At 38.6% G+C, this 70759-nt stretch overlaps 1 protein-coding gene and 2 non-coding genes across 3 annotated transcripts; all 3 read left to right on the top strand.

Annotated features, from left to right (window-relative positions):
- Positions 1-17748: 17748 nt before the first annotated feature.
- LOC141716272 (small nucleolar RNA R71) lies at positions 17749-17855 on the top strand. Its single transcript, XR_012572987.1, has one exon. It is a non-coding gene; the product is annotated as a small nucleolar RNA R71 (small nucleolar RNA).
- Positions 17856-33633: 15778 nt separating this feature from the next.
- Positions 33634-33993, top strand: LOC141714895 (uncharacterized). Its single transcript, XM_074518391.1, has one exon. The coding sequence runs from the start codon at positions 33634-33636 to the stop codon at positions 33991-33993; it is 360 nt and encodes a 119-aa protein (XP_074374492.1).
- Positions 33994-49155: 15162 nt separating this feature from the next.
- On the top strand, positions 49156-49262 carry LOC141716173 (small nucleolar RNA R71). The gene has a single exon (XR_012572892.1). It is a non-coding gene; the product is annotated as a small nucleolar RNA R71 (small nucleolar RNA).
- Positions 49263-70759: the final 21497 nt, after the last annotated feature.

The raw sequence follows: 70759 nt of genomic DNA, 5'->3' as shown, positions 1-70759 counted from the left end.
TTGGGATATCTCATACCTGGGCGTCTCCCTTCCTGGGTATCAAGCCACCGGTCTTACACTTCACATTCTTGAAGGTCACTTCCTTCATCCAATTTTCCTAATTTCTTACTTCCTTGTCTCCTCAGTCTATCCGCGTCTCAATATTTATCCTTCGAACTATCTCAAGGTTTCCTCAAATCCTCCCAACTTACAGGGGATAAAATATATGTATCTCTTATTCCTTCAATCATCAACTTTAACTGTTGTTGTGAATCTCCCTCATCCTGATGATTACATACTTTTCTATTTCTATTGCTACGAGTCTTTAGGGTTTCCTCATACCCAACTCCCTTATCATTCCTCAAACTCTATTGCCTTTATATTCCTTTCCACTTCAGTTTCTTTTTATTTTCCTTTCTCTTATCATTATTTCATGAACCCACTAATCATTGACTTCAAGCATCACATCGTTCTGGGATTCTTGTCATCAGAACGAATCTTGACAACTTTTACAACTTAGCTTCATATTTCATCATACTCGTCCGCCTTTGTTCTGACTCTAAAGCTTTTACACTATCTCCATAACCTTGGGAATTACTTTCCCGAAAACAATTGACTGAACTTTAATCAGTTTATTCTAACCTCCGGCTCCGTGCCTTTCTTGGTCTTTCACCAGTGGTGGCCCTTCTCTTAGGAGGGTAAGTGACAAAAATAGTCTTTTGTGATTCGTCCATCATTTAGAATCTCAAATGATTCCTATATTTCCTTTAGCCAGGCTCTTGCCTCGACGGGGTCAGCTTGTTCCTTGGAACTCTAAGGGCTTAGCGACTTAAAGGTCCTGAAAGAATTTCTCACCGCATTGTTTCCTCAGGGTGGTGGTTGGGGATAATAGTCTAAGTTCTGTCTAGAAAGGTCCATAAATTTTCGTATAGGAGTACCATCTCGGGTCTCCTTTCCTTACTCGACTTCTGTTTCCTTAGTCTGAACATTCCCTCCTCCTCCCCATAATCGGGGTCCTCCTACATATTTTAAATCCTCATTTTCCACTTCATCATGTTATGGGTTCCTTCTATCTTGATGGCGACCTCCCTGACTATCACGTTCAGGGTTTGCTCTAAATCTTATTCCTCAAACTAGCTTTCATCTAAGATCTCATCTTTAAGCTCTTGAACATTTGGAACCCAAATTCTGTAGGAATACCTCATTATTCCCTTATCATCTTTCTCGGTATTAATCTCTTATCTATTTGTTGGCTCTCTGCCTTCATTCATCACTTTTTCTGGCACAATCTGTTCTTTTCCAATAATTCGGGCTGTATTGCAATCTCAAACAGCTTTTCGGTACCGGCTCCGGTTACCTTCACTTCTATTTCCATTTTCTCAAAACCTCTTATAAACTCTCTCAAAGACATTATCATCTTGAGTCTCTCCTTTTTACTAAGGACATCAGCCACCACATTGGCTTTCCCCGAATGATAAAGAATCTCATAATCGTAATCCTTGATTAGCTCTAACCACCTCATTTAGCGCATGTTGAGCTCTTTCTGCGTGAAAATGTACTAGAGCACTTATGGCTTAGGTAAATCTCGCACTTTTCTCCATACAAGTAGTGCCTCCAATCTTTAGGGCAAAACTATTGCCACGAGCCCAAGCTCATGGGTGGGGATATCGAATTTTATATTCCCTTAATTGTCTTGACGCGTACACGATTACCTTGATGTGCTTTATAAGAAGCACCTTAATTCCTTATGCGAAGCGTCACTACAGATCACAAAATCTCCTTTTCCATCCGGCAATGCCATCATAGGGGCCGTCACCAATCACTGCTTCAGTTCTTAAAAGCTATTCTCGTATTTCTCTGTCCATTCGAACTTCTCAGTCTTATGAGTAAGCCGCGTTAAAGGGGCTACTATCTTTACAAACTTGAACGAACCTCTGGTAGTGACCGGCCAATCCTACCTCTGGTAGTCGCCCTAACCATGGTCATCAATTCCTTAGTGGTCCTTTATTCATTCTTGTTAGGATCCTCCATGAGATCCTCCTCAGCAACAATCCCATCTAGGACAACATCCTCAACCACTACATCCTCAATATGAACATCATCTGGTCCTGCGTTAGGACGCTCTATCGGATCCACAATCCGATCTCCAATTAGTGATAAAACATCATCGCGCTGTTGCTCCTCAACCTCAGGGTTCAGAGTCCCATTACCATCTACGATAACGAACTACGCTTCTATCACGATATTTATAAGGGTTCCCATAAGGGTTTTAACTGTCAGTACTACGTTAGGTAGCCACTATGAACTTGGCAAGAGTTCTTATTATCTTAGTGAACTTATTATTTTAACGTCATATCATCTCTGAGGTTTATAACGCTTAGCTCTGATACCATTTCTGTAACACCCCCAAATCCGGGGTCGGGGATCTGGGTTGCCACGAGTTCCATTTCCCTTAATAACACCCAATCTTAATAAACAATCAACTACTCTGTACTGTGACCCCACAATAAACACACACACCACAAGTTATGGTCTCAGAGATGAATATCCAAAAGTAACACGAGTCATTTTATTCCAAAATTATATGCCATTACACCTTAAAAGGGTTTCTGAATAGATTTATATTTCTTTGCCATTATTACAATTGATAAAGATACATAAGTATGGTACATCAAAAGTTGAAAGCCTAGCCTATTGGTAGTTCCTACCTCAGCTACAGCGACATCAACGCCTATAGGAAACTGCGGAACGTTTCCTATCCGCTCACGAATTGGGAGCTTGGTCCTGTTCATCTTTTCTATCTGTTGTTGTGTGATGAAAGAAGAAAGCAAGGGTGAGCAGCAAGCCCACCAAAATAATATGTATAATGATTAATAATATATGAGCCTTCTCATAGTACTCATGAAAGTCTTGGTCAAAAGAAATGGACCAAGTTTGATATCTTAATGCGATGAAGTCGCAAAATATTCAGTATATATATATATATACTTTTCAAAATCTTGGAAGTCCTCTTCCATGCATAATATACACAGAGTTCCAGTTTATAACTGTATAAAACTATCGTTGCAAGGTGATCTCATATATCTAACCTTGTCTCAACGTTTTTCTGAAAATCTTTGTCATGCATAAGATAATCATTAACTAGATATAAGTTTAAAAGATGAAGTTACAAGATACTCCAATATACTTATATCTTTTCCGAATACTACTTGAACTACCACTGTTCAAGTTATAATTAGTTTCAAAAGTTCATCACACTGATGAGACTACAAGATAAGACTTGAATAGATTCAATCTTTGAAATATCATTATAAATAATGAAGTTACGAGATACTTCATTAAGTCCTGATATATATATACACACCTATATATATACATTTCATACACTCCTTGAAAACCTCTGTTATGAAATTATAAACAGAGTTGTAATATCCAATGAATTTTGGAAAGGAGAAAACCTTGGCATAAACCTGATATCTTGTTGATCAGGCAAAGATACCAATAAGTAACCTTTTCTACTAGTAGACGGACGAATTCCCCACTGGTCATCACCCTGGTCGCAATAGGACCTTATGCTGGACTACCACTCAGCCACTTACACATTTGATGGACTCCCACTGAGCCACTTACACTTTCATGGACGCCCACTGAGCCCATGTTGCTTATGCCGACTCAAATAGATGGACTTACTTCCCGAACATTGGGTAAGTAATCAATTCATTTACCAAAACCGCAACCTTGTTGCGAATATAAAATACACCACAGAGCTGGATCCCTCTGGTTTTGAGCGAGTATTTAAATCCCCTTTAAAAGGAAGATCTTAAATATATAAAAAATGAGTTTTGAGATCCGCTCTAACTTTTAAAAATCATTTTAAAGACTCGAAAACACTTTAAAGAGTGTTTGGAGTAATGCTGATTTAATAAAGTAAATCAGTCCCAATATATTAGAAAATATCTGAATATTATTATTTAAATAATATTCCCATAAAGAATAATCTTTATACAAATAATTGAAGTAGAAGTTGTAAAACTTATACTTGAAATGAGTATTAAATAACCAAAGATATACTTATACGAAAGTACTATCTTTATTTGAATAATCAAAAATAAGTTTGATTATCGACACCTTATTCTTTAATAAAATAAAGAATATATTTCAGTAAATAATCGGAGTCATAGGTCCTCAAATGGATATTCAAATAATATTCATTAAATAATATAAACTGAGTCATAAGTCCCCGAATGAATATTCAAATAATATTCAGTTAATAAAATAAACTGAGTCATAAGCCCTCGAATGAATATTCGAAATAATATTCATTAAATAAAATAAAAGTAGTCATAAGCCCTCGAATGAATATTCGAATAATATTCAATAAAAAAAGGAGTCATAAGCCCCCGAATGAATATTCGAAATAATATTCATTAAATAAAATAAAAGGAGTCATAAGCCCCCGAATGAATATTCGAAATAATATTCATTAAATAAAATAAAAGGAGTCATAAGCCCCGAATGAATATTCAAAATAATATTCTTTAAATAAAATAAAAGGAGTCATAAGCCACCGAATGAATATTCGAAATAATATTCATTAAATAAAATAAAAGGAGTCATAAGCCCCCGAATGAATATTCGAAATAATATTCATTAAATAAAATAAAAGGAGTCATAAGCCCCCGAATGAATATTCGAAATAATATTCATTAAATAGTATAAAGTTATTGAATAAACCTTATTCGATTAATAGTTTTGAAAACTACATCAATATATATATATATATATAAATATATATATATATATATATAATATACTCGGGAACATCTACTCCCGGTTTTAGAAAAGGGTTCACCTTTGGGTCCTTTACACTCAGGGTATACGCAACTACTGCTTATCTCTAGCATATGTATTATGCAACTAATAAGCATTTGAACCAACAGATATATAAATCAAGAATACGAAACAGGCATACATATATATCATATCAACATGCTCCAATATATCGCAAGAATTTGCTAATAACAATCATGCACTTATCACAAGATAATGCATATACATATATACATCACAACAACAGTATAACGGGTAGAAAACTTGCATGAGTGCTCCCGGATAGACTTAAGCTTAGAGTGGGTCCGATAACCTATGAACAACAACATAAGTCGGAATTAAACCCCGGTCGCTTAAGAAACTAGACTTTAACCATTTAGAGTCCTTAACGCTTGCTTTTGCGCTTAACGATTCACTTACGTCGCTCGAGTACACTCGGCTCCACCATTTTTAATAAATTAACCATTAAGAATTTTAAGGCAATTCTTTTGCGAGTACCTTACCAACTGCCTAATCCACTTAACATAATTGTTTCAAACTCCAATTAGTCTTTTGAGGTCTTTAACCAAGGTTTCAAAGTAAGGCGAGGGGAAATGGTTCGGTCGCGAAGCGCCGTTACATAAAACGGTCGTTTCTCCTAAACCGTACATCAGATTCAAACGAACCACATATCAAAACGAAGCTTGTAACATGAACTATCTAATAATGGCAATGGTTAAAACCTAACAGAGAGTTCTCGGGTCCTGATGTTAAGAGCAAAAACAGTCTAAAGTAAATCGGACATTACGACGACTATGTTTACGTGATTTCCTAAATTTTTACCATTCCAAATCATATCAATCCAACTACCAATCAACAACAACTCAAGATACACATCAATGCTACTGATTTCAGTCATAATAAGCTCAAGGATCTCAATCCAATCATATATTATAACATCTCCAAATTCAACTAAACTACTTAACAATTAAGCTCGAATCATGCTTATCATTCAAATTACTACTCATCCATCCAAACCATCTCCAAACTTCAACATTCAAACTTATTACTAAAGGGTGTGAAGATTTATACCTTTCTTGGAGGGTGGAAAGTTACTAGGAAGCCTTATGGAGCCTCCTACAAGCTTGATCTTTCCAAAGAAATCAAGAACACAAAGTTAGGCTTTAAAGTTTCTAAAAGTCCTATTGAAAGAACTGTAAAAATGAGGGTCTTACTTTGCTTATTTGGACGAGACTTGTGAACAAGAGTTGTAGACGATCTCAATACCTTTCCAATGAGCTATAGAACACAACATTTGAATGAGTATTGAAGGAGATATGGCAGTTTGAAGTTGCTGTGTTTATTTTGGCCGAGGGCTTGATGAAGAAAAGGGAAGAGCTTTTGTGTTTTTTGTGATTTGTTTTGATTTGCCTTGGTTGGTTGACTTTTGTTTTGTTTTAATTATTTTTAACCATGAAAAAAAATTGTGTGGTTATAAATCAACCACACTTCTTTCCCTTATGTCATGCTTTGGTCATCATGTGATGTCACCCTCCACACTTGTCCTCTTCTTGTTGGTTTGATGCCATCATCATCCCTAACCTCCTTGATTAACTCTTAATTGCTTGCCTAATGACCGCTGATCTATTATACGGTTCGCTTAACTTTCGTTTTCGTTTATCGTTTGAGGGATCATACCCGGGATCTTATTACTTAGGTTTTTTTAACCTTTCACAATACATTATATTCCTTTCATGATCCTCTCTTTTAATCCTTGAATTTAAATCCTTTTTATTCTGTTACCTTATACTCAATTCTTTCTGTATCTGGTAGATTTTCGGGAAAAATCAAAGTGTTCAAATTTGGATTCTGACGATCTTTACATACACTTTTTTATCATATAGAGTACTAATAATATCCCAGAAGATCAATAAAAGAGCCCCCACATAGTATGGCATGAAAAGTTTTCTTATTCAGCATAATCAGCAAAACACTATTCATAAGGGTTTCAAAAATTCCAAAAATTGGGGTTATTATAGTTACGGTATTGCATGACAATTCCAATTGGAAGAATTTGGACATTCGTTGGAGCTACCGCATACGATGATCAGTCGTATTGCGATAAAAGTAACCTTTTCTACTAGTAGAAGGACGACACCTTCGTATCCCGGTTATCACCCTTGCCGCATACGGGCTATGTGTCCTCATTTCGGGTATACACACACTTCGCTGGTCCATAGGTACATATTGTACCGTCTCCTACGGTACCAGTAGTCTATCCAATACATGAAGTAATTGGATCCTACCCCTCCCTTGTCTTTTAGGAAATCCTATTATATTCCGAGAACTCGAACCACATCGAAGTTCCCCCAAGCATTTTGCTTGTTGATAGGTATAGCTTTACTTTATATATATATACGTACTTCTGAAAGTTTTCGGAGGAAGTACTAAGGATGTGAGTTGACCGTTATCAATAGAATATTAAATAAGGGGGAAAAGTTTCTCCTTGAAACTATATTCAAAATATTAAATAAGTCGGGATAGTATCCTCCGACGATCTGAAATTATTCGAATGATTTTCAAAATCAGAAAGTAATTTAAATCTTGTTCTATGATTTTTAAATCATAAATGAACCCTTTAATAAATAATAATTAAATGATAATCGATAAATAACTAAACCTCGAATGAGTTTACTTTCTAAAAGAATATTTAAAATAATATTCCTCAACTAGTTTATGTCTACGTAATTAATAATCTTTAATGTTTAATCGAGTTTGAAATAAATAATCGTTGGAGTATACTTCTCCCATAATAAAGGAATAGGTATAAAATATTTATTATTCGAACAATAAAATATAGTTGAGGGAATATGATCGTTGGGAAGTCGTTTTTATAAAAGTTCGAGGTATTTTAATGTTTCGTAAGTGGACGTTAAGTCCCTTTAAAATGTACTATTATGGACTTGTAATCGTCCTATAATATCACCGAAACGATTTCTGGGTTTTTATCTTGAAATCCCGACCGACTCTCGGTCTTATTATAATACGTTACGCTTATAGCGAAATTAAATATTTCACAGTATATACTTATCATACAATATTGCTATATCATGCAAAATTCAATAACTATGTATCATGGAAAACATGGTACTTATGCAATGATAATAAAACAATCATTTCACAACACAACAGTAAATAGAGTTGGGTTCGTAAACTTGCTTGGTATCTCGAGGTGGAGGATGCTCTAAGTTCCGATCGGAAATCTATAATCATAACATAATTCACTTCGCTAGGTCCCGTTCTAATTTACGGCGACTCGCACTCATGCGCTACTTATTATGCACCCTCTCAACTTATATTACCCTTATTATTCCTTTAAGTTCTTATTCACATCATGGCCGCTTCATTTTCCTAAGTATCTTAGGTTCATTTTCATTTTCTCCGTCGGCTCCGCTTATGGATTCTACGTTTTCTAATCACGCGGCCTCGGCTCCGATATTTTTATAAAACTGAAAAATCACTATTTTCACTTGAAATTTTTATGGCAGTTAGGAAACTCAAAATTTTACTCTCTGTAAATATTTCATGATTTATGAACACTTTTAAGTCGATCCTTTATATTTTCAAAGTTCATAATTTGTAGCAGTTTTTGTCGCGTAAATCACTTTTATAATTACATACTAAATGGATCTTGAAAATGAATCTTAAATAAAGTTGGGCCAAAGATTTTTACCTTTCTTAAAAGCTTAAGATGTGTTCTTGAGGATGGTGGAGTCTTGGAAGTGCTTGGTATGATTTTTGGAACCTAAAACCACCATTGAAATCAAGAAACCAAAGAAGAGTTACTATTCATACTATTCACTAGTAACTTTCTTGATTTTATTTCACCCATCAAACCTTGATAAAAAGAAATGAAAGAATTTTCTTACCTTAGTTTGGTTGTTAGGAAGCTTGAGAATTAATGGGATGATTTTACCATGGCTAGAACTTGAGTTTTGATTTTGAATTTCTCCCTTGGAGAAGAAAAAGCCGAATATAAGAATGAAGGGGGGGTTTATGCTTGCTTCCTTTGGTTGCTTCTAGGAAATGGAATGGGTGATATCTTTTTATTGATTGATATTCTTGCTAGTATAGAATCCTAGGTTTATTCTTGTTACCAAATCCATGGACATATCTTAAGTAGCTTGCTAGCTTACAAGCTAAACTACATGTGCTAGCTTCCTTAGCACACTATTTGGCTAGCTTGCTTGATCATCCTAAGCTTAGCTCACTATTTGATAGAGTAACCATGGTTACTTTCTTACCATGGTTAGTTAATGTGTTACGTTTATTTAATCATTTACGCGTTCGCTCGGTCGATTAAGCATTTTCGTAATACTTACTCGTAAATGGTTACATAGGGTAAGTAAGATGGTTAAAATTACCCACGAATCATGCATAACAATTATATGAACCTATGCTAGCAAGGTAAGTTCTAAATCCTTAAATTCACTTTCGCTTCATTAAGAATTAACACACTATCTTATAAGTTCGCGACGCTCATAAGACGAATACGCACAACTAATACTAGGTTATCATAAAATTACCACATACTAAGGTATCGAAACAATTTAACTAAAGAAATCCATAAATAAATCCGTTAGAACCCCACGATAACGATTAGCCTGTAATCGGACTCATCATCAACATGGGTTTCGATGAAAGCATGGTATAACAAATGTAGTCTTTATAACGAATAAATAAAACCAAGTACGAAACAAGAGTAAGGTTCACAAATAAGAAAACTAGCATCCAAGTTGCAACTTAGAACAAAGATTCACAAGTAAAAACAAGATCTTCTTCGTCTTCGTTGAATCGTGCTAAAATGGTCTTCTTACGGCTCTCCTTGTTATGTCTCTGGCTTGATATATTATTAAAAATGACCTAAAGTTGCTTATATAGCAGCCCTAATCAGCAGAGAAGTCTTCCAATTTTAATTAGAATAGAATCAGAATTCTGCACCCCGACCTGGCGCGGGCGCGCGCTTGATCAGCACGGGCGCGCTCGCTTTCTGAACTTCGGGCTTCGGGTCGCGCGCTTCTTCCAGAAATTGACTTCTTCATTTTTCTTGCAGACTTAAGCCAGTTTTCCACGAGCTTTTATTCCAACACCACCTTGACACCAAATTAGCACCGAAACAATGCTAATTCACCTGTTTACCTAGATTATGTCTGAAATACAAAAAACACTCGAAAACACATTAAAACACTTAACAACTTGAGCACAAACTCATCAATTCAAAGCTTATTAGAGCATTATAAAGTGTCATAAATGCCACTCAATATACTCCCATACTTGAATTGATGCTTGTCCTCAAGCATTAACAGACTCAAAAAAATAAGAAATAAAAATGCATGAATGCAACTAAATGAATGCAACGATCCCCATAGAATAACTAAACCAATCAACAAGCAACACCTCAGCAAATGCAGTTATTTGCATAAAGATCAATCAAAGCTCACAAATCAATCTACAAACCAAAGACGTGCGTGTGTGCAACTGCTTACAGATATACTATCGCAACTAGATCAACAATCATGACTCACTACTTATCAAAACAATCGCAAGTTTATAAATAGAATAAAAGCTAGACTCAAAATAATTTGTAACACTTCAATTCTTATATCGGAGTTTAACATGGATTCACGCTTTTATTCACAATAAAACAACACAAGTATGCTTATTTGATTGTGCAATGAGTGAGGTCCACAAAAGACTTATACAATAGCACCCATGTAGCGAGCGTTAGGTTAGCGGATCCCAGACAATAAAAGCCTTAGGTCACTAGGCACAAAGTCCCCAAAGAACTTAATAACTCGAGTACTAAAGAGCCCACTCGTGATCAGTTATACATAACACTTATTCTTTTTTTTTTCTATTTTTTCAACGAATTTCTGAATGAGTGCGTTTCGCTCCATCTCATTCAACCCTAGATTACTCATAAAAATATGAGCCGGCTACTAGCCATTTGACACCTAGCCACACAACTAGCAATGAAATCCAATTTTTTCCAATTTTTAAATATCCATGTCTTTTATTATTAAGAGAACATCCTAAATTCTAAATATAAACAAGCGATTAAACCTCGATAAACAAACAAACCATGATCATGATCTAGCATTCTAGCAACCTATAAAACTTAGTGAAATACAATTATCTCTAGCATACAAATTAATTCGATAAGACTCAACATTACTAAATATGACATCACTACACTAGCATCAATATCACCAATTAAACGGAAAAATCATCTAAGGGATCATGTTCTAATGAAATTGCATGAAACTAAATGAACAAAATCATAAAAACTACCCAAAATAAATAAAAAAGCTACATGGAAAAAATATGCAAACTATATGCTATCATGAATATGCAACTATATGTGACTCACACAAAAACATATTCCTTTAACTACTACCCCCAAACTTAAAATATTCACTGTCCTCAGTGAAGGTAATAGTAAGGAATTCAGGCATACCTACTGCGAATCAGAATCATCACCCTCAACGGGTGGAGTGTCAGGAGGCGGATACACGGAGTCCTCACCAAATACTGGCCACTGGATGTCAACCTCGGTGGCTCTAAATGTAGTCCCAAGTGCCTAGGTGAGATCGCGTGCAAAATGACTATGGATGTCGTGTATCGCTTCTGTCCTCCTCGCTAGACGCCTATACTGCGTCGAACTCAAACTAGCTCCAATATATGCTCCTGCTACCTCCTACTGCTGCTGCGACGAACCAGCTTCCTCTCCTAACTGAGCCCTCCAAGCTGCTCGACGGGCATGCTGAGAACCTCCCGCAGTAGCCTGATCCATGGGCACACCACCTGGCAGATGATCATATGAATACCCAAGCCCTTTAGGATCGGGCTTTCCTTCATACCACTTTTGCATGCTCAACAGTATAGAACTGTCGATAGGAGCACTGGGAAGCTAAAGTTGCTCATGTGCGGGCCGATGAACACCAACTGCCACACACAACTTTATCACCACTGACGCATAAGGAATAGCACATGTAGTACATCCTCTCAAGAATCTCAAAATCCCTTGATATATCACCATCCCCAAATCAATATAAGCACCCTGAAGAATCCCCCATAGCAGACGAGCACGCTCCACAGTAATCTCATGCACATGCGAATATGGTATGATGTTAGCACAAATAAACGAATTCCAAGCCCGTGCAAACCTGTTCATGCACGAAGCAGGGAACGTGGAGTAATCAGTAGTGCCCCTCTTGAACTTTCAATGCTTCTCAGGCACACACAAAGTCGCAACGATCAGATCCAAGTTGAAGTCCTCGGGAGTCTTATCGTTCCAAGTGTCCTGACCCACCTTCCTTGCGGGCTGCTCAATCACCGTCCTGATAGCCTCTGCACTATACTCCACAATCCTCCCTCGAACCACCATGAATCCATTCTTCTCCGCCTTAGCGTTAGCATAGAACTCCTGCACAACACTCATGGGCATAATAGCGGGAGCCTCACAAAAAGGAACCCAGCCCATCTCAAGAATCATCTCCAACAACTTACCATCCTTCCCCGATGGCAGAAAACCTCGCTCCTTAGCAATAGGCTTCGAGAGAAGCCTCGTGTAATCCTCTTCAGCCTCAGGAGTAGAAAACATTGACCTCACACCACCTGCAGATGAAGAATCAATGGTGCTGCTGCTAACTTGCGTTTTTTGCCTCTTTGGTGCCATTGGGATTAAATAAGAGAAAATAAAAACTAAGTGTTTGAGAGAGATTTGTGTTTGAGAATTCGTGATGTGGTGGAGAAGTTTGTGTATAAGTGTGTGTATTTATAGGTGGAGAGGTGAGAATTCGATAAGTAATAGAAGTGGGAATTGATTGTGGGAATTGTGGGAATAATGGGTTGATTTGGAGAGGGAATTATGGGATGTGGAAGAGTAAAAATCGGGTTGGAATTGATTTTTGAGTAAAAATCCCGAAATTCACTTCAAAACTGCTGTAATTAATTCTTTTTCGAACAGGGACCCGGCGCGGGCGCGCGCTTGTATAGCGCGGGCGCGCTCACTCTCTGGAAAACTGGCGCGGGCACGCGCTTGGACAGCATGGACGCGCTTACCTTCTGGAAAAATAGTGCGGCCGCGCGCTAGATCAGCGCGGGCGCGCTTGGTCACTGGAGTTGGCCCTGAATTTTTTTCCTTTTCTGATTTTTTTATGTTTTTCTCTTTTCTTCTTGCGTCCTCTACCTACTAATGTACAATAAACTTGGGTTTCCTCCCAAGAAGCGCTTCTTTAACGTCGCTACCTCGACGTAGAACCTTGAGCTCAAATGGACAATAAAACTGCACTAACCACCTCGTGGTTTGCCGTGTCACCATAATAATGCTTCAACCTCTGACCATTTATCTTGAATGCTTGGCCGAAATCATTCTCAAAACTTTCCACCGCTCTATGTGGGAGCACAGTTTTGATTACGAAGGGCCCTGACCACATTGACTTCAACTTTCCAGGAAAAAGACGGAGACGAGAGTTGAACAAAAGAAGTTGTTGCCCGGGCACAAATGATTTGATCACTAGGCCTTGATCATGCCACCGCTTGACTTTCTCCTTATACATTTTGTTGTTCTCATTAGCTTGAAGTCGAAACTCGTCGAGTTCATTCAATTGAAGCATCCTCTTTTTTCCAGCCGCATCCAAGTCAAGATTCAATTTCTACAAAGCCCAATAAGCCTTATGTTCGAGCTCCACAGGAAAATGACACCCCTTACCATAAACCAACTAAAACGGCGACATTCCCAATGGAGTCTTATATGCTGTTCTATACGCCCAAACAGCTTCATCAAACTTCAAAGACCAATCTTTCCTCGACGGACACACAACTTTCTATAAAATGCGCTTGATTTCTCTGTTAGATACCTCGACTTGACCATTTGTCTGAGGATGATAAGCCGTGGAAATGCGATGATTTACATTATACCTTCGCATCATAGCAGTGAACTTGCGATTGCAAAAATGCAACCCCTCATAACTGATTATGACTCTTGGAGTTCCAAACCTTGTGAATATCTGCTTGTGAAAAAAATTAAGCACCACTTTCGCATCGTTTGTTGGAAACACCTTGACTTCAACCCATTTCGACACATAATCAACTGTCAACAAGATATACTGATTGTTATAAGATGAGACAAATGGCCCCATGAAGTCAATTCCCCAAACATCGAAGACCTCAACCTCTAGAAGCACATTAAGAGGCATCTTATCCCTCTTATACATATTACCGACACGTTGACATCGATCACATTTCAAGATGAACTGGTGAGCATCTTTAAACAAGGTCGGCCAAAAGAAACCTGCTTGAAGAATACGAGCTGCTGTCTTTTCTCCACCGTAATGTCCTCCATAAGCCATTGAGTGGCAATCTCACAAGATCCCCCCATTTCGCTATAAGAAATACATCTCCTGATGATTTGGTTAGCTCCTTGACGAAAAAGAAATGGCTCATCCCACATATACCACTTTACTTCATGTAGAAACTTCTTCCTTTGAGCATAAGATAAGTCGGGAGGCATGATATTACTCACAAGGTAGTTCACAATATCTGCAACCACGGTTCTTCTTCTTGCACTCCAAACAGCTACTTGTCGGGAAAAGACTCATTTATCAATGTCTCATCCAATGAAGTAGCATTAAGACTTTCTAAATGATCAGCGACTTGATTTTCAGTCCCCTTTATGTCCTTGATCTCTAGTTCAAATTCTTGAAGCAAAAGAACCCATCTAATCAATCTAGGCTTCGAGTCCTTCTTTGAGACGAGATAACGAATTGCAGCGTGATCAGTGAAAACTGTCACCTTAGTCCCAAGTAGATAAGATCGTAATTTCTCAAAACCATAGACAATAGCCAAAAGTTCTTTCTCCGTAGTAGTATAATTCAGTTGAGCACCATTTAGAGTCTTACTAACGTAGTAGACCGCATGAAATATGTTGTTCTTCCTCTGCCCAAGAACTGCTCCAACCGCATAGTCACTTGCATCACACATCATCTCAAAAAGTTCATTCCAATCAGGTGCAGTTATGACCGGTGCCGTGATTAAACTCTTCTTTAAAGTATCAAAAGCTGCAAGACACTCATCATCAAACTTGAAAGGAACATCTTTCTCTAGCAAACTGCACAATGGCTATGAAATTTTAGAGAAGTCTTTAATAAAACGCCTATAGAAACCCGCATGGCCAAGAAAACTGTGAATTCTCTTAACAGAAATAGGTAGAGGAAGATTATCAATGACCCCCAACTTGGCCTTATCCACCTCTATACCCTTACTAGAAACCTTGTGCCCTAGAATAATGCCCCGACGCACCTCTTGAGAACCAGATTGGTCTCAACACACCTCTTGAGAACGTGTCCAAGATTTCGCAAGCATTCATCAAAAGAATCGCCAAAAATAGAGAAGTCGTCCATGAACACCTCCACATTCTGGAATATTATATCAAAAAAGATGGCCATCATACATCTCTGAAATATGGATGGCGCACCACACAGACCAAAAGAAACTCGTCTGAAGGCGAAAGTACCAAATGGACAAGTGAAGGTAGTTTTTTCCTAATCTTCTGGAGTGATACAAATCTAATTGTAATCCAAATAGCCGTCCAGCAGACAGTAATACTCATGACCAGCCAATCTATCAAGCATCTGATCAATGAAGCGTAAAGGGAAGTGATCCTTCCTAGTGGCTTTGTTCAGGTTTCTGTAAACTCTCCACCCCATGACTGTTCATGTAGGAATAAGCTCATTCTTCTCATTTGCTACCACAGTAATACCACCTTTCTTTGGCACACATTGAACCGGGCTTACCCATGAACTGTCAGAAATAGGGTAGATGATCCCTGCATCTAGCCACTTCAGAATTTCCTTCTTCACTACTTCCTTCATGATTGGATTAAGGCATCTTTGATGCTCGACCGTAGACTTGCTACCTTCCTCTAGCAGAATTAATGCATGCAATAAGAAGGGCTGATTCCCTTGATATCTGCTATAGTCCAGCCAATTGCCGATTTGAACTCTCTCAGAATCCTCAGAAGCTTTTCCTCATCACTACCTGAAAGCTCAGATGCAATAATAACAGGCAAAGTAGATGCATCACCTCAAAACGCATACCTCAAATGCTCAGGTAAAGGCTTAAGCTCAAGAGTGGGAGCTTCCTCAATAGATGGCTTGAGGCATTTGGGAGCTTTGTTCAATTCCTTCATTCCAAGAGATTCAAAAGGCATATATATCTTCCTCTTCCAGGGAGAAGCATTCAAATACTGAAATTGTTCTTCACCTTCGTCATCTTCACTATCTTAATTTCCCAATAAGGCTTTCTCTAAGGCATCAGACCTTAGCAATTGGTCAAGTTTTGAAGTAACCACAGAATCACCCAACTCCACCTTTAGGCATTCCTCATTTTCCGTAGGAAACTTCATAGCATTGAACACATTAAAAGTTACATCCTGATCCAGCACTCGCATTGTGAGCTCACCCTTCTACACATCTATTAAGGTTCGGCCAATCGCCAAGATAGGTCTTCCCAATATTATGGGAATCTTCTTATCCTTCTCGAAATCAAGAATTACGAAATCAGCAGGGAAGATGAGTTTATCAACCTTGACCAAGAAATCCTCCACAATATATCGCGTATATGTTATAGAACGGTCGACCAATTATATGGTCATATTAGTCGGTTTTGGATCAGGTAAGTCCAACTGCTTGAAGATTGACAAGGGCATCAGATTGATGCTAGCTCTCAAGTCACATAAGCATCTGTCAAAAGACACTTTTCCAATAGTACACGGAATAGTGAAGTTTCTTGGATCCTTAAGCTTCGGATGTAACTTCTATTACAGCACAACACTGCATTCCTCCGTGAGAGCGACAGTCTCTAAATCATCTAGCTTCAGTTTCTGAGAGAGAATACCTTTCATATGAAGTTTTTTGAACACCTCCAGAAACTTCTCAAATTGCTTGTCCAGCTTTTTCTTCTGCAGCTGCTTAGGAAAAGGCGGCGGAGGATAGATCTGTTTCTCCCCTGTATTACCCTCAGGAGGAGTGTGCTCAATAGTAGTCTTCCTTGGTTCCACTTCTACTTCCTGCTGCTCTACTTCTTTCTCAGCCTTAGCTTCTTTAGTCAACACTTGAGTTTGTTCGGGATTCGCAACCTTTCCAAACCTTAAAGTGATTTCCTTTACCTGCTCCTTGGCTTCCCTCTTTCCCGGAACTTCAGTGTCACTAGGTAGTGTACCAGGCTGATGATTAAGCAAGGCATTGGCAATTTTCCCAATTTGATTTTCTAAGGTCTTGATAAAAACAGCTTGACTTTTACACATAAGCTTCAACTCCTCTAATTCAGATTTTTTATTAGCTTGTTGCAGCTGAAGTTGTTGTCTCGGTGCATATTGCGGTTGCTAAAAACCAGGGGGTTGTACTGCTTAGCTGGATACTGCTGATAAGGCTGTTGAACTGCATTCTGAGTGTTGCTCCAACTAAAATTAGGATGATTGCGGTTGTTAGGATGATAAGTGGATGGCACAGGTTGCTGTGAGCGCTAAAAGTTGCTCACGAACTGAGCTAATTCACTAAAAATTATGCACTGATCAGTCTCATGAGCACCAGCACAAAGCTCACAGACACTAGTGATTTGATTAACTCCATAATTAGCCAAAGTGTCCACTTTCATCATAAAAGCCTTAAGTTGGGCAGCTATAGCAGTTCATGCATCCAACTCCAGAATTCCTGCTACCTTTCCCCGAGTCAGTCTCTGGGAAGGATTCTGGTACTCATTAGCAACCATCAGTTCAATGAGTTCATAAGCTTCATCATAGATTTTAGCCCACACGTCTCCTCCTGATGGTGCATCAAGCATGGGTCTAGATGTAGCACCCAATCCATTTAGAAGCAGTTGATAATCATCCAATCAGGCATGCCATGGTGTGGGCACTTCCTTAGCATCTCCTTATATCGATCCCAAGCCTCACACAGAGATTCTCTAGTTTGTTGATCAAACTGAGTAAGAGCATTCCTGATTGCAGCAATCTTCGCCATAGGGAAGAATTTAGTGAGAAACTTTTGAGCAAGATCTTCCCAAGTGGTGATAGACCCTGCTGGTAGACAATGTAACCATCACTTAGCTTTTTCCCTCAAAGAGAACGGGAAGAGTCACAGCTTGACAACATCTTCAGTCATATCATTGAACTTGAAAGTGTCACAGATCTCGATGAAATCCCTGATGTGCATGTTGGGGTCTTCAGTAGGAGAACCCCCAAGCTGAACTGAGTTCTTTATCATCTGAATTGTGCTTGACTTGATCTCAAAAGTGTTAACCCTGATGGCTGGCCCGATGATGCTTGACTGAATGTCATTGATCTCAGGCTGAGAATAGTCCATCAAAGCCGTAGGATTTTCTGCTTGATCACCCATCTCTACTAAAGTTGGTTCCTCGACTTTCTTTTCTTCTTCTACCTTCTTTTCTTCTTCAAAAACTTCCTTACGAAATACCACCACTTCTTCCTCGGCTTTATCCAGTGTTCTCTTATGAGTACGCGAACGCGTATGCATACACCCTCGCTAGAGTACCTGAAATAATGCAAGGAAATGAATAAGTAATGATGTCCGAGTCAATGAACTTTAACGACCACTGATGGAAAGCACACAAACTATAAATTAACACTGCAGTCCCCGGCAGCGGCGCCAAAAACTTGTTAGTCGCTAAACGCGCGTTAATAATACACGCAAGTATACGAGTTCGCAAGTAGTATAGAATCATTTCTAGTTCGTTCCCACAGAGACTGACTTTGGTTAACTAATTAATCTATGCACTTAAGCAACAATGTATGGTTATTATTCAATGCTAAGACGATAAAAAATAGAGGTTGTTTATAACTAAGAATTAAACTACAATTATAACAAAGAGAATAAGATTGACTGAATTAATATATATGACAAACATGGAATCCTAACTTCATTAAATACTTCATTCAATAGCCTAATCTTAACCTTAACATGCAATGGTGATGACACTAATCAGACAACACGAAACTGATAAATGCTAACTTTTGCTGCACGAGTACCATACTACCAGACATCCAAAAAAGAGATAGAAGTTGAATAGACACCAGTTATATTGAGACCCTATATGTCTATAGAATTTGACAACATAACGGTTTAAGCACAAGTTATCTATCTTGATTGCATAGGGCAAGTAAGATGGTTAAAATTACCCACGAATCAGGCATAACAACTACATGAACCTATACTAGCATGGTAAGTTCTATATCCTTAAATTCACTTTCGCCTCACTAAAAATTAACACACTATCTTCTAAGTTCGCGACGCTCATAAGACGAATATGCACAACCAATAATAGGTTATCATACAATCACCACATACTAAGGTATCGAAACAATTTAACTAAAGAAATCCATAAATAAATCCATTAGAACCCCACGATAACGATTAGCCCATAATCGGACTCATCATCAACGTGGGTTCCGATGAAAGCATGGTATAACAAACATAGTCTTTATTACAAATAAATTAAACCAAGTGCGAAACAAGAGTAACGTTCACAAATAAGAAAACTAGTATCCAAGTTACAACTTAGAACAAAGATTCATAAGTAAAAACAAGATCTTCTTCGTCTTCGTTGAATCGTGCTAAAATGGTCTTCTTACGGCTCTCCTTGTTATGTCTCTGCCTTGATATATTATTAAAAATGACCTAAAGTTGCTTATATAGCAGCCCTAATCAGCAGAGAAGTCTTCCAATTCGAATTAGAATAGAATCAGAATTATGCACCCCAACCTGGCGCGGCGGCGAGCTTGATCAGCGCGGGCGCGCTGGCTTTCTGAACTTCGGGCGTGGCCGAGCGCTTGATCAGCGCGGGCGCGCTGGGCTTCTTCCAGAAATTGACTTCTTCATTTTTCTTGCAGACTTGAGCCGGTTTTTCATGAGCTTTTATTCCAACACCACCTTGACACCAAATTAGCACCGAAACAATGCTAATTCACCTGTTTACCTAGATAATGCCTGAAATGTAAAAAACACTCGAAAACACATTAAAACACTTAACAACTTGAGTACAAACTCATCAATTCAAAGCTTATTAGAGCATTATAAAGTGTCATAAATGCCACTCAACATACCCCCATACTTGAATTGATGTTTGTCCTCAAGCATTAACAGACTCAAAAAAATAAGAAATACAAATGCATGAATGCAACTAAATGAATGCAACGATCCCCATAGAATAACTAAACCAATCAACAAGCAACACCTCAGCAAATGCAGTTATTCGCATAAAGATCAATCAAAGCTCATGTTTAGCTGTTTATATTATTACATGTTTAGAAATTTATGTTCTGTTAGCTGTTTACCAACTTGATTTGCATGTTTAGTCTTTGTGTTGTTCTCTTGTTTGAGTTGATTTCTGGTTTTTTGGTCTAAAATTTGAATGTAATTGATGTGTGTTTCGGTAGTAGTAACTTATATATCGTGATTTTAATACATGATTAAGAATTTTTTAACTTGATTTGCATTCTCCTATTTTGTGTAGAATAAGTTAAGGGTCAAAATTTGTTAGGCTCTAATTTTTGTATTTAATGGTGTTGGATGATTAATTACAGTGAAGGAGATCTCTAATCTTGCACGAAAAGTTAAAAGGACAGGTAAATGGTTGCCTATAGGTGAGAGACGTGTCCTGGTCGAATCATTTGTGGACAGGTATTATTCATTCTTCAATTAGTTAAGTACGTTTGAGAATTATTTGTTTAGTTGGTAAAATGTAATTAGGAGAAACGAGTTTTTATCTGTGCAGTAAATTTTGCACGGAAAGTTAAAAGGACAGGGAAACGGTTGCCTATAGGTAAGAGACGTGTCCTGGTCGAATCATTTGTGGACATGTATTATTCATTCTTCAATTAGTTAAGTACGTTTGATAATTATTTGTTTAGTTGGTAAAATGTAATTAGGAGAAACGAGTTTTTATATGTGCAGTAAATTTTGCACAGAAAGTTAAAAGGACAGGGAAACGGTTGCCTATAGGTGAGAGACGTGTCCTGGTCGAATCATTTGTGGACAGGTATTATTCATTCTTCAATTAGTTAAGTACATTTGAGAATTATTTTTTTAGTTGGTAAAATGTAATTAGGAGAAACGAGTTTTTATCTGTACAGTAAATTTTGCACGGAAAGTTAAAAGGACAGGGAAACAGTTGCCTATAGGTGAGAGACGTGTCCTGGTCAAATCATTATGGACAGGTATTATTCATTCTTCAATTAGTTAAGTATATTTGAGAATTATTTGTTTAGTTGGTAAAATGTAATTAGGAGAAATGAGTTTTTATCTGTGCAGTAAATTTTCACCCAAGTTTGGTGTCACTTGTGGTAGCAACTTTAGTGGAAACATTTAGTGGTTATTAAGATTGTTTCGATTATTTTTATTTGTGTTGTTAGAGAAAAACTTCTGAACAATTCTTGGCCGAATGGCCCTACACCCTCACTGAATTGCTCATGGATTTTTGTTAGACCTGTTAAATTATAATATTATAGCCTCCTCTAAAACGAGAGCAATTTTTTATATTTGCAAAGTAGTCCTATGTAGTGTTCTCTATATCTTAGTGGTCTTATGCGGTGAGCAAAGTGTCTATGTAGGTGTCTTATTAGCCAATATTAGATTTCATTAAACTTGAATAGATATATTTACGATAAAAAATATTTTTAATTTCTAAAAGTTTTAATTTAATTTTAAATTATTTAAATTTTACAAAATTTAAATGATTGTTGAGAATTGAACCCATGACCTTTGACTTAATAGTGACATTCTCAACCACAAATGCTAGACGTTCATTTTTATAGAATTAAAATTCATTGTCTACATTCGGTACCCATACATTGAATTCTATTATTATTATTATTATTATTATTATTATTATTATTATTATTATTATTATTATTATTATTATTATTATTATTATTATAATTATTATTATTAGTTTTTTGGTTTCTTCTTGTAATCTACTTGGCAAGGTAGAAAATTATCTAACTATAAATTTCCACGGTTGGTGTCATTTTTTGTTTGCCTAATACCTAGCAAACACAAACTATAAACAGACACAAACACAAACACAGCCATAACAGCCGTATATAAATGGAGAAAAGCACAGGAGAAGCAAAAAACCCAGCGCCCAAGATCACTGAAACCTTGAATCATTCTCCTTTTTCGTAATTAAGGTATATAATCGATTCCTTTTTATTATTTACAGTTTTATTGATATAAATTTATGTTTTTTCTTGGTGTAGATCTCATTTTGTGTATGTAATTCAAATTTTTAGGGTTAATTAATGTATGAATCCATGTAATGAATTAACATATGAATTGTAGTATGATTAAATTCAATTTTTTAGAATTTCTAGGGTTCATAATATGGAATTTATTTAATTTAGGATTAATTTATTTAGATTTTTAGGATATATTAGTGTTAATTTTGAATTATTTGTAGTGTTAAAATTCGAATTTAATTAGTGTTGATATGGGCCTAAAATTATCCTAGGAATATAATTAATACTGAATTAATTAGACCTAATATGGTCCAATAACGAAGCCCAATTAACGAGGCCCGAAGCCATAATTATTTATTAAATTCATAATTAATAGATAGGGAGAATTAACAGCTCATTAAATGAGTCCAATCAGTGATATAAATCTATAAAAGATAGCCTTGAAGGGACCTACACCCACAAGGAGTCCGATTCCTTGATTCTATGACTTCAAAGTCTATCCAAAGTCTGAGACTTGTTCAACAAGTCTCCTAACCCTAGTCCAATTCAAGGACTCCCAACATGTATATAAGGGGACTCACCCCTCCTATCAGAACTACATTTTTTGGCTTGATTCTCTAATTCACAGAGATACGTAGGCATCTCATAAAGGCAGAGTTAAGCTACGAAACACGAGAGCAACCATTAAAGGCCTTGAGCTCCCAAACCTTAGTAATAAATACAATAATTGATATACCCTAGTTTTCAATCCATAACATTTGGCTCCGTCTGTGGGAAAGCATAACAATAACTATGACGAGAACACGGAGTGGAAACAGCGCCCCTGAAGGAACACCAGATGGGACAACTCAAACGATTTCATCGATGGTGGAAATACCCCCACACTCATCCTACGCCTCCACCCAAGGAAGAACTCCGATAGGGGCATCTGAGCCTCAGCCACAAGGGACGAATCCCCCGGCTCCTCAAGGGATGAATCATCAACTTCAGCAGATACAAGCAACTGTGAACTCTCAACCCGCAAGGTATGAATATTCAACTATTGTTACCACTAATCCCCCTATGGGATGCCCCTGTACCCCGAGGTTGGAGGAAGTGGACATGCTGGACGAAGTGAAGCTCTGTACCTTACACTGAAAGAGACTCCGAGTCTTCGGATGACGATGTGGCTCCAAGGAGGAAGCGTGCTGGTAAAGAACCTATGGTTGATGCTAATCGACGCCCCAAAACCATACAAGGGACAAATACCAAGGAAGTACAGGAGAGGATCAGGGCACATGAAGCTGAGATCCGAAGGCTAAAGCGCAATCTGGAGACGCACCTAAGACCCCCACTACCCCCGAGGAGGAGAAATCCTCCAGTCATAGACCTGGATGTTCCAATACCAAGAAGGGTTGTTTCCCCAAGGGCTGATCCAAGTGATCTTCTACCCCTTGGAGATCCTGATGATCCCACTCCACCATTCACTGAAGAGATAATGAATGCCCATATCTCAAGAAAGTTCTAGATTCCCACCATCAAAGCTTATGATGGCACTGGAGATCCTGCTAATCATGTCAGGACATTCTCTAATGCATTGTTGTTGCAGCCCGTGAACGATGCTAATAAGTGTCGGGCCTTTCTACAAACCCTATCGGGAATGTCTCAAAGATGGTATAACTATTTGCCCCCGAATTCTATTGGGTCCTTCAGAGAACTAAGTCGAGCTTTTATTAAGAAATTTATCAGTGGGAAAGTGCATGAGAAAAGTTCAATATCCCTCATGAGCATTGTGCAGGGAGCGAAGGAGTCCTTGAGAGACTATCTGAATCATTTCATCAAAGAAGCTTTAAAAGTCCCAAACCTTGATGACAAGGTAGCTATGATAGCACTGTAACAGGGAACTAGGGACGAGTTCTTCAAGATGTCATTGGCCAAATGCCCACCTGAAAGTATGTTACAGCTCCAAGATAGAGCCGAGAAATACATCAAAGTGGAAGAAAGCATGAGGAAGACAGTAGTGAATAACGAGCCCGCTGGTGGCAAGAAGTGAAAGATTGATCTGGAATATATTGCTAAGGACAAGTATCTTAGAACTGAGCAAAACACTGATTTGACCCCGAAGAAGGGAGGACCTGGGCAAAAGTTCACTGAATATGCTAAGTTGAATGCTCCTAAGAGCCAGATCTTGATGGAAATTGAGAAAGATAGAGATATTCGTTTGCCTAAACCCCTGAAGGCTGATCCTACCAAGCTAGATAAGAGCAAATATTGCATATTTCACAAGGATGCTGGTCATGACACTGATGAGTGTAGACAATTGAAAGATGAAATAGAGTTCCTCATTCAAAAAGGAAGGTTGAGCAAGTATACTGGAGATGGAGGAGATAGGAATAACAATGGGAGAAAGAATTTTGATGATCGTAGGAGGGACCAAGACAATCAAGGGCGAAATCCCCATCCTAGGGGACCGGTGATAAATGCAATCTTTGGAGGACCACGACCCTGAGGGCCTATGATAAATACTATCTTTGGAGGGCCAATTGTTGTTGGTTCATCCAAAAACTCAAGGAAAGCATATACTAGAGAAGTTATGCATATTGTTGGGGAAGCCCCGAAGAGGGCCATGATAGGAGTGACAATGGCATTTGGTGATTTTGACTTGGAGTGTGTGATATTTCCTCATGATGACTTGCTGGTCATTACACCGATAATAGGGAAAAGCCCGGTGAAGAGGGTTCTTGTAGATAATGGTGCCTCGGTGGACATCCTGCTCCGTGATACCTTTTTAAGGATGGGTTACAATGATTCTCAATTAAACCCGACCGATATGCCAATATATGAATTCGCAGGAGTGGAGTGCCCCGTGGAAGGGATAATTAAGTTGCCAACGACCATAGGTCAGGAACCAAGACAAGCAACACAAATGTTGGACTTTGTGGTGGTGAAAGCTAGTTCAACTTACAACGCAATCATGGGAAGAACAGGAATACATGCCTTCATGGCAGTCCCTTCCTCCTACCATTCAGTGATGAAGTTTCCCACCCAGAATGGGATTAGAGAAGAGAGAGGAGATCAAAAGATGGAAAGGAGTTGTTATGTGGCCTCTCTAAGGGCAGATGGAGTTGGGGGCAGGTTCTGCATATTGAAGACCTGGATATCCGTGAGAATGATGAGAAAAGAGGGAAGCCAGCAGAAGAACTGATTCCTTTAGCTCTCGGGGATCCTGATAAAGTGACTTTCATTGGAGCAACACTTGTAAGTCATATGTCATAGCCTATTTGTATATTCGAGGATTCAACTCAACTCAAATAAGAATGTAATAAGTAAATAGTGGAACTACCATCAGAGAGATCTCGCAAAGTAATATCTGTCAAAGGATTCAGAGACAAGGTTCATCTACAGACTTGAGGAATTAATTCACTGGAAGAAGTTCAAGAAATTGATCATGCCTCAGTGATATAAGTCAAGATCGTGGATTTAATCAAGTGACAGAGATCTCGTCAGGGTATCAATAAATTACAAGGATTTAATCTGAAGAAAATCAAAGTGTTAAAGTCAAGACATGAAGAAACGTCACGGAAGTTAGTCACTCATGAACCAGACAGTACATCGAGTGTCAACGTTGAAGTGATGGAATTGATTCATAATTTTCAGTGATTTTCAGAAGATTTGCAGAAGAATGGTTGCTGCTCAAGACTAGAATTAATTCTCTATTAATTAATTAAGTCATCTAATTTAATTAAGAAAATAAATTATATCTGCGAAGAATAATTTATTTATTAATTGAATTAATTGATTAATTAATTCTGAATTAATTCTAGGAATTTTAGGAATTTTCAGAAGCTTAATTGGATTAAATTCAAGCATTAAATCAGCAAGACAATTGAAAATGAACTAGCATGACAATCTGGATTGTCATACCGATTGTCATGCTAGGCCATTTTCCATTGTCATACCGAAAGTTACTCTAGGAGGATGATTGTCTTGCTAGTTCATTCTGATTGTCATGCTAGTTCATTCAGATTGTCTTGCTAGTTCATTCAATTGTCTCACCGAAAGTCTTGCCAGCTATAGGATTGTCATGCCAAGTCAATTCTATTCGTTTGTTGATTTAAAAAGAAGCAGAGAAGCAGCAACTTATTATTAAGAACACAGAAGTTAAGAAACAAGGCAGAAAAGAAAATCAAGAAGAAATATTTCATCTTTTCATCTGCATACTTCAAGATTAAATTTCTAGATTGTAAAGTTAAATCCAATCCACTAGAAATCTTTATCTTGCTCTTGTGTATCAATCTAGCGGATTAAAATCCCTAGAACTTAATCTCAAATCGCGTTTAGCATTTGATTCTAATTATTGCAAAAATAGAAAAAGTTCATGTCGAATTTATTCTAGATTTGTGATAATTGATTTGAGATTAATACCTTGTAATCGATACAGTTGTTGTAACACCTTTCAAGTTTAATAATATTTTTATTTAACTTGAATTTTGTTTCACATTTTTTTATTCCGCATTTAATTCGATTATTCGGTACTGTTTGTATTCAACCCCCCCTTCTACAAACACATTGGGACCCAACAATTGGTATCAGAGCCTTCTGATTAACGAACAAATCAAGATCCTAGACTTTTGTGATTTTTCAACTCCTTGAATTTTTATTTATTCAAAAATTCATAATGACTTCACATAAAGTTGGAACCGTTAAAATTCCACAATTTGATAAAGAGAATTATATCATGTGGAAGAAGAAGATGCTATTATTTTTACAAGTTGCAAATCCCAAATATTCAAACTTGTTAAAGAAGGGTATAAAAACTCCGATGGTTATTGAACCGAAGGTAATAATAGATGGTGTGGTGACTACTGAAGCTAGAACCTATCCAAAAGAGCCTGAAGATTTTACTCCTGCTGAGAAGGAAGAAGCCTCCTTGGATGCCAGCCTTCAATTAATATTAATTGATTCCCTTGATCCCTTGATGAACAGACATGTGATGAACTGTAAAAATTCCAAACACATGTGGGAAACTATTGAGGTGATTAATGAAGGCACAGAGGAAGTTAGGGAGAACAAGTTGGAAATCCTAACCTCTGAATATGAACATTTCAAATCAAATCCAGGAGAAGGAATTACTGAAGTGTTTGAGAGGTACAATGCGTTGATCAACAACCTGAACATCAATGGAAAGTATTATTCAATCAGGGAGGTCAACAAAAAGTTCCTTTTAACACTGCCAGCTCATCTTGAACATAGAATCACTGCCATTAGAGAAGCTAGAGATCTGAGTGAGATTTCTTTGGACAGGCTCTATGGAGTGTTAAAAACCTATGAGTTGGAGCAGATTCAACAGAAGGAAGTCTACGGGAAGGATAGAATGGTCAGCACATCTACTGCACTTGTAGCTGAAGGTCAACAACAACAACAATCTCAACAGTTAGAAAGAATGGTACAGTTTTCCAAGGGTGAGGAAAATGAGTTAGTAGCAGAATATGATCCTCCTACTACAAATCAATCAAGTGATGATTTTTATTCCTTGGAAGAGCTGGAGCAATTGGAAGATGAATCAATGGCCCAAATTGTCAAGAGATTCTCCCATGTCAGATTCAGGAGGAATCCCAAGCTTAAGTACAAGTCCAACTACAACAAATTCCAGAAAGGTGGATCTTCATCCTCTAACACCAGCAGTGGTGGGTACAAAACAGGGATGGTTGATCGAAGCACCGTTAGATGCTATAACTGCAATGAGTTGGGACACTTTGCCACAGAATGTAGGAAGCCAAAGCAAGTAAGAAAGAACTCTGAAAGGGCTTATCTGGCAAAGGGAAGAAGCTGGGATGATACTGACAGTGAAGATGAAGATGAAGGAAATCTTGCTCTTATGGCTATTGATGGAAAAGCTTCATCGTCAAGAATAGAGGTAAAACTTTCTGATGCTGAAATGGTTTATCATCTAAGAGGTAACTTAGATTGTGCACGTCGTGATAATGAACTGTTAAGTTTACAGATCACAGACCTTGAGAAAGAGGTCAATGAATTAAGACTTGTGCACATTAATCAAGACAAATTAAAAGAACAGGTATCTTTTCTAGAGAATAGAGTTGACTGTTATAGAAAACTCGAAACTATTCTCAAAGACAAGATCACCGGTCTTGAGACTAAGGTTAGAGCCTACTTCAATTCTTGTTCGAAGGCTAAAGAGTTCTACAGTAAGCAAGCTGTTAATCAAACATCTGGAATAGGTTATGATTACAATGCTGCTATTGGAGAATTAGGCATAAACTCCCCTCCTCATGTCTGTGCTAAAGGGAGGGAAGTACCACATGTGCTTAAGGGTGTTGATGAACCCCTCTATAAAGCATCAATTGCTAAACCATTTGATGCGACCTCTTCTGTTATTCATGAAGAAATACGTGCTGAAGATCATGCTAATGAGAAGATTGTTTCCAAGTCAAGTGAGTCGAAAGTTCCAGTCAAAGTTGTGAAAGCAACTGAGACTAACTCAGACACATATGAGTTGGATAACAATAATGCCATGTCTACCATGCATAAATTGCCTGCTGTTAATCACTCTCATAAAGCATGTGGTGTTTCTAATTGTATGTCTTGTGCTTTTAATATGATGTATGCTTATTTTAATGGTAAGCATGTGTCTAATGATAAGACTACTCCTCGTCAGCATGTGAATAACATGAAGCATGATAGGTCTAAGACTGCTAGTCCTTCTAAGGCTAGAAAGGAGACATTTGTGCCTAAGCTTAAACAGAAATTTGTTAACGCTGTTTACAAGGTCAAATGTTCAGTCATTGAGAAAGTTGAGGCAATTAAAATTAAAAATGTTGTTTTGCCTGACAAAGGACAGTTCTACAAGTATGCCGGGCCCAACCAAGTATGGGTTCCGAAGAAGGTCTAATCCATTTGTAGTGCAGGGCATTAAACAAGTGTAACCGGTAGTATGGATTCTTGACAGTGGATCATCAAGACATATGACCGGAGATAGAGCCCTGCTATCAAATGTGGATTGAGAAAGCTAGCCCCCTGATTACCTTTGGAGATAACAGCAAAGGTTTATCTGAGGGATATGGCTGTTTGCAAGCTGGGAATGTTATCATTGTAATTTTGTATATTGTGCTAGGCTATTATCAGGAAGCAGTATCCAACATATAGCACCAGTGACGAGACTTGAGAATATTACGACATATCAAGCACCTGCTGCACATTACACTTGGAATTGTACTCTAGTAAGATGTGTACAAGTGTACTCCTGGTTGGTGAGTCAAAAGAGGAAGTCAGTGCACCACAGTTCATGAACTTTGCTGTTGCAGATCTATTGGACTATGCAATCTCTTCTTCACAATCTCACTTCAGGTTGGTATGAACTAGTATACTGCTCAAGCAATCGTCAAGGACATGGTATGGCACTCTAACTGCAGTTACAATTTTATATGAACTAGTAGAGTCGTCATATTTATAACTCTCTTATCACTAAGCACAATTATATTGTTTTAGGTGTGCAGTGGTATATTGATTATGCAACATAACAATTAGTATCTAAAGTACTTGACAAGTATCGGTCAATGATATGTTGTTAACATTATGTTGCAGATATTTGTAAGCTTTTGACATGAATGAGAATTACTTAGACTTTACCCTAAGTGATCAATGTTTTATCAAAAACTCATTCATTTTGAAAAACAAAAATTAAACTTCTTTCTACATTAGTGATTTCTTATTTCATGTAAAATCTTTTGAAATCACTATTGTAAATCATTTTCTCTCTATTACCATATGTTCTATGATACAGGTTCAGTCTCCAATGACTTTCTTTCATTGACAGTCATGAGGTTGAAAACCCACAACGTCTATCCCAGACTGTAAAGACAAACACAAAAACAGAACCAACCAACACTCTTTTACCACTAAAAGTAATATGAATGAGCGTGAGGGAGATAGTGCCTAGTGCACCACATAAGGAAGGTTCTGTAGTCAACCCAGTAAGCTCTGTCTCCTACATAGATGAGTAGTATTTAAATCGAGACAACTGCTAGCCCCCATACATCTTCTCAAAAAGATGTAATGGCTGAAAAGGCACAAAAACAGTTACTAAATTCATTCTCTCAACAGGGTGAGTCTATTGAATTTTGCCTGTCGGCCAAGGTATCCGATGTAGTGTCACCACTTCAAAAATAATCAATTCTTGATGCACAAGGAGAGGTTACACACACAAAGGATGAGTTGACAGAAACAAGAGTTTCGACCATTTTAAGGTTAGATTCGATTGTTCAAGGTTCGTTAGTGGACCAATTGCCTTTACAGGTGTTAGGAGAGGATACTGATCCAAAAGCCATATGTCAGTGGTCAGTATCTACCTCCCCAGGCTTAAATCCCCTGGATGCATCTGCGGATAGTGGATCTGACATAGGTGCAGATCGGCAACTTGTTGACAATGATTCAGATATTACCTGATAAGTCACAAGGAAGTGTCTTCACAGGCATTAGAAGGGAACTTTGATCTTTATGCTAAAATCGTTGGATCATTGTTTACCTTCCCAGAATTCAAATCTGGAACCCTAAAAGGGAAACTAGCAACTTGTAGATTATGACTCAGATTTATCTGACGAGTTTAACAAGGATGGGGATTTGTGAACTCCCATTGCACCACCTGTGACCTCCTTTAAGGATGGCTAAGGTGATTTTCCTTGCAGGTACAGCTGGATTATGGAGCTATGAGAGAAGAGTGATACACTTGTGAGAAAGAGTGTAAACACGAGTGGAGAGAAGAGTGAAACACATGTGAGGTACACTAAACAGAATCACACACTCACAGTGAGGAAGAAAGAGAAACTACTTGTTATTTCTTTTCCAACCAAGTGAAATATGAGAACTCCTTCAGACGACGGCATACATTCCTTCTTTAAGAGGGAGATAAAAGCTTAAGTAATAGTTTGGAGGATTCCTCAACTAAGGGGGAGAAATAGCAGGGAGGAAGAAAAAGATCATATGTACACTACTCCACACCATTGTTGTTTCTAACTACGAATCCTATTGTACGGGAGAGGTGGTAAACACAAGGTGATTTCCTAGTAAGGGAAGAAGCAGTTAGGGGAGTACCATTGGTTTTTATCTGCGGATCCTATTGTACGGGAGAGGTGGTAAAACGAAGGTGATCTTCTTTAATCAGTTGATTCTCATAGGGGGAGAAGCAAGAGATATGGGCTTCTCAACAGGAAATGTGGTTGTACAAATGAAGATGGAACTACTTGAAGATATGTTCAGTCTAGAGGAACATCTACTTGGAATCTGGAAAATGTTAAATCTCATCCAGAACTTTTCTGCTATTTACTTTGCATGTATGTTTATATCTTTTTCTTATTTGTTAGTTGAGTTATCCTCTAGGTATTTGTGTGTTATTGTCTAACAAACAAATAGGGGGAGATTGTAAGTCATATGTCATAGCCTATTTGTATATTCGAGGATTCAACTCAACTCAAATAAGAATGTAATAAGTAAATAGTGGAACTACCATCAGAGAGATCTCGCAAAGTAATATCTGTCAAAGGATTCAGAGACAAGGTTCATCTACAGACTTGAGGAATTAATTCACTGGAAGAAGTTCAAGAAATTGATCATGCCTCAGTGATATAAGTCAAGATCGTGGATTTAATCAAGTGACAGAGATCTCGTCAGGGTATCAATAAATTACAAGGATTTAATCTGAAGAAAATCAAAGTGTCAAAGTCAAGACATGAAGAAACGTCACGGAAGTTAGTCACTCATGAACCAGACAGTACATCGAGTGTCAACGTTGAAGTGATGGAATTGATTCATAATTTTCAGTGATTTTCAGAAGATTTGCAGAAGAATGGTTGCTGCTCAAGACTAGAATTAATTCTCTATTAATTAATTAAGTCATCTAATTTAATTAAGAAAATAAATTATATCTGCGAAGAATAATTTATTTATTAATTGAATTAATTGATTAATTAATTCTGAATTAATTCTAGGAATTTTAGGAATTTTCAGAAGCTTAATTGGATTAAATTCAAGCATTAAATCAGCAAGACAATTGAAAATGAACTAGCATGACAATCAGGATTGTCATACCGATTGTCATGCTAGGCCATTTTCCATTATCATACCGAAAGTTACTCTAGGAGGATGATTGTCTTGCTAGTTCATTCTGATTGTCATGCTAGTTCATTCAGATTGTCTTGCTAGTTCATTCAATTGTCTCACCGAAAGTCTTGCCAGCTATAGGATTGTCATGCCAAGTCAATTCTATTCGTTTGTTGATTTAAAAAGAAGCAGAGAAGCAGCAACTTATTATTAAGAACACAGAAGTCAAGAAACAAGGCAGAAAAGAAAATCAAGAAGAAATATTTCATCTTTTCATCTGCATACTTCAAGATTAAATTTCTAGATTGTAAAGTTAAATCCAATCCACTAGAAATCTTTATCTTGCTCTTGTGTATCAATCTAGCGGATTAAAATCCCTAGAACTTAATCTCAAATTGCGTTTAGCATTTGATTCTAATTATTGCAAAAATAGAAAAAGTTCATGTCGAATTTATTCTAGATTTGTGATAATTGATTTGAGATTAATACCTTGTAATCGATACAGTTGTTGTAACACCTTTCAAGTTTAATAATATTTTTATTTAACTTGAATTTTGTTTCACATTTTTTTATTCCGCATTTAATTCGATTATTCGGTACTGTTTGTATTCAACCCCCCCCCCTTCTACAAACACATTGGGACCCAACAACACTAGAGGAGCCCCTTGGAGGGAAGTTAGTGAAATTTTTACAAGAAAATAGTGATGTGTTTGTATGGCCGGTAACTGATATGCCAGGCATAGACCCGGAACTTATCACTCACAAGCTGAATGTGGATCCAAAGCGAAAGACTGTAAAGCAAAAGAAAAGAAACTTTGCTCCATAGAGGCAAGAAGCTATTAAACAAAAAGTAGAGAAGCTCTTAGAGGTTGGTTTCATTGAGGAGATACAGTTTCCGGAATGGTTAGCAAACCCTGTGATGGTAAAAAAGGCTAATGGAAAATGGAGGATGTGTGTGGATTTCACCGATCTGAATGACGCATGCCCTAAGGACTATTTCCCATTGCTAAGGATAGATACATTGATAGATGCTACTAGTGGTCATGAGATGCTAAGCTTCATGGATGGATTCAGTGGGTACAATCAGATCAAGATCCACAAGGATGACATCCCAAAGGTATCATTCATTACTGACTTTGATGTTTTTTGTTATCTTGTTATGGCGTTTGGTCTCAAGATCAAAGGTTGGTGAATAAGATTTCAAGGGCCTTATATGTAAAACTATGGAAGTTTATGTTGATGATATGTTAGTCAAGAGTCTAGTGAAGACTGACCAGATAACCCATTTGAGGGAAGATTTTGAGGTCCTGAAATATCACAAAATGATGCTAAATCCTGCAAAGTGTGCTTTCAGAGTGGGTTCTGGAAAGTTCTTGTGACTGATGGTCTCCAAGAGAGGAATCGAGGCCAATCCTGATTAAATAAAGGAAATTTTGGACATGGAGCTCCAAAAGACTATCAAAGATGTTCAAAAGCTCACTGGAAGGGTTGCTGTGTTGGGGCGGTTTATCTCCAAATCTGGGGACAAGTGTTTGTCATTCTTCAAATTTTTGAAGAAGGTAAAGGATTTTGTATGGACTGAGGAAAACCAGAAGTCATTCGAAGAGTTAAAAAAGTATATGGCTCAAGCCCCATTATTGGCCAAACCAGCTCTGAATGAGGTTCTGTATCTATATTTGGCTGTCTCAGAGAATGCCTTGAGCGTTGTATTGTTTAAGAAGGAACTTAAAGTCCAGAAACCCATATATTACATCAGTAAAATCTTGCACGAAGCTGAGTTAAATTATTCAATTATTTAGAAGTTTGCTTTACCCTTGGTGATGGCCTCAAGGAAGTAGCGCCCTTACTTCCAGGCCCATAAAATTGAAGTGCTAACAAATCAGCCTTTGAGAAATATTATTCATTGTCCCAAAGCTAGCAGAAGGCTGATTAAGTGGGCAATAGAATTGGGAGAATTTGATATCAAATTACAAGCCACAAACAGAAATAAAAGCCTAAGCATTGGCTAACTTCGTGGTGGAATGTACCATACCCAACCAAGAAGTCGGGGGGCAGGAGGATACTATACTTCAAGACACAGAAGGTGATAAAGGAGACAAAAAAAGGATGTTAATGAGAATGAATATTGGGTTCTCTATTATGATGGAGCATCAAAAACAAGTTCAAGAGGAGTAGGGCTAGTTTTACAAAGCCCATATGGGTTCTTGATTGAATATGCTATGAAGCTAGACTTCTCAACTGCAAACAATGAAGCAGAATATGAAGCTCTGATAGCTAGCCTCGGCCTGGTAGGGACATTGAGAGTCAAGAACTTAAAAGTCTGCGGAGACTCGAAGTTGGTCATATCCCAGGTCAAGGGAGAGTTTGAGGCAAGGGATGATACAATGGCTAAGTATGTCCGCCTAGTAAGAGCTATAATGACTCAATTCGATGAATGCCATGTTGAGCACATCCCAAGGGAGGAAAATGCTAAGGCATATGCGTTGTCTAAGTTTGCTTCATCGGAGATAGAGAAGAGCTCAGGAAGTGTGTACTTTCGCGTTTTAAAGACACTGAGCATTGATGTTAAACTTGTAGCTCCCATAGGGATGGGGCATCATGGATAGATCCCATTAAGGCCTATATTCAAACTAGTTGGATTCCTTTTCAGCTCTTGAAAAGTCTCATCATATTTCTCTGTCTATACAAACTTTTCTATCTTCAGGTAAGTCTAGTCAGTGGACCGGCTATCTTAGCAAAGTCTTGCACGAATCTTCGGTGATATCCTGCTAAACCCACAAAACTCCTAACCTCTGTTGGGGTAGTTGGTCTTTCCCAATTGGATACCGCCTCTATTTTTGCAGGGTCAACTAAAACTCATTTGCTACTCACCACATGTCCTAAAAACTGAACTTCTCTCAACAAAACTCGCACTTCGAGAATTTGGCATATAATTTCTCATTCCTCAAGATTTCTAAGACTATCCTCAAATGTTCTGCATGTTCTTGCTCTGTCCTTGAATAGATCATAATATCATCTATAAAAACTATCACACATATATTCAGGTACTTTTTGAAAACTCTTTTCATCAAATATATAAAGGCTGCGGGTGCATTGGTTAACCCAAATGACATGACTAAGAACTCATAGTGTCCATACCTAGTGCGAAAAGTAGTCTTCGGTATATCTTCCAGTTTGATTTTCAACTGGTGATATCATGTTCTCAAATCTATTTTGGAAAAATGTACAGCTCCCTTGAGTTGGTCGAATAGGCCATCAATCCTGGGGAGAGGGTACCTATTTTTAATGGTCAGCTTATTCAGCTCTCGATAGTCTATGCATAATCTCATACTGCCGTCCTTTTTCTTTACGAACAGTACTGGCACTCCCCATGGCAACACACTGGGTCTTATCATTCCATTATCTAGTAACTCTTGCAGTTGAGAAGCTAGTTCCTTCATCTCAACTGAGGCTAGCCTATATGGGGCCTTGGATACTGGTGCCGTTCCTGGTGCTAATTCTATAGTGAATTCTATTTCCCTGTCAGGTGGCAACCCTGGTAAGTTCTCTGTGAATACATCCTCGAATTCGTTTACTACGGGTATGTCATGTATATTAGGGACCTTCTTCTTGGTATCTACCACATAAGCCAAATAGGCCTCGTTTCCTTTCCTTAACAATATTTTTGCCTGTAGCATGGTCAGAAATTTCTAGTTCTGTCGTTGACCTTTAAACACTACTTCTTTTTCATTTTGCACTCTTATCTTTACCCTCTTCCGTTCACAATCTATTTGCGCTCCGTTACTGGATAACCAATCCATTCCTAAGATTACATCAAATTCTCCTAACGTAAATGGGATTAGGTCAACCTCGAAGACCTTCCCTTCTAATTTCAACTTGCACTTAGGGTGTACTTGATTTACAGGAATTATTTCTTTGTTTGCTATTTCCACTTGTAATATCTCGCGTAAGGGTATGGTGTTAAGTTTTAGCTTTTTAGCAAAATCTTGAGATATAAATGACTTGGTTGCTCCAGAATCAAATAAGACATTTGTATGCTCGGAATTTAACAAAAGGGTACCTGCTATCACGTCAGTGTTTCGAACAGCATCCTAACAGTCATGTTGAAGGTCCTAGCAGCTGGGGGTCGGTTGGATGCAGCTTTGCTCATCCTTGAGACTGGGGGCTTCATTATTGGGCAATCCTTCCTCATATGTCCTGCTTTCCCACATTGGAAACATGTCTTGCTATATTGGGGATAGTTGTTGGCAAGGTATCCGGGTTGGTCACACCTGTAACACGTCAGAGGGGCTCTTACCTGGGTACACACTCCACGGTGTCTTTTTCCGCATGTCTGACATTCTGGTATTGGGGCACGTGGTTGGCTATGAAATGTTGCCCTATATTGTCCGTCGCCCTGACCAACACTCTCGCTTGGGGCCTTTCTGAATCCGGGGCCTCGCGCAGGTTGGGACACCACTCCTCTGACGAACCTGCTTCGAATGCTCCTGTTCCCGGTTCCTATTCCTTGGCTTCCTATCTTCCTCTTCCTATTTTCCTTTTCCTTCACACTCTGCTCACTGCCAGTTTCAACAATCGAGGCTTTCTGCACTAAGGTGGCATAGTCTGTCAGCTCTAGCACTGCCACTCGGTTTTGGATCCATTGTTTCAGACCAAGCTGAAACCTTCGCGCTTTCTTTTCTTCGGTATTCATGAACTCAGGCACAAATCTCGACAACTCAGTAAACTTGGCCTCATATTCTGCCACAGTCATCTTATCCTGTTTTAACTCCAGAAACTTAATCTCCATCTGGGTTTCCATAAATCTAGGAAAGTACTTGTCTAAGAAAAGTCATGTAAATCTATCCCATGGGATCACAACATCAGTCTCTAGGTTTCGTTTGGACTCCCACCAGTAGTTAGCTTCTCCTTTCAGCATATAAGAAGTGAAAATGGTCTTGTGTCATTCCTCAACCCCTAGTATCTCGAAGGACTTTTCTATCTCTTTAAGCCAGGCCCGTGCTTCAACGGGGTCGGCATATCCTAGAAACTCTGGGGGTTTGAGAGATTTGAAGGTCCCTAAAGGCAGTGGCTACAGTCTGTTGGGCAACATGTGGCTGTGGTGGAATAGGCTGTTGGTTCAGATTTGCTCTTAGCAGTTCCATAAATTCATTCATGGGGTTCCCTCCCTAATGGGGATCCTCATCCTCTTCTTCTACATATTCTTCCTCATCATATTCATTATAGTCTAGGTCCTCTTCACTTTTTTCATTTACTACAGGCTCAGGTTCATTCCATTATTGGTTAACTGATTCTGCGCGCTGTGCCCTGGTTCCTCTTCTACGGGGTGGCATTGTTCTGATAAGGAAAATTTGTCAATGTAGTTGTAATATTTTACAATTGGATTAATTTATTCATATGTAAGCATGTCATTTATTATTTAGCTTATTTTTATAAAGTGCAATAATATGGACATCAATTTCTTTATAACTGCTTATATATATATTTCGTAAGGTCTCCCACTTATATCTTGGGGGACAAAATAATTAGCTAAGTTCATACATGCCTAATTGCAATACATTACTACTTGTCATGAATACTGATATGCAAATACATAAGCCGTGTACCCTAAAGGGCTAGGAATGCTATCTACTACCAGCTATCCTATCAAAATTGGTGACATGTCACCCAGCCTTCTGCAAGGTCCATATCTAGTCACTAGTCTCTCAGTCACTGTCACTGCGTGTGAGGTCACGCACCCTCCTCATCGCTCCTGCCAACATCAGCTCTGCATCAACTACTGGGATGTATCCTCCAATCATTGTCATCCTCATCTGCACCCGGGTACGGAGCTCGATCCCATCAATCTCTCTACGGGCTACGGCTGGAGAAGCAGCTCTGAAATCCCCTGGGTATCCTAGTTTGATGGCTCTCTCAGCTGTCAATGCCTGGCGTAACTCCGCAATGCGAGCAGATTCCGCGGTAATCTCAGCGTTAAGCTGAGCCACCATCCAGTCGTGTACAACTACATGTATGGTTGTCGGGGGTGGTAGAGGTGAGTCTGGGTCGCTAGAGGATATGTCGTAAGCCTCATAGACCTGTGCATATATCCCATCCTCGTCATCATCATCAGTATAGGGCATAGGGCTCTGAATCCCTGGGGGTGGAGTAGGAGAGCGAATAGTCGGGTGAGGGTACATCTCTACATCCCTCCAACCTACGCCATCTCCCTGGGTCATCTCAACGTCATTAGCTATAGGGACAGGAAGGTCAATCTCCTCCTCTGGGACATCCTCAGTAGGGTCATCATCTGAATCATCAATGGGTGGGTTCTCTGGCTCGGGAGTAGGATCACGCTCAGGAACCATAACATCCTCAACAGGATCAACCTCCCTCATAGGCTCCACTGGTACATGACATAATAGGCAAGGTGTTACTAACTTAGAGTCGAAATTCCCTTGAGGGTAAAATTGTTAAGACTACCCGTGTAGCCCGACGACGAACTCGACTTGAGCTCTAATTGATTATTTTATTATTCTTACGTCTACGTATTTTATATCCTATCATTTCCAAGATTTGATAACCTAATGCTCTGATACCATTTCTGTGGCGCCCCAAAATCCGGGGTCAGGAATCTCGGAGGCCAAGCTATCTAAACTACTACAACCACACAACTCACACTATAATATATAAATACTCACGCTTTATGACCCCACACTTATCATACACACACTTACAGGTTATTGTCTTGGAAACGAACCATTCATAACTAGAGTAATTCAACCATCAAGTGATAATTATTACAACCCAAAAGTGATTAAGTCTTACCGGGGAGTAACCTTTAAGTAAGGCTAGTCCATCAGACAAATATACGTTTCTTGTTTATTACCTTACATAAATCATACTTATAAATAAGCCAAACTAAAAACAACTGAAAACTAATCCAACTTATTCGGACTACCTGTGGTACAGCACCAAACAATCTACGTAACAATTGGCCATTTCCTACCCGTTTCCTGGCTGTGGTTCTCATGGCAGGCATCCTGATTCACTGTTGTGTTGTGTCAATTTAAGAAAACAAGTGTGAGCTATAATGCCCAGTATAATAATGTATAGTATGCAAATGACTGTACGATAACTTACGTAAAACATCATATTTGATAATTATGTTTTATTCAAAAATAGTTTTCCTTGGTGATACACACCTTCTTATGAAAACAATCCTGTAATGGATTTTATTAACCTGCGAATACCTTAAAAGTAAACGCATCACCTATCATATTCCAACCCTCCCTTGTCCTTTAGAAAATCCTATCATATTCCGAGAACTCGAACCACATCGAAGTTCCCCCAAGCGTTTTGCTTGTTGATAGGTATAGCTTTACTTTATATATATACGTACTTCCAAAAGTTTTCGGAGGAAGTACTAAGGATGTGAGTTGACCGTTGTCAACAAAATATTAAATAAGGGTGAAAAGTTTCTCCTTAAAACTATATTCAAAATATTAAATAAGTCGGGATAGTATCCTCCGACGATCTGAAATTATTCGAATGATTTTCGAAATCAGAAAGTAATTTAAATTTGGTTCTATGATTTTTAAATCATAAATGAACCCTTTAATAAATAATAATTAAATGATAATCGATAAATAATTAAACCTCGAATGAGTTTACTTTCTATAAGAATATTTAAAATAATATTCCTCAACTAGTTTATGTCTACGTAATTAATAATATTTAATGTTTAATCGGGTTTGAAATAAATAATCATTGGAGTATAATTCTCCCATAATAAAGGAATAGGTATAAAATATTTATTATTCGAACAATAAAATATAGTTGAGGGAATATGATCGTTGGGAAGTCGTTTTAATAAAAGTTCGAGGTATTTTAATGTTTCGTAAGTGGACGTTAAGTCCCTTTAAAACGTACTATTATGGACTTGTAATCGTCCTATAATATCTTCGAAACGATTCCCCGGTTTTTACCTTGAAATCCCGACCGACTCTCGGTCTTATTATAATACGTTACGCTTATAGCAAAATTAAATATTTCACGATATATACTTATCGTACAACATTGCTATATCATGCAAAATTCAATAACTACATATCATGGCAAACATGGTACTTATGCAATGATAATAAAACAATCCTTTCACAACACAACAGTAAATGGATTTGGGTTCGTAAACTTGCCTGGGTATCTCGAGGTGTAGGATGTTCTAGGTTCCGCTCGGAAATCTATAATCATAACATAATTCACTTCGTTAGGTCCCGTTATAATTTACGGCGACTCGCACTCATGCGCTACTTATTATGCACCCTCTCAACTTATATTACCCTTATTATTCCTTTAAGTTCTTATTCACATCATAGTCGCTTTATTTTTCTAAGTAGCTTAGGTTCATTTTCATTTTCGCCGTCGGCTCCGCTTATGGATTCTACGTTTTCTAATCGCGCGGCCTCGGCTTAAGATATTTTTATAAAACTGAAAAATCACTATTTTCACTTGAAATTTATATGGCAGTTAGGAAACTCAAAATTTAACTCTATGTAAAAATTTCATGATTTATGAACACTAAGTCGATCCTTTATATTTTCAAAGTTCGTAATTCGCAGTAGTTTTTGTCGCGTAAATCACTTTTAGTAAAACGACCATAACTTTTGATCCGTAAATCGGAATCAAGCGATTCAAGCGCCTAAACGATCCTTATAAATTTTTTTATCATAATCAAGGGTTATTTTTCAAGAAACTAAAGTTATATCTTCGGGACTTTCTGCAGAAACTTAAAGTTACGATTTATTTGTTTTAACGGAATTACGTTTACGATCGGAGTTTCGTTTTACGCCCTAACTCTTAACACAACCACCAAAAATCATCATCTCATCATCAACACACAAAATCCTCTCAAGAACATCATGTTATTGAGGCAACAACAATCAACTTTACATCTACTTAACTAAACATCAAGATTTCAATAATACCACTTCTAAAACTAGGTTTACAACTACATACTAAATGGATCTTGAAAATGAATCATAAATAAAGTTGGGCCAAAGATTTTTACCTTTATTAAAATCTTGAGCTGTGTTCTTGAGGATGGTGGAGTCTTGGAAGTGCTTGGTATGATTTTTGGAACCTAAAACCACCATTGAAATCAAGAAACCAAAGAAGAGTTACTATTCATACTATTCACTAGTAACTTTCTTGATTTTATTTCTCCCATCAAACCTTGATAAAAAGAGATGAAAGAATTTTTTTACCTTAGTTTGGTTGTTAGGAAGCTTGAGAATTAATGGGATTATTTTACCATGGCTAGAACTTGAGTTTTGATTTTGAATTTCTCCATTGGAGATGAAAAAGCCGAATAGAAGAATGAAGGGGGGGGAGTTTATGCTTGCTTCCTTTGGTTGCTTCTAGGAAATGGGATGGGTGATATCTTTTTATTGATTGATATTCTTCCTAGTATAGAATCCTAGGTTTATTCCTTGTTGCCAAATCCATGGACATATCTTAAGTAGCTTGCTATCTTACAAGCTAAACTACATGTGCTAGCTTCCTTAGCACACTATTTGGCTAGCTTGCTTGATCATCCTAAGCTTAGCTCACTATTTGATAAAGTAACCATGGTTACTTTCTTACCATGGTTAGTTAGTGCGTTACGTTTATTTAATCGTTTACGCGTTCGCTCGGTCGCTTAAGCGTTTTCGTAATACTTACTCGTAAATGGTTCGCGACGTAATTCCCTTTGTATTTATCCCTTATATTTTGAATTACCATACTTGAATATAAATCCGTAGGGTTTTAATCTTGTAATTATATTGTGATTCCCGTAATCCTCGATGAGTCGTAAATACGGTCGTTTTTCAAAGTTCATTTTCTTCGAAAATTAATAGTGTTTACATACACTCATTCGGTACGTATAATCATAATATCAACTCCGAAACTCATTTTCTCATGCACTACATAGTGTGGGCTCAAAAGTTTTTCCCGTCTGTCAGGGTTACTATTCATTAAACTTTTTACAAGGTCTCAAAAATTCGAGTTATTACATCCACAAAAGAGATAGAAGCTGAATAGACACCAATTATATTGAGACCCTATATGTCTATAGAATTTGACAATATAACGGTTTAAGCACAAGTTATCTATCTTGATTACATAGGGCAAGTAAGATGGTTAAAATTACCCACGAATCATGCATAACAATTACATGAACCTATGCTAGCATGGTAAGTTCTAAATCCTTAAATTCACTTTCGCTTCATTAAGAATTAACACACTATCTTATAAGTTCGCGATGCTCATAAGACGAATACGCACAACCAATACTAGGTTATCATACAATCACCACATACTAAGGTATCGAAACAATTTAACTAAAGAAATCCATAAATAAATCCGTTAGAACCCCACGATAACGATTAGCCCGTAATCAGACTCATCATCAACGTGGGTTACGATGAAAGCATGGTATAACAAACGTAGTCTTTATAACGAATAAATAAAACCAAGTACGAAACAAGAGTAAGGTTCACAAATAAGAAAACTAGCATCCAAGTTACAACTTAGAACAAAGATTCACAAGTAAAAACAAGATCTTCTTCGTCTTCATTGAATCGTGCTAAAATGGTCTTCTTACGGCTCTCCTTGTTATGTTTCTGGCTTCATATATTATTAAAAATGACCTAAAGTTGCTTATATAGCAGCCCTAATCAGCAGAGAAGTCTTCCAATTTGAATTAGAATAGAATCAGAATTCTGCACCCCGACCTGACGCGGCCGCGCACTTGATCAGCACGGGCGCACTGGCTTTCTGAACTTCGGGCGTCGGGCGGGGCCGCGCGCTTGATCAGCGCGGGCACGCTTGATCATAGCGGGCGTGCTGGGCTTCTTCCAGAAATTGACTTCTTCATTTTCTTGCAGACTTGAGCCAGTTTTCCACGAGCTTTTATTCCAACACCACCTTGACACCAAATTAGCACCGAAACAATGCTAATTCACCTGTTTACCTAGATAATGCCTGAAATGCAAAAAACACTCAAAAACACATTAAAACACTTAACAACTTGAGTACAAACTCATCAATTCAAAGCTTATTAGAGCATTATAAAGTGTCATAAATGCCACTCAACATACCCCCAAACTTGAATTGATGTTTGTCCTCAAGCATAAACAGACTCAAAAAAATAAGAAATAAAAATACATGAATGCAACTAAATAAATGCAGCGATCCCCATAGAATAACTAAACCAATCAACAAGCAACACCTCAGCAAATGTAGTTATTCGCATAAAGATCAATCAAAGCTCATAAATCAATCTACAAACCAAAGACGTGCGTGTGTGCAACTGCTTACAGATATACTATCGCAACTAGATCAACAATCATGACTCACTACTTATCAAAATAATCGCAAGTTTATAAATAGAATAAAAGCTAGACTCAAAATAATTTGTAACACTTCAATTCTTATATCGGAGTTTAACATGGATTCATGCTTTTATTCACAACAAAACAACACAAGTATGCTTATTTGATCGTGCAATGAGTGAGGTCCACAAAAGACTTATACAATAGCATCCATGTAGCGAGCGTTAGGTTAGCGGATCCCAGACTATAAAAGTCCTTAGGTCACTAGGCACAAAGTCCCCAAAGAACTTAATAACTCGAAGTACTAAAGAGCCCACTCGTGATCAATTATACATAACACTTAATTCTTTTTTTTCTATTTTTTTCAACGAATTTCTGATTGAGTACGTTTCGCCCCATCTCGCTCAACCCTAGACTACTCATAAAAATATGAGCCGGCTACTAGCCATTTGACACCTAGCCACACAACTAGCAATGAAATCCAATTTTCTCTAATTTTTAAATATCCATGTCTTTTATTATTAAGAGAACATCCTAAATTCTAAATATAAACAAGCGATTAAACCTCGATAAACAAATAAACCATGATCATGATCTAGCATTCTAGCAACCTATAAGACTTAGTGAAACACAATTGTCTCTAGCATGCAAATTAATTCAATAAGACTCAATATCACTAAATACGACATCACTACACTAGCATCAATATCACCAATTAATCGGAAAAATCATCTAAGGGATCATGTTATAATGAAATTGCTATGAAACTAAATGAACAAAATCATAAAAACTACCAAAAATAAATAAAAAAACTACATGGAAAAAATATGCAAACTATTTGCTATCATGAATATGCAACTATATGTGACTCACACAAAAACATATTCCTTTAACTACTACCCCCAAACTTAAAATATTCAATGTCCTCAGTGAAGGTAATAGTAAGGAATTCAGGCATACCTACTGTGAATCAGAATCATCACCCTCAACGGGTGGATTGTCAGGAGGCGGATACACGGAGTCCTCACCAAATACTGGCCACTGGATGTCAACCCCGGTGGCTCTAAATGCAGTCTCAAGTGCCTAGGTGAGATCGTGTGCAAAATGACTATGGATGTCGTGCATCACATCCATCCTCCTCGCTAGACGCCTATACTACGTCGAACTCAAACCAGCTCCTAATATCTGCTCTTGCTGCCTCCTACTGCTGCTGTGATGAACCAGCCTCCTCTCCTAACTAAGCCCTCCAAGCTGCTCGACGAGCATGCTAAGAACCTCCCGCAGTAGCCTGATCCATGGGCACACCACTTGGCAGATGATCATATGAATACCCAAGGCCTTTAGGATCGGGCTTCCCTTCATACCACTTTTGCATGCTCAACAGTGTAGAACTGTCGATAGGAGCACTAGGAAGCTAAAGCTTCTCATGTGCGGGCCGATGAACACCAACTGCCACACACAACTTTGTCACCACTGACGCATAAGGAATAGCACATGTAGTACATCCTCTCAAGAATCTCAAAATCCCCTGATTAATCACCATCCCCAAATCAATATAATCACCCTGAAGAATCCCCCATAGCAGACGAGCACGCTCCACAGTAATCTCATGCACATGTGAAGATGGCATGATGTTAGTACAAATAAACGAATTCCAAGCCCGGCAAACCTGTTCATGCACGACGCAGGGAACGTGGAGTAATCAGTAGTGCCCCTCTTGAACTTCCAATGAGTCTCAGGCACACACAAAGTTGCAACGATCAGATCCAAGTTGAAGTCCTTGGAGTCTTATCGTTCCAAGTGTCCTGACCCACCTTCCTTGTGGGCTGCTCAATCACCATCCTGATAGCCTCTGCAGTATACTCCACAGTCCTCCCTCGAACCACCATGAAGCCATTCTTCTCCGCCTTAGCGTTAGCATAGAACTCCCGCATAACACTCATGGGCACAATAACGGGAGCCTCACAGAAAGGAACCCAACCCATCTCTAGAATCATCTCCAACAGCTTACCATCCTTCCCCGATAGGCAGAAAACCTATCTCCTTAGCAATAGGCTTCGAGAGAAGTCTCGTGTACTCCTCTTCAGCCTCAGGAGTATACCACTTTACTTTATGTAGAAACTTCTTCCTTTGAGCATAAGATAAGTCGGGAGGCATGATATTACTCACAAGGTAGTTCATAATGTCTGCAAACCACGGTTCTTCTTCTTGCACTCCAATCAGCTGCTTGTCGGGAAAAGACTCATTTATCAATGTATCATCCAATGAAGTAGCATTAAGACTTTCTAAATGATCAGCGACTTGATTTTCAGTCCCCTTTCTGTCCTTGATCTCTAGTTCAAATTCTTGAAGCAAAAGAACCCATCTAATTAGTCTAGGCTTCGAGTCCTTTTTTGAGACGAGATAACGAATTACAGCGTGATCAGTGAAAACTGTCACCTTAGTCCCAAGTAGATAAGATCGAAATTTCTCAGAACCATAGACAATAGCCAAAAGTTCTTTCTCCGTAGTAGTATAATTCAGTTGAGCACCTTTTAGGGTCTTACTAGCCTAGTAGACCGCATGAAAATGTTGTTCTTCCTCTGCCCAAGAACTGCTCCAACCGCATAATCACTTGCATCACACATCATCTCAAAAAGTTCATTCCAATCAGGTGCAGTTATGACCGGTGTCCGTGATTAAACTCTTCTTCAAAGTATCAAAAGCTGCAAGGCACTCATCATCAAACTTGAAAGGAACATCTTTCTCTAGCAAACTGCACAATGGCTTTGAAATCTTAGAGAAGTCTTTAATAAAACACCTATAGAAACCCGCATGGCCAAGAAAATTATGAATTCTCTTAATAGAAATAGGTGGAGGAAGATTCTCAATGACCCCCAACTTGGCCTTATCCACCTCTATACCCTTACTAGAAACCTTGTGCCCGAGAATAATGCCCTGACGCACCTCTTGAGAACCAGATTGGTTTCAACACACCTCTTGAGAATGTGTCCAAGATTTCGCAAGCATTCATCAAAAGAATCATCAAAAATAGAGAAGTCGTCCATGAATACCTCCATATTCTGGAATATTATATCAGAAAAGATGGCCATCATACATCTCTGAAATATGGCTGGCGCACCACACAAACCAAAAGAAACTCGTCTGAAGGAGAAAGAACCAAATGGACAAGTGAAGGTAGTTTTTTCCTGATCTTCTGGAGCGATACAAATCTGATTGTAATTCGAATAGCCGTCCAGCAGACAGTAATACTCATGACCAGCTAATCTATCAAGCATATGGTCAATGAAGGGTAAAGGGAAGTGATCCTTCCTAGTGGCTTTGTTCAGCTTTTTGTAGTCCATGCAAACTCTCCACCCCGTGACTGTTCATGTAGGAATAAGCTCATTCTTCTCATTTTCCACCACAGTAATACCACCTTTCTTTGGCACACATTGAACCGGGCTTACCCATGAACTGTCAGAAATAGGGTAGATGATCCCTGCATCTAGCCACTTCAGAATTTCCTTCTTCACTTCTTCTTTCATGATTGGATTAAGGCGTCTTTGATGCTCGACCATAGGCTTGCTACCTTCCTCTAGTAGAATTTTATGCATGCAATAAGAAGGGTTGATTCCCTTGATATCTGCTATAGTCCAGCCAATTGCCGATTTGAAATCTCTCAGAATCCTCAGAAGCTTTTCCTCATCACTACCTGAAAGCTCAGATGCAATAATAACAGGCAAAGTAGATGCATCACCTCAAAACGCATACCTCAAATGCTCAGGTAAAGGCTTAAGCTCAAGAATGGGAGCTTCCTCAATAGATGGCTTGAGGCGTTTAGGAGCTTTGTTCAATTCCTTCATTCCAAGAGATTCAAAAGGCATATTTATCTTCCTCTTCCAGGGAGAAGCATTCAAATACTAAAATTGTTCTTCACCTTCGTCATCTTCACTATCTGAATTCCCAATAAGGCTTTCTCAAAGGCATCAGACCGTAGCAATTGGTCAAGTTCTGAAGTAACCACAGAATCAACTAATCCACCTTTAGGCATTCCTCATTTTCTGTAAGAAACTTCATAGCATTGAACACATTAAAAGTTACATCCTGATCCAGCACTCGCATTGTGAGCTCACCCTTCTGCACATCTATCAAGGTTCGGCCAGTCGCCAAGAAAGGTCTTCCCAATATTATGGGAATCTTCTTATCCTCCTCGAAATCAAGAATTACGAAATCAGCAGGGAAGATGAGTTTATCAACCTTGACCAAGAAATCCTCCACAATACCTCACGGATATGTAATAGAACGGTCGACCAATTGCAGGGTCATATTAGTCGGTTTTGGATCAGGTAAGTCCAACTGCTTGAAGATTGACAAGGGCATCAGATTGATGCTAGCTCCCAAGTCACATAAGCATCTGTCAAAAGACTATTTTTCCAATAGTACACGGAATAGTGAAGCTTCCTGGATCCTTAAGCTTCGGATGTAACTTCTATTACAGCACAACACTGCATTCCTCCGTGAGAGCGACGTCTCTAAATCATCTAGCTTCACTTTCTGCGAGAGAATAACTTTCATAAACTTTGCATAACTAGGCATCTGCTTAAGAGCCTCAGCGAAAGGTATGTTGATATGAAGTTTCTTGAACACCTCCAGAAACTTCTCAAATTGCTTATCCAGCTTTTTCTTCTGCAGCCGCTTAGGAAAAGGCGGTGGAGGATAGATTTATTTCTCCTCTATATTACCCTTAGAAGGAGTGTGCTCAACAGTAGTCTTCCTTGGTTCCACTTCTACTTCCTGCTGCTCTACTTCTTTCTCAGCCTTAGCTTCTTTAGTCAACACTTAAGTTTGTTCGGGATTCCCAACCTTTCCAGACCTTAAAGTGATTTCCTTTACCTGCTCTTTAGCTTCCCTCTTTCCCGGAACTTCAGCCTCACTAGGTAGTGTACCAGGCTGATGATTAAGCAAGGCATTGGCAATTTGTCCAATTTGATTTTCCAAGGTCTTGATAGAAACAGCTTGACTTTTACACATAAGCTTCAACTCCTCTAATTCAGATTTTTCATTAGCTTGTTGCAGCTGGAGTTGTTGTCTCGGTACATATTGCGTTTGTTGAAAACCAAGGGGGTTGTATTGCTTAGCTGGATACTTTTGATAAGGCTGTTGAACCGCATTCTGAGTGTTACTCCAACTGAAATTAGGATGATTGCGGTTGTTAGGATGATAAGTGGATGGCACAGGTTACTGTGAGCGCTAAAAGTTGCTCACGAACTGAGCTAATTCACTAGAAATTATGCACTGATCAGTCTCATGGGCACCAACACAAAGCTCACAGACACTAGTGATTTGATTAACTCCATAATTAGCCAAAGTGTCCACTTTCATCGTAAAAGCCTTAAGTTGGGCAGCTATAGCAGTTCATGCATCCAACTCCAGAATTCCTGCTACCTTTCCCCGAGTCAGTCTCTGGGAAGGATTTTGGTACTCATTAGCAACCATCAGTTCAATGAGTTCATAAGCTTCATCATAGCTTTTAGCCCACACGGCTCCTCCTGATATTGCATCAAGCATGGGTCTAGATGTAGCACCCAATCCATTTAGAAGCAGTTGATAATCATCCAATCAGGCATGCCATGGTGTGGGCACTTCCTTAGCATCTCCTTATATCGATCCCAAGCCTCACACAGAGATTCTCCAGTTTGTTGAACAAACTGAGTAAGAGCATTCCTGATTGCAGCAGTCTTCGCCATAGGGAAGAATTTAGTGAGAAACTTTTGAGCAAGATCTTCCCAAGTGGTGATAGACCCTGCTGGTAGAGAATGTAACCAGCACTTAGTTTTGTCTCTCAGAGTGAACGGGAAGAGTCGCAGCTTGACAGCATCTTCAGTTACATCATTGAACTTGAAAGTGTCATAAATCTCGATGAAATCCCTGATGTGCATGTTGGGGTCTTCAGTAGGAGAACCCCCAAACTGAACTGAGTTCTGTATCATCCGAATTGTGCTTAACTTAACTTGAACCCCCAAAGAGAAAGTGTTAACCCTGATGGCTGGCCTGATGATGCTTGACTGAATGTCATTGATCTTAGGCTGAGAATAGTCCATCAAAGTCGTAGGATTTTCTGCTTGATCACCCACCTCTACTAAAGCTGGTTCTTCGACTTTCTCTTCTTCTTCTACCTTCTTTTCTTCTTCAAAAACTTCCTTACGAACTACCACCACTTCTTCCTCGGCTTTATCCAGTGTTCTCTTATGAGTACGCGAACGCATATGCATACACCCTCGCTAGAGTACCTAAAATAATGCAAGAAAATGAATAAGTGACAATGTCCGAGTCAATGAACTTTAACGACCACTGATGGAAAGCACACAAACTATAAATTAACACTGCAATCCCCGGCAGCGGCGCCAAAAACTATAAACTAATAATACATGCAAGTATACGAGTTCACAAGTAGTATATAATCTTTTCTAGTTCGTTCCCACAGAGACTGACTTTGGTTAACTAATTAATCTATGCACTTAACATTAAGAATTAACACACTATCTTCTAAGTTCGCGACGCTCATAAGACGAATACGCACAACCAATACTAGGTTATCATATAATCGCCACATACTAAGGTATCGAAACAATTTAACTAAAGAAATCCATAAATAAATCCGTTAGAACCCCACGATAACGATTAGCCCATAATCGGACTCATCATCAACGTGGGTTCCGATGAAAGTATGGGATAACAAACATAGTCTTTATAATGAATAAATAAAACCAAGTGCGAAACAAGAGTAACGTTCACAAATAAGAAAACTAGCATCCAAGTTACAACTTAGAACAAAGATTCACTAAGTAAAAACAAGATCTTCTTCGTCTTCATTGAATCGTGCTAAAACGGTCTTCTTACGGCTCTCCTTGTTATGTCTCTGGCTTGATATATTATTAAAAATGACCTAAAGTTGCTTATATAGCAACCCTAATCAGAAGAGAAGTCTTCCAATTCAAATTAGAATAGAATCAGAATTTTGCACCCCGACCTGGCGCGCGCGCTTGATCAGCGCGGGCGCGCTAGCTTTCTGAACTTCGGGTGTGGCCGCGCGCTTAATCAGCGCGGGCGCGCTGGGCTTCTTCCAGAAATTAACTTCTTCATTTTTCTTGCAGACTTGAGCCGGTTTTCCTATGAGCTTTTATTCCAACACCACCTTGACACCAAATTAGCACCGAAATAATGCTAATTCACCTGTTTACCTAGATAATCCCTGAAATGCAAAAAACACTCGAAAATACGTTAAAACACTTAACAACTTGAGTACAAACACATCAATTCAAAGCTTATTAGAGCATTATAAAGTGTCATAAATGCCACTCAACACTGAGCTCGTTTGGGCGCTTTTCTCACTTAAAAGTATACAAAATTACAACCCTTAAAAGTGCATCTCTCTCTAATAGAGGCTCTTAGAGAATCTCCAATAGAGGTTGCCAAGGGATTGCCAAATCTTATGTGGGGTTGCCAACCTAGTTGTATAGTTGCCAAGAGGTTGCCTACCAAGGTTGCCAAAACTTGACAACTTCCTAAAATGGTTAAATACATGTACAAATGCAAAAAGTTTATATCAATAATGTCTTTTTTATTTTATAAGTCATTTACAATTTAATCTAAGGGACCACATAGGCAACAATTAAAGGTTACTAACTATTGGAGTAGAATGTTGCCAAGTTTATATAAAATTGAGTGAAAATAAAATATTAATATATATGATAATTTGGCAAAGTTGGAAATTAGCTTGACAACCCCTTATTGGAGATGCTTTTAAAAGAGGTAATATATACACATATCCTCTATATGTACATGTACATGTATTTGTGTATGTATATGTTTATACAAACAAATTATTAGCTAATCTGTAACTGTCTCAATATTATTACATGTTCAGAAATTTATGTTCTGTTAGCTGTTTACCAACTTGATTTGCATGTTTAGTCTTTGTGTTATTCTCTTGTTTGAGTTCATTTCTGGTTTTTTGGTCTAAAATTTGAATGTAATTGATATGTGTTTCGGTAGTAGTAACTTATATATCGTGATTTTAATACATGATTAAGAATTTTTCAACTTGATTTGCATTCTCCTATTTTTGTGTAGAATAAGTCAAGGGTCAAAATTTGTTAGGCTCTAATTTTTGTATTTAATGGTGTTGGATGATTAATTACAGTGAAGGAGATCTCTAATCTTGCACGGAAAGTTAAAAGGACAGGGAAACGGTTGCCTATAGGTGAGAGACGTGTCCTGGTCAAATCATTTGTGGACAGGTATTATTCATTCTTCAATTAGTTAAGTACGTTTGAGAATTATTTGTTTAGTTGGTAAAATGTAATTAGGAGAAACGAGTTTTTATCTATGCAGTAAATTTTGCACAGAAAGTTAAAAGGACAGGGAAACGGTTGCCTATAGGTGAGAGATGTGTCTTGGTCGAATCATTTGTGGACAGGTATTATTCATTCTTCAATTAGTTAAGTACATTTGAGAATTATTTGTTTAGTTGGTAAAATGTAATTAGGAGAAACAAGTTTTTATCTATGCAGTAAATTTTGCACGGAAAGTTAAAAGGACAGGGAAACGGTTGCCTATAGGTGAGAGACGTGTCCTGGTCGAATCATTTGTGGACAGGTATTATTCATTCTTCAATTAGTTAAGTACATTTGACAATTATTTGTTTAGTTGGTAGAATGTAATTAGAAGAAACGAGTTCTTATCCGTGCAGTAAATTTTCACCCAAGTTTGGTATCACTTGTGGTAGCAACTTTAGTGGAGACATTTAGTGGTTATTAAGGTTGTTTCGATTATTTTTATTTGTGTTGAGTTAGAGAAAAACTTCTGAACAGTTATTGGCCGAATGGCCCCACACCCTCAGTGAATTGCCCATGGATTTTTGTTAGACTTGTTAAATTATAATATTATAGCCTCCTCTAAAACGAGAGCAATTTTTTATATTTGCAAAATAGTCGTATGCAGTGTTCTCTATATGTCAGTGGTCTTATGCGGTGAGCAAAGTGTCTATGTAGGTGTCTTATTTGCCAATATTAGGTTTCATTAAACTTGAATAGATATATTTACGATAAAAAATATTTTTAATTTCTAAAAGTTTTAATTTAATTTTAAATTATTTAATTTTTACAAAATTTAAATGGTTGTTGAGAATTGAACCCATGACCTTTGACTTAATAGTGACATTCTCAACCACAATTGCTAGACGCTCATTTTTATAGAATTAAAATTCATTGTCTACATTCGGTACCCATACATTGAATTCTATTATTATTATTATTATTATTATTATTATTATTATTATTATTATTATTATTATTAGTTTTTTGGTTTCTTCTTGTAATCTACTTGGGAAGGTAAAAAATAATCTAACTATAAATTTCTCTTAAACAGAGATCGAGAAAATACTCTCTTACCTTTAACTTAGGGGGTTGGTCTACAACAAATGTTTGTTGTAGACCGGTTTACAACAAACGTTTGTTGTAGACCGATTTATAATAAATCTTTTTCTACCATTGGATGGTGGATCTAACGGCTGGTAATTGAAACAACATAAAGGGTACCGCGAAAATTTTCAGTGGTCCAGGGAAATTATGAAAATACCCCTAGCCCACGGGCCGCGGAAAATTTCCGTGGTTGGTGTCGTTTTTTGTTTGCCTAATACCTAGCAAACATAAACTGTAAACAGACAAAAACACAAACACAGCCGCAGCAGCCGCATATAAACGGAGAAAAGCACAGGAGAAGCAAAAAACCCAGCGCCCAAGATCACTGAAACCTTGAATCATTCTCCTTTTTCCTAATTAAGGTATATAATCAATTCCTTTTTATTATTTACAGTTTTATTGATATAAATTTATGCTTTTTTCTTGATGTAGATCTGATTTTGTGTATGTAATTCAAATTTTTAGGGTTAATTAATGTATGAATTCTTGTAATGAATTAACATATGAATTGTAGTATGATTAAATTCGATTTTTTAGAATTTCTAGGGTTCATAATTTGGAATTGATTTAATTCGAAAAATATTAGTGTTGTTGTATGAAAATTTTATTCGTTTTTGGATTAATTTAATTAGATTTTTAGGATATATTAGTGTTAATTTCTAATTATTTGTAGTGTTAAAATTTGAATTTAATTAGTGTTTATATGGGCCTAAAATTATCCTAGGAATATAATTAATATTGAATTAATTAGACCTGATACGGTCCAATAACGAAGCCCAATTAACGAGGCCTAAATCCATGATTATTTATTAAATTAGTAATTAATAGATAGGGAGAATTAAAAGCTCATTAAATGAGTCCAATCAGTGATATAAATCTATAAAAGATAGTTTTGAAGGCACCTACACCCACAAGGAGTCCGATTCCTTGATTCTATGACTTCAAAGTCTATCCAAAGTCTGAAACTTGTTGAACAAGTCTCCTAACCCTAGTCCAATTCAAGGACTCCCAACGTCTATATAAGGGGACTCACCCCTCCTATCAGAACTATGTTTTTTGGCTTGATTCTCTAATTCACAGAGATACGTAGGCATCTCATAAACGCAGAGTTAAGCTACGAAACATGAGAGCAACCATTAAAGGCCTTGAGCTCCCGAACCTTAGTAATAAATACAATAATTGATATACCCTAGTTTTTAATCCATAATATTTGGCTCCGTCTGTGGGAAAGCATAACAATAACCATGACGAGAACACGGAGTGAAAACAGCGCCCCTGAAGGAACACCAGCTGGGACAACTCAAACGATTTCGTCGATGGTGGAGATACCCCCACACTCATCTTACGCCTCCACCCAAGGAGGAACTCCGATAGGGGCATCTGAGCCTCAGCCACAAGGAACGAATCCCGCGGCTCCTCAAGGGATGAATCATCAACTTCAGCAGGTACAAGCTCCTTTGAACTCTTAACCCGCAAGGTATGAATATTCAACTATTGACTAATCCCCCTATGGGATGCCCCTGTACCCCGAGGTTGGAGGAAGTGGACATGCTGGACGAAGTGAAGCACAGGAACAAACACCCCCTACATACGAGGTTTGGCTCCAATTCCGGAGGACCAAGAATTCTCTGGACCTTACACTAAAAAAGACTCCGAGTCTTCGGATGACGATGTGGCTCCAAGGAGGAAGCGTGCTGGTAAAGAACCTATGGCTGATGCTAATCGATGCCCCAAAACCATACAAGGGACGAATACCTAGGAAGTACCAGAGAGGATCAGGGCACATGAAGCTGAGATCCAAAGGCTAAAGCGCGATCTGGAGACGCACCTAAGACCCCCGCTACCCCTGAGGAGGAGAAATCCTCCAGTCATAGACCTGGATGGTCCAATACCAAGAAGAGTTGTTTCCCCAAGGGCTGATCGAAGTGATCTTCTACCCCTAGGAGATCCTGATGATCCCACTCCACCATTCACTGGAGAGATAATGAATGCCCATATCTCAAGAAAGTTTAAGATTCCCACCATCAAAGCTTATGATGGCACTGAAGATCCCGCTAATCATGTCATGACATTCCCTAATGCACTGTTGTTGCAGCCCGTGAAAGATGCTAATAAGTGTCGGGCCTTTCCATAAACCCTGTCGGGAATGGCTCAAAGATAGTATAGCCGTTTGCCCCCGAATTCTATTGGGTCCTTCAGAGAACTAAGTCGAGCTTTTATTAAGCAATTCATCAGTGGGAGAGTGTATGAGAAAAGTTCAATATCCCTCATGAGCATTGTGCAGGGAGTGAAGGAGTCTTTGAGAGACTATCTGAATCGTTTCATCAAAGAAGCTTTAAAAGTCCCAGACCTTGATGACAAGGTAGCTATGATAGCATTGTAACAGGGAACTAGGGACGACTTCTTCAAGATGTCATTGGCCAAACGCCCACCTGAAAATATGTTACAGCTCCAAGATAGAGCCGGGAAATACATCAAAGTGGAAGAAAGCATGAGGAAGACGGTAGTGAATAACGAACCCGCTAGTGGCAAGAAGCGAAAGATTGATCTGGAATATATTGCTAAGGACAAGTATCTTAGAACTAAGCAAAACACTGATTTGACCCTGAAGAAGGGAGGACCTGGGCAAAAGTTCACTGAATATGCTAAGTTGAATGCTCCTAAGAGCCAGATCTTGATGGAAATTGAGAAAGATAGAGATATTCGTTGGCCTAAACCCCTGAAGGCTGATCCTACCAAGCTAGATAAGAGCAAATATTGCATATTTCACAAGGATGCTGGTCATGACACTGATGAGTGTAGACAATTAAAAGATGAAATAGAGTTCCTCATTCAAAAAGGAAGGTTGAGCAAGTATACTGGAGATGGAGGAGATAAGAATAACAATGGGAGAAAGAATTTTGATGATCGTAGGAGGGACCAAAACAATCAAGGGAGAAATCCCCATCCTAGGGGACCGGTGATAAATACAATCTTTGGAGGACCACGACCCCGAGGGCCTGTGATAAGTACTATCTTTGAAGGGCCAATTGTTGTTGGTTCATCCAAAAACTCAAGGAAAGCATATACTAGAGATGTTATGCATATTGTTGGGGAAGCCCGAAGAGGGCCATGATAGGAGTGACAATGGCATTTGGTGATTTTGACTTGGAGGGTATGAAATTTCCTCATGATGACTCGCTGGTCATTACACCGATAATAGGGAACAGCCCGGTGAAGAGGGTTATTGTAGATAATGGTGCCTCGGTGGACATCCTGCTCCGTGATACCTTTTTAAGGATGGGTTACAATGATTCCCAATTAACCCCAACCGATCTGCCAATATATGAATTCGCAGGAGTGGAGTGCCCCGTGGAAGGGATAATTAAGTTGCCAACGACCATAGATCAGGAACCAAGACAAGCAACATAAATGTTGGACTTTGTGGTGGTGAAAGCTAGTTCAACTTAAAACACAATCATGGGAAGAACAGGAATACATGCCTTCAAGGCAGTCCCTTCCTCCTACCATTCAGTGATGAAGTTTCCCACCCGGAATGGGATTAGAGAAGAGATAGGAGATTAAAAGATGGCAAGGAGTTGTTATGTGGCCTCTCTTAGGGCAGATGGAGTTGGGGGGCAGGTTCTGCCTATTGAAGACCTGGATATCCGTGAGAATGATGAGAAAAGAGGGAAGCCAGCAAAAGACCTGATTCCTTTAGCTCCCGGGGATCCTGAGAAAGTGACTTTCATTGGAGCAACACTAGAGGAGCCTCTTGGAGGGAAGTTAGTGAATTTTTTACAAGAAAACCGTGATGTGTTTGCATGGTCGGCAGCTAATATTCCAGGCATAAACCCGGAACTGATCACTCACAAGCTGAATGTGGATCCAAAGTGAAAGACTGTAAAGCAAAAGAAAAGAAGCTTTGCTCCAGAGAGGCAAAAAGCTATTAAACAAAAAGTAGAGAAGCTCTTAGAGGCTGGTTTCATTGAGGAGATACAGTTTCCAGAATGGTTAGCAAACCCTGTGATGGTAAAAAAGGCTAATGGAAAATAGAGGATGTGTATGGATTTCACCGATCTGAATGACGCATGCCCTAAGGACTGTTTCCCATTGCCAGGGATAGATACATTGATAGATGCTACTACTGGTCATGAGATGCTAAGCGTCATGGATGGATTCAGTGGGTACAATCAGATCAAGATCCATAAGTATGACATCCCACAGGTATAATTCATTACTGACTTTGGTGTTTTTTTATCTTGTTATGGCGTTTGGTCTCAAGATCAAAGGTTGGTGAATAAGATTTTCAAGGGCCTTATATGTAAAACTATGGAAGTTTATGGTAATGATATGTTAGTCAAGAGTCTAATGAAGACTGACCACATAACCCATTTGAGGGAAGATTTTGAGGTCCTGAGATATCACAAAATGATGCTAAATTCTGCAAAGTATGCTTTCGGAGTGGGTTCTGGAAAGTTTTTGGGACTGATGGTCTCCAAGAGAGGAATTGAGGCCAATCCTGATTAAATAAAGGCAATTTTGAACATGGAGCCCCAAAAGACTATCAAAGATGTTCAAAAGCTCACTGGAAGGGTTGCTGTGTTGGGGCGGTTCATCTCAAATCTGGGGATAAGTGTTTGTCATTCTTCAAATTTTTGAAGAAGGTAAAGGATTTTGTATGGACTGAGGAAAACCAGAAGTCATTCGAAGAGTTAAAAAAGTATATGGTTGAAGCCCCATTGTTGGCCAAACCAGCTCTGAATGAGGTTCTGTATCTATATTTGGATGTCTCAGGAGAATGCCTTGAGCGCTGTATTGGTTAAGGAAGAACTTAAAGTCCAGAAACCCATATATTACATTAGTAAAATCTTGCACGAAGCTGAGTTAAATTATTCAACTATTTAGAAGTTTGCTTTAGCCTTGGTGATGGCCTCAAGGAAGTAGCGCCCTTACTTCCAGGCCTATAAAATTGAAGTGCTAACAAATCAGCCTTTGAGAAATATTATTCATAGTCCCAAAGCTAGCGGAAGGCTGATTAAGTGGGCAATAGAATTGGGAGAATTTGATATCAAATACAAGCCACGAACAGAAATAAAAGCCTAAGTATTGGCTGACTTCGTGGTGGAATGTATCATACCCAACCAAGAATTCGGGGGGCAGGACGATACTATACCTCAAGACACAAAAGGTGATAAAGGAGACAAAGAAAAGGACATTAAGGAGAATGAATATTGGGTTCTCTATTTTGATGGAGCATCAAAAATAAGTTCAAGCGGAGTAGGGCTAGTTTTACAAAGCCCAGATGGGTTCTTGATTGAATATGCTATGAAGCTAGACTTCCCAACTGCAAACAATGAAGCAGAATATGAAGCTCTGATAGCTAGCCTCGTCCTGGTAGGGACATTAAGAGTCAAGAACTTAAAAGTCTGTGGAGACTCAAAGTTGGTCATATCCCAGGTCAAGGGAGAGTTTGAGGCAAGGGATGATACAATGGCTAAGTATGTCCGCCTAGTAAGGGTTGTAATGACTCAGTTCGATGAATGCAATGTTGACAATATCCCAAGGGAGGAAAATGCTAAGGCAGATGCGTTGTCTAAGTTTGGTTAATCAGAAATAGAGAAGAGCTTAGAAAGTGTGTACTTCCGCGTTTTAAAGACACAGAGCATTGATGTTAAACTTGTAGCTCCCATAGGGCTGGGGGCATCATGGATAGATCCCATTAAGGCCTATATTCAAACTGGTTGGCTTCCAAACAATGTGAATGAAGCACATAAATTGGTTGTTCGAGCGCTGAGATATTCTTTGATCGATGGCATTTTGTACAAAAGATCTTATATGGTTTCTTACTTAAGATATCTCAGGCCCGATGAGGCACGCTTGGCTCTTGAAGAGGTACACGAAGGTATCTGTGGGCAACACCTGGGGGCAGAGCACTGGCTCATAAGATAAGCCATTTAAGCTTTTATTGGCTAGAGATGATGGCTGATGCAAAAGAATATGTGAAGAAGTGTGATCGTTGTTAGAAACATGCACCGGTTGTTCGACAACCCCCTGAGATGTTAACTTCCATCAACTCTCCCATCCCCTTTGTCATGTGGGGAATGGATATACTTGGGCCTTTCCCCATGGCCATGGCACAAAGGAAGTTTCTGATTGTAGCTATTGATTATTTTACTAAGTGGATTGAAGCCAAGCCTTTGGCCAAGATCACAACTAAGCAAGTTGCACAATTCCTCTGGGAAAATATCATGTGCCGATATGGAATTCCCCGTATCCTAGTTACCGATAATGGAACACAGTTCAATAATAAGGAATTCAAGAAGTATTTCGAGGAGAATGAGATTGAGTTGCGGTTTACCTCCGTAGCTCACCCGCAAGCCAATGGGCAAGCGGAAGTGGTGAATCGTATAATCTTGGATGGACTGAAAAAGAGGATCGAGAAATCAAGGAATAACTGGATGGATGAAATACTCATAATACTATGGGCTTATAGAACTACTTGTAGAGTCACAACTGGAGCAACTCCCTTCATGTTAGCATATGGGGCAAAAGTGGTTATTCCTGTGGAGATATCATAATCATCTCCCAGGATCCAAGCTTTTGATGCTGAGGAAAATGAGGAGGGGCAAAGATTAGCCTTGGATCTAATTGATGAAGTACGAGATAAGGCACATGCGAAGATAGTGGAATATTAGAAAAAGGCTTCGTTCTACTACAACCTAAGGGTTAAATAAAGGTTCTTCAAGCAAGGTGACTTTGTTCTGAGGAAGGTGGAAGCTTCCGGTGTTGGGAAGAAGGGAAAACTTGCCCCAAATTAGGAAGGGCCATACAAGGTCAAAGGTGTTCAAGGACGAGGATCCTACAAGCTAGAGACTATGGATGGTTTTGAAGTCCTGAGAACCTAGCATGCACAGAACCTGAAGGTTTACTATGTGTAAAATGGTTGAGCACGATTCTCACTTGTCAAAGAGACAAGTAGGTTGAAAAGCACCTGAAAGCTTTGCTTTTTTAGGATTTTTATAAATTCGATAGAAGTTATGTTTTAGTTTTATCACGGTTGAACCCATCTCATGTAAGGAGTTGAAAATACAAAGTTATAATGAAAAATGTTCAGTTTGATCTAGTTTGTTGAATTGTTAGATTCTGAAAGACAAACCAAGTTATAAACTTGAGTTCAGGAACTTGAAAGGTTAAACTATGATAATATTTGAGATTTGATTAACTAGACAAGTAAAAACATGCAAAGTCTATTACAAAGTCTGAAAATGTCTGAAGAAAAGTAAAATACGTAAGGCAAGGGAGTTAGGCCTTAGAAGGCTCAGATTCCTCGGAACCACTATCTGAAGTCTCCTCAGACGTCTCTTGAGTTGGCCCCTCGGAAGTTTCTTTACAAGTCTCCGCGGAGGTCTTCTCGAAACTACCCTCAGATGCCTCACATGTCTTTGGGGACGCTGGTTTTGGAGGCTCTTCTACTCTGGCCTTCTTCACGCTAGGCTCGGCCTCTTCCTCAGAAGAAGATTCCTCTTCTCTGGAGCTGGACTCAAGCTCTTTCCTTTTCTAACTTTGGCTCACGACCGGGGCCTTTGATGAATAAGCTTCGCGATTAGGAGAAGGAACTGATCGTTCCTCTTCCCGGATAAGCTCCACGACCCTCTCAGTAACTCCTCCCAGCCTTGGGATCTTGAGAGGGCAGGGGAAGGATTCTGCCTCAAGAGTTTCTGGGTATTCAGCCTGAATGGCCTCAACCGCGGCATCCCAGCCCTCTTTGTAACTCACATGGTGAGTAAGCGCGTCGTGCTCCACCATCAGGTCTTGGAACTCCTGAGTGTCCATCCGGGCGTCAAAGGCTTTATCTTTTAAATTTTTTAGAATCACAATCTCAGCCCGAGCCATTTCCAAGTCCGAGGTTGAGGAGGCAAGTTGGGCCTTGAGGTTTTCAATTTCTTGGTTGGCCTCTTCCAATTTCTTGGTCGTATCCTCTAAGCTAACCTTCTAAGCCTTAGCTTGGTGAAGCGCCCCTTGAAAATGGACGTTCGCCTACAAGAGATAAAGAAAAAGTGAGAAATAAGGAAAATCAAGGCAAAAGATAAAAAAAAAAAAAATACCGTCGCTAGAGCCTGAGCACCAAAAAGCTCGTTAGCTTCCAAGTCTTATTGGAGGACAAAGTCTTGGTAGTCTACCGGGGAAATAGACTGAATTGCCCATTCTTTGGCATGTTTAGTATTGCAAATGATCGTATCTTTTCCCCGAATTCCCCAGGCAGGTTGAAAGAAGGCCCCTGGCTTCTGTTTGGTATGCATGGGTTGGCTGGGGCCTTCCTCGTCCCCTTCTCTTGTTTGAAGAAGAAACTCAGGGAAGCGATCCTCAAGGCGCGGGTCCTTGAAGACCTTTCCAGCACGCTTCATCTTGGTTGTTTCCAGGTCCTTAGGCTTGGTAGCCTCTTCGATCTTCTCAACCACTGCACAAATTAAAGGAAAAGAGATTGGAAATATAGTAAAAGGCAAGGGCAACAGAAAATAACTAAAAGGAAGGAAATATACCTTGCTTAGAAACAGGAGAAAGACCGCGTTCAACAAGAACCGTCTCTCTAATGAGGTCCCAGGAATGTGATGTCCCATTATCCTGGGTAAGGAGGTTGAAGGCCTTGGTCTCCTCCTCAGTCAAGATGATGTCGTTTGGACTCCCGTCAACAGCTTGCCCAAAGGACGAGCGAAAGAGAGTCCCCCGGTCTCCGCCTTCCCAGAGGATGTAAAGAAACTCTTTCTTCCACCCCAAGTTGTTGTCAGGGATGGACTTCCCGTTCACTATGTGAGGGATGGTGGGGCACTGGTTCAAAGAAATCCACCCCGGATTCTTATCGGGGCTATTCTTGAACTGAAATATCTTTCTAAACACGGCAATCGAAGGAGGAACGTCGTTCTTGGCGCATTGCGACAAATAGCAAAGTATCAACCTTTAAGAGTTTGGAGGGAGTTGGCATGGGCCGATGCCCACATCTACGAGTAAAACTGGAATGAAAGGATGGAAATGAAGTATAATACTTGCCCTCAAGGTGTCCCTAAAGACACATAAGGCATCCGTCTTCCAGTGGCAAGGCCTGTCGGCTGGACCTGCGGGAAACAGTTTGTACGGCTCCTTGATCTTGAAGAAAGATCTCATCTTGTATATCTCCTTTGAATCCTGAAAAGTATTAACGTGATCAAACGCCTCCAAGTGTGCGTCAGACGGGTACTCGTCCCCTCGGGTATTGATCACATCAATCAAAGAGGTATACCTTAACCGAATGGGGAATTCGTTCAACTTTTTGGCCACGTTCATCTTGGCCAAATGGGTCAATGTCTTATCTGCCATCTGAAGAGAGCAGAATAGAAGATAGTTTTTAGACACAAACTTTAACCATAAAGTGTGCATAAAAATGAAATGAAGAAATAGGGTATTTACCTGAAATAATATTGGGAAAAGGGGAACTGGGTTGCTAAGAACGAAAGCTTCGAGGGACTAAAACTCCGACCTACAGTTATCCTTACGCCTCCAAGATTTTGAGAGAAAAAGAGAGGAAGAGAATTTAGAAATGAGAAGTGAGGAGTGAACAACTCTACTCACTCCTTTATATAGGAGAGGAGGTGAAGATGAAAGGTAAAAAGGCTCAATAAGTTGGAAGCCCAAAGAAAAAGCCCACATTCTGGAACTTTCCAGAATATACTTGAAAATTCTTAAGGATTTATGAAATAATTAGAGGAAAATATAAATCCAAAAAGAATCTGGAAAAGGCCTAATTCAAAGCCCAAATCCAAATAGATTTTGGGATAGGTCTAATTCAAAGTCCAAATCCTAATAGAATTTGGAAAAGACCCAATTAGGAAAAGACAAGGCCCAAATCTAAATTGGATTAGGGAAAGCCCAGTAAAATCAACTCGTCCAGACAGACCAGGATTGAGGTCGTGTATGAGGTCATGAATCCTGTTCGAAATCTTTCGAAAAAAAGCCAGAAAAACAGCCATCAGACAGACCAGGATTGAGGTCGAGTATGAGGTCGTGAATCCTGTTCGAAATCTTTCGAACAGGAGCTAGAAAAACACCCATCAGACAGACCAGGATTGAGGTAGAGTATGAGGTCGTGAATCCTGTTCAAAATCTTTCAAATAGGAGCCAGAAAAATACTTATCAAACAGACCAGGATTGAGGTCAAGTATGAGGTCGTGAATCCAGTTCGAAATCTTTCGAACAAGGACCAAGAAAGGGTCAAAAAATAGATCAAGATCCAGGTCGTTAACTCGACTAGGATCCAGGTCGAAATCCTGGTCGTGAATCCTAGTTGAAATTTCACGAACAGGAGTCAAAAGGCGGCCAAAATTTCGACCAAGATCCAGGTCGTTAGCTCGACTAGGATCCAGGTCAAAATCTTAGTCGTGAATCCTAGTCAAAATTTCACGAACAGGAGTCAAAAGGCGGCCAAATTTTCGACCGAGATCCAGGTCGTTAACTCGACTAGGATCCAGGTTGAAATCCTGGTCGCGAATCCTAGTCGAAATTATTCGATCAGGCCTCAAGAGTTGGCCAAAATTTCGACTAGGTTCCAGGTCGAAATTTTGACTAGGATCCTGGTCGAAAAAGGGCTGAAAATTTCAGAAAAATTCCTAAAAATTGGAGAAAATTACTGAAAATTACTTCTATAACGGTTTGGGAGCACAGTCTAGACCCATGCTCGATGCAGCATCAGGTGAAGCATTATGGGCAAAGAGCTATGAGGAAGCTTATGATCTAAGTGAACTGATGGCTGCTAATGAATATCAGTATCCAATCCAGAGATTGCCACAGGGCAAGGTAGCAGGAGTTCTTGAAGTGGATACAGCTACGGCTATCACTGCTCAACTAAAGGCGTTGTCTATGAATATCGATTCTCTAGCTAACTATGGTGTTAATCAGATAACCAGAGTTTATGAGCAATATGTAGGTACGCATGCGACGGAGCAATGCGCTATATCTAGTGAATCAACTCAGTTTGTGAGCAACTTTCAGAGATCACAACAACTGATTCCAGACACTTATCATCCTGACAACCGGAATCATGCTAACTTCAGCTGGAGTAACAATCAGAATGTGGTACAGTAGCCTTATCAGCAGTTTGGATCCAATCAATTCAATCCTCCTATTTTTTAGCAACAAATTGCATCAAGACAACAACTCCAACTATAACAAAAAACTCATGATGCAGGTCAATCTTCGAATTAAAAATCTGAATTGGAGGAGTTGAGGTTTATGTGCAAAAACCAGGCTCTTATATGCCAAATCCAGATAGGACAAATTGCTAACGCCTTATTGAATTGACTACCAGGAACGCTTTCTAGTGATACAGAAGTTCCAGGAAAGAGGGAGGCAGAAGAGCAGGTTAAGGCAATTACATTGAGGCTGGGAAGGTTGAAAGCCCTGAAAAATCTCAAGTTCCAGAATCTGAAGTTTTGGCTGAAGAAGATGTGCATAAGGAAGTAGAAGTGGAATCAAGGAAGAAAACTGTGGAACACACTCCTCCTGAGGGTAATACAGGGGAGAAACAGGTCTATCCTCCACCTTCTTTTCCTAAAAGGTTGCAGAAGCAGAAGTTGGATAAGCAATTTTCTAAGTTTTTGGAGGTGTTCAAGAAACTTCATATCAACATACCTTTCGCTGAAGCTCTTGAACAGATGCCTAGCTATGCGAGGTTTATGAAAGGTATTCTCTCTCGTAAAGTGAAGCTCGATGACTTAGAGACCGTTGCTCTTACAGAGGAATGCAGTGCTGTGCTACAACAGAAGTTGCCTTCAAAGCTTAAAGATCATGGAAGCTTCACTATTCCTTGCACCATCGGAATCTTGTCATTCGACAAGTGTTTATGTGATTTGGGAGCTAGCATCAATCTGAGACCCTTGTCTATCTTCAAGAAGCTTGGTCTACCTGATCTGAAGCCGACATATATGTCCTTGCAGTTGGCCGATCATTCTATTACATATCCACGAGGCATTGTGGAGGATATGTTGGTCAAAGTGGACAAACTTATCTTTCCTGCTGACTTTGTAATTCTTGACTTTGAGGAGGATACGAAGATTCCCATCATCTTGGGAAGACCATTCTTAGCTACTGGCCGAACTATGATCGATGTGCAAAAAGGAGAGCTTACGATGAAAGTTCACGATCAAAATGTCACTTTTAATTTGTTCAAGGCAATAAAGTTACCCACAGCTAAAGCAGAGTGCTTTAAAGTAGAGTGGGTCGACTCTGTCATGAATTTGGAGCTTGAACAATTGCCAAAGTCAGATACCTTAGAGAGATCCTTAATAGGGGAATCAGTTATTGAAAAGGAAGAAGGAGAAGAGCAACTGCAGGTTTTGAATGCACCTTCGTGGAAGAGGAAGTTGGATATGCCATTCGATTCTCTTGGGTTAGAAGAGTTGAAAATTTCTCAGGAACGTCTCGAGCCGTCTATTGAAGATGTTTCCACATTTGAGCTTCACCCACTACCAGATCACTTGAGTTATGCAATCTTAGGTGCACCCCATGATAAGGGCTTGAGATATATTTTTGATGATGTAGAGGGTAGCCGAACGAATCCTCCAGTACCATGTGTAGTAGGTAGTTGATAGGACTGGTGTTGGTGATGAGCAGTACAGGCGAGTGACTAGGCGTATGGAGGCCATGCACGACATTTACCATCATTTTGTTACAGATTTGACACATGCTTTGGGCACTATTTTCTGAGCCACTGATGTCGAGGTTGATTGGCCACCTGATCCTCCACCCGAGGAAGGTGATCTTTCCGACGACTAGGTATGCCTGAAATCCTTATTATTACCTTCAATGAGGACACTGAAAATTTTAAGTTTGGGGGTGATAATGTAAGGAATAGTTTATGTGTGTCCATATAGTTCATATAGATTCATGTTGCATATAGTTGTATTTCATTCGTAGTGTTGCATGATTGTTCATATAGGACATATTTGTTTGTTTTTTATGTGATTTCATATAGTTGCATTTGCATGCATATTTAGCATGATCATTTAAGATGAACTATGCTATTTGATAAGTTGATGTTGATTTGAGTATGGTGATGATGAATAGAGGGATGTTTAAGTCCTAATGAATTGATTTACATGCCAGAAACAAATATTTTCACAAAGTCTTATAGGGTTGCTTTTGATCTAGATTATGATCATACTTATCTGTTGTTGAGATGTAATCACTTGGTTTTTAGAATTTTTGATATTCTTGTAATGACGTAAGAACACTGAATTTTTAAACTAGAGAAAAACTTGGATTTCATTACTAGCTGTTGTAAGGCTAGTAGTCGGCTCATAGTTTTATGAGTAGTTTAGGGTTGAATGAGATGGAGCGAAACACACTCATTCAGAAACTGTTGAAAAAAAAGAGAAAAGAAAAAAAAAGAAAAAAAAAAGAAAAAACAAGAAAAGAGGGAAAAAAGTATGTGTTATGCATAATTGATCAAGAGTGAGCTCTTTAATACTTGAGTTATTAAGTTTTAGGGGACTTTGTGCCTAGTGACCTAAGGCTTTTATAGTCTGGGATCCGCTAACCTAACGCTCGCTACATGGGTATTATTGTATAAATCTTTTGGGACCTCATTCATTGCACGATCAAGTAAGCATCTTTGTTATATGTTTAATAATAGCATGAATTCTTGTATAACTCTAGTAGAAAGGAGGTGTTGTGAGTCATTATGCATTTAACGTCTATTCTAGTTATAAACTTGTGAATGTTTTGATGATAGATAAGTTATTGTTATTGATCTAGTATCGAGAGTATATCATTTAAGCATCCCACACACGCATATTTCTGGTTTGTGAGTTGGTTTGTGGGATTTATTTGAGCTCTATTTTGAGTCATTGTATTCTTAGAGACATTGGCTTATTCATTTGGTTATGGTTATTCTGAGGGGATCGATTGCATTTTCATTTAGTTGCTTTCACGTAGTTGCATTCATGCATTAGATTTGTTTTATAGTTTCGAGTCTTTTTATGCTTGAGGACAAGCATAGATTCAAGTTTGGGGGTGTGATAAGTGGATTTTATATCTACTTGGAATGCTTCATTTCAAGCTTAATTTGGTGTTTTGGACTCAAGTTGTTGGTATTTTTGATGTATTTTTGTGTTATTGCATTTCAGGCATCAGTTAAATGAAGAAAGGAGCTTTTTATTGAATATATGCTAAAAAGAGCTAAGAATATGAAGTCAAGACCATTCCCAATTTGTAGAGGATCTTGAGAGCTTCGTGTGGACTATTTATTCATCAAATTCTGATGAGTGGAGCAAAAGTTACGGCAAAAAGAAGAAAATTCAGAATTTGAACTACAGAAGCACGGCGCGCCCGCGCTGGAACCACGGAAACAGAGCGCGCCCGCGCTGGGATAGCACGCGGCCGCGCCAGGACATTTTCACAGAATCCTGATTCCAGTCTGATTTTGAGAGTCTGAAAGCCCAGAACGACCAGAAGCCTATATATATCAATACAAATATATTTTTAACAACAAGGAGGCCTGAGAGAGCAATAAGAAGACCTAGAGAGCACGAGAAGGCTACGGAGAAGAAGACTTTTGTTTTCTTTAATATAGTTGATACTTGGATGCTCATTTTCGATTTGTCTTTGTACCCTAGTAGTCTTATATTGTTTATTATCATGCTTTCATTGGAACCCATGGTGACGATGAGTTCGGTTATGAACTAATCGTTATCGTGGGGTTCTAGTGGATTTATTTATGGATTTCTTTAGTTAATTTGTTTCTATACCTTAGTGTGTGGTGATTGTATGATAACCTAGTATTGGTTGTGCTTATTCGTCTTATGTGCGTAGCTAACATATAAGATAGCGTGTTAATCTCTATTGAAGCGACAGTGAATATGGAGGTTTAGAACTTGCCATGCTAGCATGCATAGGTTCATGTGTTATTGTTATGCATGATTCGTAGGTAATTTTAATAATCTTACTTGCCCTATGTAATCAAGATAGATAACTTGTGCATTAAACCGTTATGTTTTCAATTCTTATAGACATATAAGGACTAAGCATAATTGGAGTCTATTCAACTTCTATCTCTTTTGTGGATGCTTGGTAGTAGGGTATTCGTACAACGAAAGTTAGCGTTTACTAGTTTCGTGTTATCTGATTAGTGTCATCACCATTACATGCTAAGGTTAAGAACAAAAAGGCTATTGAATGAAGTATATAATGAAGTTAGGATCCCATGTTTGTCTCATATAATTAATTCAACCTCAATTCTCTTAGTTAATGTTATTTAGTATAATCTCTTAGTTTAATCAAAATCCAATTTGTTATTTGTCTTAGCATTCAGCGATAACCATACATTGTTGCATAGGTGCATAAATTGAACTTAACCTAAACCAGTCTCTGTGGGAACGAATCTTATTTATATCTTATATTACTTGCGAACGCGTATACTTGCGTGAATTTTAGCGGGTGTTTTCGCCCTAACATATGCGTAGACATCACAAAGCATCGTAGTACTTATGTGGTTGGATTTTATTTCGTATGTAGTTAGATTTCATTTGATTTTAGGTTGTCGGATTACGTACTTGGATTTCATTTGATTTTAGGTTATCGGATTACATACTTAGATTTCATTTGATTTTAGGTTGTCAGATTACATACTTGGATTTCATTTGAATTTAGGTTGTCGGATTACGTACCTGGATTTCATTTGAATTTAGGTTGTCGGATTACGTACTTGGATTTTATTTGATTTTAGGTTGTCAGATTACGTACTTGGATTTCATTTGATTTTAGATTGTCGGATTACGTACTTGGATTTTATTTTTTTTTTATATTATCCGGTTTAATTTGGGTTTTTTGTTTGTTTAATTTAGGTGGATTTTGGTGGATTTTGTGGATTTTGGATTGTTTTGGATTTTGGAAGGTTGTTGTGAATAAATTTTGGTGAATTATGCTTGATTTTGGAGGATTGTAGGTGTGTGGGAATTTGTTGACAATTTGTACAGGTTGGCTGTCTGTATAGAGGCTGCAGAAAAAAAACTTCCCCGCCCAACCGCGGAAATTTTCCGCGGTCCCTCTTAAGTCCAACCGTGGAAATTTTCCGCGGTCCGTGCCTTTGGTTTTTTCCACCAAAAACAGAGTAGAAAACAGAGCATCCTTGCAAAGCTTCTGTTGAAATTTCTTAAATTTTGGAAGTTGGTCCTAAACTAACTTCCAAAATTTAAGACCACTCTCAAAAGTCTTAAAATAGAGTAATGGATGATTTTTAGAAAAAAAATTATTTTTTTCAATTTTTACATTAAATTGAAAATTTCCATAAAAAGTCAACAAAATTCAACATTTTGTCCAAATGTTAAAAAAACTTTTCAAAATATTTCATAACAATTTATAATATATAGTTCGACTTGTAAATTTTAATTTTAAATCTCAAATTTATAGGTACACTTTCAATCTTAAATTTCATACTTGAATTCATTGAAAATACATAATTTCCGCTCAAATTCAATGAAAATTATAAAATACATAGGTGCGAATGAAAATTACACGATCAATACAATCCACTAAATTTTACGAAATATATTGATCCTAACCAAAAATACCTAGTATTTTAGAAAGACCACCCGATCACCGGTGTTGAGCAACTCCTTGCGTAGTATCCACGAAGCATGCAATATGATAGAGAACAAGTACACAACCATCACGGATATGCCCTTCCATAAGTTTTCACGGGTAAGGGTTGGAGTCGTTCCAAATGGTAATGAGAATCGTACTCGAGCCATCGTAGAGATGAAATCTTGAAAAACTTGTCCCACGTTCCGTCTCCGTCCCTCCTGTTAGGTGTGAAACCCAACCCTTCACATATTCAATGCGCATTTGGTCCATATTACAACCCTCACGAGGCCTCAAGTTTACAATATCGGCAATCCGATCACATTTAACAAGCTTACCGCCATTCTATCCGGATTGTTTTCATTTTCCATCGGGCATGTTGTTGCCCAAATTCAAGATCGGAAGGAAGTACGGATCTGGATGGGAGTTCACCAATCTCCACGGTTAAATACCCCCCATCCAATTGCATGCCTCGATTTTAATTTTTGGCCCGATAAGCCTCCTCATCGGGAGGGTACAAGTCTGTTTCCTCTTCCTCCACATGGGGCGGCTCATCATTGTCCACAAGGGGAAACAACTCACCACATGTATCTTCAATATCACTAAAGGTTGGTGAGACCACAACTTCCTCGTCATTTTCCTCATACCATGAGTCGCTTGGTTGGGAGTCCGAAAATGTGTTGCTAATATGGGAAACCGAATCACAACTATGATCGGAGTTGTTGTCACCACTATACTCGCTAGTCATGTTACCTATCACAATAAAACACAATTATACGAAAATAATAGGTAATTATATGACAATTAAACATAACCAAGAAGAAAGCAAGGTTAAATACAAGAAGTTCAAATTCATTAAAAGATTACAACATTCCGTTACAAAATACTACATTACTAATTATATTGCAATTCTTAAGCATTTTTAAGATCTTCTAGTCTACTAGCACACTTTCTTTTATCATGGCCTTCCATTTGACAATAGGTGCATTTTCTTGGCGGCTTCTCCATTTTACCAATCGATTCTATGGGACTTTTGAAATGAACGTCCTTTTTCCTCCCTTTAGTTTGGGACATAATAGGGTCAAGAATTGGTTCTTCATGAGCACTTACATTTGGAGCATGAGAATTGCTTTCGTAAGATTTAATTCCATCAACGCTCA

Source organism: Apium graveolens, chromosome 3, assembly GCF_009905375.1.
Source record: "Apium graveolens cultivar Ventura chromosome 3, ASM990537v1, whole genome shotgun sequence".
NCBI classification, from domain to species: Eukaryota; Viridiplantae; Streptophyta; class Magnoliopsida; order Apiales; family Apiaceae; genus Apium; species Apium graveolens.
Note: the sequence above shows the minus strand (reverse complement) of the source record. Positions and strands in the feature narration are given on the sequence as shown.

Coding starts and splice junctions, on each gene's coding strand:
- LOC141714895 (XM_074518391.1), top strand. CDS start 33,634: ATGGAGCTCCAAAAGACTATCAAAGATGTTCAAAAGCTCACTGGAAGG.